This window comes from Castanea sativa, chromosome 5, assembly GCF_040712315.1.
Source record: "Castanea sativa cultivar Marrone di Chiusa Pesio chromosome 5, ASM4071231v1".
NCBI classification, from domain to species: Eukaryota; Viridiplantae; Streptophyta; class Magnoliopsida; order Fagales; family Fagaceae; genus Castanea; species Castanea sativa.
This window is the reverse complement of record NC_134017.1, coordinates 46,027,304-46,099,392: the sequence shown is the minus strand read 5'-3', so window position 1 is coordinate 46,099,392 and position 72,089 is coordinate 46,027,304. Positions and strand designations below refer to the sequence as shown.

The 72,089-nt window shown below is 34.5% G+C and overlaps 4 protein-coding genes and 1 long non-coding RNA gene across 9 annotated transcripts; 2 read left to right on the top strand and 3 right to left on the bottom strand.

The window, feature by feature from the left end:
* Positions 1-5,059: 5,059 nt before the first annotated feature.
* Positions 5,060-9,204, bottom strand: LOC142635286 (cysteine proteinase EP-B 1-like). Its single transcript, XM_075809471.1, has 2 exons — positions 9,150-9,204; positions 5,060-5,550 (listed from the first exon to the last, which is right to left on the bottom strand). The coding sequence occupies exons 1-2, from the start codon at positions 9,202-9,204 to the stop codon at positions 5,060-5,062; spliced, it is 546 nt and encodes a 181-aa protein (XP_075665586.1).
* An 11,642-nt stretch (positions 9,205-20,846) lies between these two features.
* On the bottom strand, positions 20,847-28,964 carry LOC142633268 (uncharacterized). Of its 2 annotated transcripts, XR_012843860.1 has the most exons (6): positions 28,750-28,964; positions 27,641-27,711; positions 26,072-26,247; positions 23,898-24,047; positions 23,741-23,809; positions 20,847-20,962 (listed from the first exon to the last, which is right to left on the bottom strand). It is a non-coding gene; the product is annotated as an uncharacterized LOC142633268 (long non-coding RNA). The 2 variants fall into 2 exon arrangements; XR_012843859.1 differs by lacking the exon at positions 28,750-28,964 and having other exon boundaries at positions 27,641-28,534.
* Positions 28,965-41,533: 12,569 nt separating this feature from the next.
* On the bottom strand, positions 41,534-55,570 carry LOC142634107 (uncharacterized). Of its 4 annotated transcripts, XM_075808385.1 has the most exons (9): positions 55,100-55,534; positions 54,918-54,974; positions 54,195-54,829; positions 51,269-52,962; positions 43,855-43,973; positions 43,526-43,633; positions 43,358-43,418; positions 42,715-42,972; positions 41,534-42,171 (listed from the first exon to the last, which is right to left on the bottom strand). In XM_075808385.1, exons 5-8 carry the CDS (start codon positions 43,868-43,870, stop codon positions 42,846-42,848), a joined length of 312 nt encoding a protein of 103 aa, XP_075664500.1. In that variant the 5' UTR covers positions 43,871-43,973; positions 51,269-52,962; positions 54,195-54,829; positions 54,918-54,974; positions 55,100-55,534; the 3' UTR covers positions 41,534-42,171; positions 42,715-42,845. The 4 variants fall into 4 exon arrangements, 2 of the variants coding, with proteins under 2 accessions (XP_075664500.1, XP_075664501.1); XM_075808386.1 differs by lacking the exons at positions 51,269-52,962; positions 54,195-54,829; positions 54,918-54,974; positions 55,100-55,534 and having other exon boundaries at positions 43,855-44,437; XR_012844040.1 differs by lacking the exons at positions 41,534-42,171; positions 42,715-42,972; positions 43,358-43,418; ... (1 more) ...; positions 43,855-43,973; positions 54,918-54,974 and having other exon boundaries at positions 51,261-51,637; positions 52,819-54,829; positions 55,100-55,570.
* Positions 47,310-47,888, top strand: LOC142635285 (uncharacterized). Its single transcript, XM_075809470.1, has one exon. The coding sequence runs from the start codon at positions 47,310-47,312 to the stop codon at positions 47,886-47,888; it is 579 nt and encodes a 192-aa protein (XP_075665585.1).
* Positions 47,925-48,980, top strand: LOC142635283 (uncharacterized). The gene is made up of 2 exons (XM_075809469.1): positions 47,925-48,365; positions 48,756-48,980. Exons 1-2 carry the CDS (start codon positions 47,925-47,927, stop codon positions 48,978-48,980), a joined length of 666 nt encoding a protein of 221 aa, XP_075665584.1.
* Positions 55,571-72,089: the final 16,519 nt, after the last annotated feature.

Here is a 72,089-nt window from a genome sequence, read left to right as displayed (position 1 = left end):
AATATTTGTGGAAGAAACCAAGATAATTCCAGCTATTTTTTTTTTTTGTGAAAAAGTAATTATTGTGGTTGGGCTAATTTCTTGGGATGCTATTTTTTTTTTTTTTTTTTTTTTTGGTTTTAGATTTTAGATCTAAATTTTTTAATAACTTAAAAAAATTACTATTGTGATGAGCGGTTATTAGTAAGTGAAAAAGCGACTTCAATGGTGGGCCCAAATAATTATGGTTAGATATGATATTGGTATTGCCACTGTGACAATTGAACTGTCACTTGTAAGAAAAAAAAATAGGGTATCACCGAATATGACAAAAGTATGGTCAAAAGTAATGTTGGTATTGCCTAATGTAATAATAGAATTGTCAAATTTGAGAATAAAAAATAGGATACCACTGAATGTGACAAAAGTAGAGTCAGATGTGATGTTGGTATTACTTAATGTGACAATGGAACCATCAAATTTGAGGAAAAAAAAATAAAGGAACCACTATATGTGACAGAAGAATTGTCAAATGTGATATTAGAACTGCATAATGTGATAATAGAACCATTGAATTTAAGAAACAAATAAAGGAACCACTAAATGTGACAAAAGAACTGTCAAATGTGATATGGATCTGCACAATGTGAAAATTGAATCGTCAAATGTGAGAAAAAAATAAGAGAACCACCAAATATGAGAAAAAAACTATCACATGTGAGATTGAACCTACACAATGTAGGGATGAAACTGTCAAATATGAGAAAAAAAAATAAAGGAACCATCGAATGTGACAAAAGAACCGTCACATGTGATGTGATGTTGGAATTGCACAATGTGAGGATGAAACCGTCAAATGTGAGAAAAAAGTAAGGGAACCACCGAATGTGACAAAAGAATTATCACATGTGATGTTAGAACTGCACAATGTTAAGATGAAACCGTCAAATTTGAGAAAAAAAATAAGAGAATCACCGAATGTAACAAAAGAACTATCACATGTAATGTTGGAACTACACAATGTGAGGATGGAACCGTTAAATGTGAGAAAAATTAAGGGAACCATCGAATGTGACAAAAGAAATATCATATATGATGTTGGAACTACATAATGTGAAGATTGGAACTACACAATGTGAGGATGGAACCATCAAATGTGAGGAAAAAAGTAAAGAAACCACGATAGGTGACAAAAGAACTGTCACATGTGACAAAAGTAGAGTTAGATCCAATGTTTATGACAATGGAACAATCAAATTTGGAAAATAATAATAATAAAGGAACCACTATATGTGAAAAAGAATTGTCAAATATGATTGGAACTGAACAATGTGATAATGAAACTATCAAATGTGATAAAAAAAAAAAAGGGAACCACCAAATGTGACAGAAGAACTATCAAATGTAATGTTGAAACTGCATAATGTAAGGATGAAATAGTCAAATGTGAGAGAAAAAGTAAGGGAACTACCAAATATGAGAAAAGAAATGTCACATGTGATGTTGAAACTGCACAATGTGAGAATGAAACTATCAAATGTGAGAAAAAAGTAAGGGAACCACCAAATGTTACAAAAGAACTGTCACATGTAATGTTGGAATGCATAATATGATGATGAAACCGTCAAATGTGAGAAAAAAAGTATGAGAACCACCAAATGTGAAAAAAGAACTGTCACATATGATGTTGGAACTGCACAATGTGAAGATAAAACCATCAAATGTGAGAAAAAAGTAAGGGAACCACCAAATGTGAGAAAAGAACTGTCACATGTGATGTTGGAATTGCACAATGTGAAGTTGGAACTATCAAATGTGAGAAAAAAAGTAAGAGAATTACCAAATGTGAGAAAAGAACTGTTACATGTAATGTTAGAACTGCATAATAGGAGAATAGAATCGTCAAATGTGAGAAAAAAATAATTTGGTATAACAGGTTACTTACTAATGGGTATCGTACCCCTTTTGGGGGGGGGGGGGGTATGGTAGAATTAACTTTAAATTTCTAGCATGAAATATGCTTGCTTAAAAATGTCTTCGTATATTTGTTTTTTAACCCATTAATTATATATAAGGCATGTTTGGTAGACTGTAATAAACACTGTAATAAAATATTTATTCCTATGGTTTAGCTATTCAATCATTTGGTTATGATTTTGTTGCAGGGAATAGTCATTCCTTATGAATAGCTATTCTTTAAAATGAGGAATAACTATCCCTCTCTAAAAGAGTTGTAATATCTATTCCTTAGCAGGTATAATAATTTTTAATATTAATATATTTTCAAATAAACAAACTTTCCATATCCACGTAATAATTATAGAAATAAAAAATCATAAAAAAACAACTTATCTCTCTCAAATTTAAAATATATTATTTCCTAAAATACATCTTGAGTTTTATTACAATATTACAACTTACAACCAAACTACTGATTTTTTTTTTTTGTTGAGAATCTACCAAACGAATTAATAGGTTTAGTTATTTCATTACAACATATTTTATTTTTAGTTATAAAGATTACGATTTTTGTTGTAATCCACATTCAGTGTACCAAACGTGTTCTAAGTAAATAAGAATTTCATTTAGAAATGAGGATAAAAGTGGAAATATAAAAAATATCAAAGGTATATTTTTAATTCAATTAATGGATTTTATTGTTAAGTTGCAGGAGAGTTATTGTAATTTATTTTGAAAATCAAGGAAGATCTTTGTAGTTGGTACAATTGGAAATAAAGGTGAGGTGAATGTAATTTCATTAAATTTCAAGAAAGGTCAATTTTTTCAGCATTCATTAACAAAAGATATAATAAATATGTGAAACTAATGTCAATAATTATACATAATTGCTCATTAAATATCTTGCCTCATTAAATGTATTTGGAAATTAACTTTTCTAGACTTAGATTTTAAATTTCTTGCTATAAATATGCTTGATTAATATTTGCATTAATTATTTCGTCTTACACTAATAAATACACATAGTAAATTTTCTAGCATGAAATATACTTGCTTAGAAAAGTCTTGATTAGGGGTGTGCAGCCAGCCTAAACATCTGATAAATCCAACTTGATCTAATCCAATGTGTCAAATTAGGTCTGTTTATTGGATCAGGTTGGTTTTTAAGGGTCAGTGAGTTGGGTTGGATTGTCAAGTTTATTTTATTTATTTATTTATTTTTACAGTAGGTCGGGTTAGGTGTGAGTCTACAAATTCACAATTCCACCTAACTTGACTTGATCCACCTATATTTAATATATATTTTAAAATAAAATTATATGATTTTATTATTTATTCATTTTCTTATCAACTAAATTGGAATAGAATTATATAATATCCTACCGACAATAGAATAATAAACTTGTTCATTTTTAGTTTTTTTCTCATGAACTGAATTGAATGAAATGTTACTTGGTGCAATGTTATTTGATATCTTACTAATTAAATGAAATGTTATTTGGTTTGATAATTTGTATATGATGGTGCAATTACTTAGAATTTTCAAATGGCAGGGTAGCAAATAAAATCTATTTGATTTGATTATTTGTGTTGGTTTAATGCACTACAAAAAAATTTATAAGATTATAAATTTGTTGTTGTTTGAAATTTAAAGCATTAATAAAATAGTTTGTGTTGGTTTGGTGCTATGTTCAAGTTTCTTAGGTTATGAATTTGCTCTTATTTTTGTTGATTTTGTTCTAATGCTCAATTATATATATAAAAAAAATGTCCAACCCATGCGTCCAACCTAATTCAAGTGCTTTGAGTTGGATTTTTTTCAAACTGAACATGGTGGGTTGCATAACCTGATCCATGCATACCCTTAGTATTGATATACACTAACCTCGTCCCACATGCTCTGATGTGTATGTTCAAAGATCTTTTTTTTTTTTGGTATATATATATATATATATATATATATATATATATTTAATGTTAAAGTCTTTTATTCATTTAATTCAAAGGTTTATGCTTAGTTCAATGAGATTTATGTGCCGCCAATCACCAAAAGATTTATGTTGGTTGTTTTGATTCATTTATTTCTTTTTTGATTGAATTAATTTATGGATCATACTAACGAGTGCCTTTAGGACATTGATTAATAATCCATTTTAGGAAAGTTTTGATATTACTTTTATGGGAAATGAAGAAAGTTGTCAAAACATTAATTGTTTTTTTCCCATAAAAATTTTCTTTCAATGGATTGTTAACCAATGCCCTAAGGGCATTCGTTAACATTTCTCTTAATTTATTTGCGTGGATCTTAATTAGTGATATCATAGATTAATTGCTTCAAATCTTTGAAAGGATTTTTTTTTGTTGATAGGATTTGTGTCAGGGTTTTGTCTTTTTTTTATTATCCATTAACTCTTGCTATTTGATTAATTATTACATTTCTATTTTGAGCAAAACTTATGTACATCCGTTTAGCTCTTTAGGTACTCTTGATTTCCCAAATAAATTCAATCAGGTGATTGCATTGATTAGTGAACCACATGGTTGAGTTTATTGTCTTTGAAAAATGATGACATTATTTATATTTCATTAGTCACTACAACAATGTGATTGAATTTAATTGAGAAATTTAAGGTATAAAGATTAAGGTACTACGAAATAGTACTTAAGTTTTATTTTTGGGTTATCAATTTTAAATTGGGTCATCTTGTATCAATTTTAGTGTTTCAAATAGAATTATCCAGATTTCAAATCCCACCAAACTCAATTATTGAATCATCAAATAGATTGTCATCTTGTCAAAAGACCTAACTTAGGTCTCACAACCAATATAATATGCCAAATTCTGTAGATTTTTATCAACTATCAATACGTTACTTAATAATATCTGTAGTTGGAAAGTTTATTTATTAGAACATTCATATTTTGACGTTACAAGTAGCAATACAGGCATTTTCACAGCCATGACATATTAAACGTACATATAGTGAAAGAGATCTGAATCTTTTTATTTGCAATCATTATATTACTTAACACTAGCAGTAGCTGCCAGGTTATTTTTTACAATATTCATATTTGGACATTACAAGTAGCAGTGCATGCATTTTCTTTGCCATCAATTGAGTCAATTAACAAATGGCCCTACAATTCGTTGATTAAGGCCACAAAGACCTCCTGAAGAACCGTTGTCTTTCAGAATCCTCATATAGCCATCCTCACCCCAACCAGTGCCCCATGAATTCTTCAATATCCAGTACTTAATACCATCTTCACTCGTTCTATACCCAACTGTAGTGACGACATGGTTTGGCTGAACCCCACATGGTCCCGTGAAAACTCCGCTTTCATATAATTGAAATTCATGACTAGAAGCATTGATGTCAATTGAAACTGGTTGGCCAACCACTGCTTTAAGTAAATCCGCCTCACTTCCAAATTCGCTATAACAGCCACTTATTTGGAAGATTTGAAATTGGGTTGCCTTTTGCTGGTTACAAGGTCCTTGAAACCCATGAAATGGGTAATCTTCTTCAAGGGTTATTCCTTTATTATCTCGTACATAAGTATAGGCACGAGCTGCCAAACCACCATTGCATCCAAAAGTATAGTCAGTTACTGCACAGTCAATTAGTTGTTGCACAGACAATTCAACCAATTTGCCAGTTACGTTATGGAGTAACCCTTCTATTCATGCAACTGTTGAAAAGGCCCAACCAGATGCGGCTGAGTGCATAAGAATCAACCACAAAATGAAATATTTTTATGTTAATAATAAGTACGGAAATTGAATGAGTGTTAAGTATAGTGATCTTCTTACGACAGATGCTACTTTGGTTCTTTATGGAGGTAATAGCTCCTCTCTCTCTCCAATCCATGGAGTCTGGAATTACGTCAAGGGCATTGAAATTGAAGCTTTTTACATTGATAGAACTTGGTAAGGTGGAAATCTTGTTACTAGTATAAGAGGCAAGAAATTCGTCACGAGTTAAGTCAGCAAATTTATTGGCACCTAACTTGAAAGTACGATTCCCTTCATTATTGAATTTGTCTATATATTCTACATTGTCTTTGAATATATTGAAACGTTTTTCCTGATCTACACTGTTTACGTAGTTGCGTCCATACTAAGCCAGCCATAGCTCATATCTCTCAGAAAGGGGGGATTCAAAAGAAACGCGGGACATGCCTTGAGATATCAAAGTCTCTAGAATAAAAAACATGATTGTGATAAGTTTTTTTCGCTCTATTAAAGCCATTGTTTACAAACCAAAGAGGGTTTTCTAGCAAAGGCTTTGGTAGATTGATAAATGGTGAGGAAGAAAGCATACATTTTCCCTATATATAGGAGATGAGCATCCTCATTGTGATGTGTATCTTGGGAAGGAAAGGGACCCTTTCTTTTAGTGTGTTATGCAAGCTAAAGGTGACTTTAATGAAAAAGGATTTTGTATCAAATGAGACCATGTCGTTTGTATCAAAATTCAATAAATGAGAGGTATGTGTATAAAAATAACTACCTAGTAATATATGTTTTTCAGTTATTAGTAAGATAGTTATTTTTTGCTAACATATCTCCTACTTATTGAATTTTGATACCGCTGACATAGTATCATTTGATACCACACCTTCTCGATTTTAACAGCTAATTTTAGCATATCAAATAGATTGTTGTAATATTGTGGGGAGAATAAGAATGAACTCCCAAGTTCTGCTAACCAAGACAGCCTCCAATTGGGCTCAATTTATTTATGTAGAAAAAAATAGTACTCCACCGTGAGGTTTTTGATGATATTCTTGATAGGAATGTTCATGGTGGGGAATCTTATATTTTTTTGATCAGCAATTTTGAATATTAGCAATAGTGATTTCATGAAATTTTAAAAAAAAATTTATTTGTTTATCATTAACTTTTGATTAGAAGAAATTATCTTTATACTTCTTAACCCATCAATTACAGATAAGAAAATGGGAATTTCATTTAGAAATGAGGATTAAAATGAAAATATACAAATTTTCTTAATTATTTTTTCAAATCAATTAATTAATTTTAATAGTGTTAAGCTACATGAGAGTGATTGTAAATTATTTTGAAAAGCAAGGAAGGTTTTTGTACAATTGAAAATAATGGGGAGGTCAATGTAATATAAGTAAACCTCTAGAGAGGTCATTGCAAAATTTTCACATTTTGTTGTCAGCACTCATTAACAAAAGATATAATAATTATGTGAATTTAATGTCAATAAGTAAAAATTATTGCTTAATAAATGTCTTGGCCCATAAAATATATCTTAAAATTAATTTTTCTAGTCTTTAGTTTCAAATTTCTTGCTATAAATATTTGTTTAATATTTGCACTAATTAATTTGTCTTACATTAAGAAATACACATTTAAATTTGTAGCATGAACTATACTTGCTTAAAAATGTATGTTTTTTAGCCTATCAATTATATATAAGGGTATGTTTGGTAGATTGTAATATGCACTGTAATGTAATAACAATTTTTATGGTTTAACTATTCAATTATTTAATTATAATTTTGTTGGCCAAAATGGCCAAATACCACAATTTTCAGAAATTTGTAGCAAAAAAACATTGTTTCGGAACTAAATAGGGAAATAACACTTTTATAGAACTCGAGTTTCGAAAACTCGAGTTCCAAATGGTAGAATTATTCTACGTAAAAAATTGTTCACTCTCTTTTCTACATAAATTATTCTCTGTTCACTGCATAAATTGTTCACTGTCACATAGATAGAATCATGGTAGAATTTGAAAAGTATTTGAATTCCAGTCACCCTGATCATCATGGCTACTCTTATACCACTATTGAGCAAGAGCACAGAGGTGTACAGAAAACAGTTTGTTTTATTATATATGTTTTAAATTTTAAAGATGATTTTCTTATAAAACATTCTAAAAGGACATTGACCGAAAGGCTTTAGAATTACATCTTGTTAAAACCAGTGCATTTATTGAAGCATCTGGTTGTCAACTCCCTGTCAAGGAGTTTGAAGATTCAAGCTCCACAAAGACAGAATCATAGTCTTCGAAAAGCTATCTTATGAGAACGAGCTTTTCAAAACTTTTCACAGATACAGACAGTCCAGAAAAATACAGACAGATGTTCAAAAGTTACTACTGTTTACTAGCATGCGTAAAAAGAGATCTGATAGATTCTTGAGATCTGAAAGATTCCCAGACAGACGTAGATAGACTATTAATCATTAGTACCAATTTCCATACCACCGACAAATTAACTTGAGTTAAATTTACCTACTCAGATTACTTTACCATGGTTCATTTCACCTATAAAAGAGACGGACTACGAAGACAGAAGCCAAGTTTCTAAGTTTCTAAGATTCTAAGCTTTTAAGTTCCAAGTTTTAGAAAGCTTTTTGTAATAACCTTCCCTCTCCCTCAGAAAGACTTTTGTACTCTCTCCCCCTCTTGTAATCTTGTAACCTTTCTCTTCAGATAGTTTTATTTTCAAGCTTGTATCAAAGACAGCAGTTTGTTTTCAAGTTTATCAAAGACTGAAGTTTTTATTCAAGTAAGATTTTACTAGTTTCTATTTTCATATTCCATACTCCATTTTAACTTTATTCTGAATATATTTATTTTGCTATTTACTCTCTTTATTATCTATTTTATCATTGTTTATGTTTCCATATTATTGTTGTGCTCTCTCCTGGGTAGTCATTGGTATTAGAGCATCTGGATCATAAAACACCTAATGAACAGTGAATAATTTATGCAGAAAAAACAATGAACAATTTTTCTAATAATGCTGAATAATATATAATTTAATATAGAATGCTAAAAATAGTTTATGCAGAAAACAGTGAACAATTTTTATGAGAAAACAATGAACAATTTTAATTAATGCAGAAAATAAATTTTATGAATGCAGTAAGCAGATTTGAATATATAGTAAACATGATGTAGTACCAACTATGGCATGAGTAGTTTTTTGAAGACACGTCACCAGCCTGCTGCTGTAGCACCAACTGTAATTATATGAACCATATGCACCAACAGACGCCACTGTTTCACACGTGCTACTCAACAGCTTGGCACGATTTCACACACTGTCCAGTCATATCATCCACATTCACATGAATACTTAAATATATGAATAATCGTACCCTGGTGCTAGGGACATAGCACTATGTCAATTAAATATGATGCTCTGTTCAAGAACACTGCAACTACCGCCCACATCTTCAAATCTCACTGTGACATTGGGAACATTTAAAATCATGTTCATGTAGTGTTTTTCCAGCCGGTATTGACATGACTAACCCTAATAACTGAAATTATAATGCTTGGAACATAAAATGAGGTTATAAATGCACCACAATAATGATCTTATTTCTACCCTACTAATTTCGTAGATTAACTAAGCTATGAGTTGCAACGCCTCAACATCAAATCGTACAATGCGAAACAAGTTTGGATCTACTTCAACAAATGGATTATCACAAGTTCCAGTAGATCAACAATTACAGACATACACAGACCACTATGGACGGAAATGGGTTGGAAAGAAGAGATTTCCTTAATATACTAATATACACGTACAAGAGTCTTGGAAGCGTCAGGCACATCATGGTCAGCAAACCTACAAAACTAAGTACAGATACCACCGCAATAGAGTTCACCGTAGCAAAACCACCATGGTCAACCCTATACAAGAAAATGTGTGAGTTGGAGGTGTATTGTCGATGACATGGGTTACGAGTTCCTAAGGCACGCTCAGCCGAGTTACCTAGAAATGAACTTGCCAACATATTTACTCGTCTTGAACAAGAGAACAATCAAATGCAAAGGCGATTAGACCGTTTTCATGCAATCCAAAAAGCTAGGAAGCATCTAAAAGGGAAGAAGCAAGAGCGAGCCATCAAGTCTATTACTGAAATTACTGCGTTAGATGATGAAAGAGATATTTCAGACTTCTCAGATTTAAGTAATGATGATTTCCAAAAATTTCTACCTATGAACATTAGACGTTGATGTTGTTAATGTCCGCCATTGCTACACTGATGTTCACAGTGCTGCATGTGCTGCTCAATGATTTGGTACGTTCTTTGATTTTCCATTGAGTTTACATGATTTTGTTCATTCAACGATTTTGAAATTTTCAACAAATTCGGATGATCAATACATTAGTACATAGTTTTCCGTTTAATTTTCACTATTTTGTACATTTAACGAATCCAAACTTTTCAACAAATTCAGACTATCTGTGCATCTAATTTACACAATTTTATTTTGTACTTTTAAGATTTTATACATTCAACGAATAAATTTTGTTTTTTACAAGTTCGAACGATCTGTACATCTAATGTACACAATTTTCTCTTGAATTTTCACGATTTTGTACTTTCAACGAAATTTGATAGGCCAAAAACGTATTGACCCCTAATGATTAATTAGCCAAGTTTATTAATTAATCAAATTAACATGCAAAGTGCATGGTAGCACAAACAAATCACCAATTAAATTAAGTGCAACATAAATTAAATTGACATAGTAATTTGTTTTCGAATGGGGATAAATAATACGGCAAAAATCCTACCGGGTGATTTTAAGGTCACCACTCCCAAGAAAATAGTGAACAATTTTTATGAGAAAACAATGAACAGTTTTAATTAATGCAGAAAACAGATTTTATGAATGCAAAAAGCAGATTCGAATATAAAGTAAACATGATGTGCAGAGAGCAAATTTTATTAATGTAGAAATAGATTTTATCAATGCAGAAAAACAAATTCGATTATTGTGAAATTTAAGCATGAAAAAGCATTCGGATTTGGCGTTTAAATTATAAAACGCAATGTCAATAGGTGTTTTATGAGAAAACAATGAACAATTTTTTAAATAGTGAACAAAAAATAATTTACGCAGAAAAGAGAGTAAACAATTTTTTAAATAAATCTGAATAGAAAATAATTTTATGCAAAATTGTAGAAATAGTTTTTACAGAAAACAGTGAACAATTTTTATGAGAAAACAATGAATAATTTTAATTAATGTAGAAATTAATTCATATTATGAAATTAAAATCTCTATATTTTACAATGCTTCTATTTAAATAGATAAAAACATAAAAAAATTACTTATTTTTATGGTTATGTTTATTTGTCGATTATCTAGAAAAAAAAAAGTTATAAGGAACTCAAGTTTACTAAACTCAAGTTCCTTACAAGGTACTCGAGCTTGGTGAACTCGAGTACTGTAGAAATAAACATATACATAATTGTTTTTATAATAAGTACTCGAGCTTGGTATACTCGAGTACTGTGTTGCATAGAACTCGAGTTTACCAAACTAGAATACCACATTATTTTTTTTAATCGCACAAATTCCAACTCAGCAGTGCCCCGGTGGCGAAACTGATGAGGAACTCGAGTTTCATAAACTCGAGTACCATTTGGAACTCGAGTATCTGAAACTTGAGTTCTAGAAAATTGGTATTTCCCTATTTAGTTTCGAAACATTTAGTTTCGAAACAATATTTTTTTGCTACAAATTTTTGAAAATGGTGGTATTTGGCCATTTTGGCCTAATTTTGTTGCTGGGAATAGTCCTTCCTTATGAATATCTATTTTTTAAAATGTGGAGTAACTATTCCTCCCTAAAAGAGTTGTAATATCTATTCCTTAGTAGGTATAATAATTTATAATATTAATATATTTTCAAATAAACGAACTTTTCATATCCACGTAACAATTATGAAAATAAAAAAATCATCAAAAAAATAACTCATCTCTCTCAAATTTAAAATATATTATTTTTTAGAAAATATAATTGTTTGAGTAAGATATTTCTTAGAATAGATCTTAAGTTTTATTATAATATTACAACGTACAACCAAGCTAATGAATTTTTTTTTTTTTGGGTTGAAAATCTACCAAACTAAAGAATAGGTTTAGTCATTCCATTATAACACATTTTATTTCCAGTAATAAAGTTTGGGATTCCTGTTGTAATCTACATTCAGTGTACTAAACGTATTCTAAGTAAATAAGAATTTCATTTAGAAATGAGGATAAAAGTGGAAATATAAAAAATATTAGAATTATATTTTGAATTCAATTAATGGATTTTAATACTGTTAAGCTGCATGAGAGTTATTGTAATTTATTTCGAAAATCAAGGAAGAACTTTGTAGTTGGTACAATTGGAAATAAACAATGTAATTTCATTAAATTTCAGGAAAGGTCAATTTTCTCAACACTCATTAGCAAAAGATATAATAAATATGTGAAGTTAATGTCAATAATTAAACATACATTTCTTATTAAATATTTTGACTCATTAAATGTATTTGAAAATTAATTTTTCTAGACTTAGACTTTAAATTTCTTGCTATAAATATGCTTGATTAATATTTGCATTAATTATTTTGTCTTACATTAATAAATACACAGTTAATTTTCTCATAAGAAATATACTTGCTTAAAAAAGTCTTGATTAGGGGTGTGCAGCCAACTTAAAATTCTGCTAAATCCAACATGATCTAATCCAACCTGCCAAATTAAGTTTATTTATTGGATCAAGTTGGTTTTTGAGGGTTGGTGGATTAAGTTGGATTGTCAAGTTAATTTTATTTTATTTATTTTTTATAGTGGGTCGGGCTAGATGTGAGTCAGCAAATTTACAATTCCACCTAACTTGACTTGACCCACCTATATTTAATATATATTTTTAAAAAATATTATATGATTTTATTATTTTTTCATATAATATACTACCGACTATAAAATAATAAAATTTGTTCATTTTTAGTTTGTTTCTCATGAACTAAATTGAGATAGAACTATTAAATATCTTACTAACTAAATGAAATCTCATTTGGTTTAATAATTTGTATATAATGGTGAAATTACTTAGAATTTTCAGATGGCAAGGGTAGCAAATAAAACTATTTGATTTGATTATTTGTGTTGGTCTAATGCACTACAAACAAATTTATAAGATTATAAATTTGTTGTTGTTTGAAATTTAAAGCATTAATAAAATAGTTTGTGTTGGTTTGGTGCTATATTTAGGTTTCTTAGATTATGTATTTGTTCTTATTTGTGTTGATATTGTTCTAATGCTCAATTATATATATAAAAAATGTCCAACTCGTGGGTCCAAGCTGACTCAAGTGGTTTGAGTTGGATTTTTTTCAAACTGACCATGGTGGGTTGGATTGAAAAAACCCTCAAGCCTGGCCCAACTTGATCCATGCATATCCTTAGTATTGATATACACTAACCTTATTGCACCTGCTCCTATGTGTATGCTCAAAGATCTTTTTTTTTTTTTGTATGTTTTTTTTTATTTTTAATTTAGTCTCTTATTCATTTAATTTGAAGGTTTACACTTAGTTCAATGAGATTTATGTGTTGCCAATCACCAAAATAGATTTGTGTGTGATGAGATCTTACACCAAAATATGAACATTGAAACAACATTGAAATTATTTTGTGTTTGGATATGAGTGTTCATTGTTTATAAGTTTTTATTGTGATTGCATTTGTATGGAACTGTTTATTCAATCATTTTAAGAAAACATGACATGTAAATATTTGTTTTCTAAGGCTTATTATAACCTTTCCTCCTAGGGGTGTCAGCCCACTTCCCGAAGCCGACCCGTATCACCCGACCTGATTGCTCTGGCAGTCAGACTTGTTCACACTTTTAATTGATCTGCTGAATTTTTTTTCCTTTTATATTTTGCAATGCCTCCAATAAAATACTAGTTATGCTCGAGCTGATATGCACACCCATACTTTGAATAATATTCAATGAAGGTAATAACATACTATCCCTCTATGTGCCTTATATCTAAGGGGTCCACATATATCAAAGTGGATCACCTCCAATAACTCTTTTAAGGGTTGACATCTTTTCGTTGATGCATGATTCACACAAACATACACTAAAATCATTATAGTTAAGATTAGATAGCAATTCACTTTTACTCGTTCACTCAAATCTTTTTTGATAACGTGACATAATCCATAAATAAGAACCACTTAACACATCTGAAAGACAAGAAGTAGTGCTTTATTATGAATTTATGATTATTATCAAAGTAATGCTAGAACCACATAAAATTGCATAACTTTTATCACAATTTGTCTCATGGCGAGTTGTGACAAAATTTATGCAAATTTATTTGGCTGTAACATTACTCTTATTATCAACCAAGTACATATATCATCTACCTTAGGTCAAATAAAGAAATCAATATTAAATTCCTAGTAATATCAAATAGGGTTGTTCAAAAAACCAAAAAAACCGAATTAACCAACCAGATAAAACCGAAAAATACAATTTGGTCATTTCTTTTAAGGGATCTCGTCAAGTCCCGATATTTCAATTTAAAAAACTAGGGTCTTGATCGTGTTCCTGATTTTGGAAGAAATAACCCCATACTGTTTATTATTATTATTATTATTATTATTATTATTATTATTATTATTATTATTATTATTATTATTATTGAACGATCATTGGGGCTTTTGAATCTTATTATCTATTTTATTTTGGGCCACAATGGTGTCAATTATTATTATAGTTTTTGTGGGTGGACGAAGACGTTAGAGTAGTTAAAAAAGTTATATAGGGATTATATTAATTGCTACGAAAATGTAAGGACCAAATTGATGGTGATTCTATAATTTAGGGATGAAAATGAGATTTTCTCAAAAAAAAAAAAAAAAAATGAAGACATTAAAAGTAATAAAAGTTATGATAAACACCTCCTTAGATTTTTTTTTTTTTAAACCCCTTAGAAAATTAAAAACCCATCACCAAGTGATTGTAAAATACATAATTAAAATGGTCTGACAAACAAAATTTGACATAATTTTATAGAAGATTCATTTAATGCTCAAGTTTTCAGGCAAATTTCAATAATTGCTCAATTTATTGATGGCTGAGTCTTCTTAGTGTTATCATTTGAAACCTACTACTAACCAAATCCACTATAACCACTGAAGTTAAGGCCTAAAGGCTAGATCAAATGTCACTCAAATCAAAACAAACTTCAAAATAAAAACCTAATACCATTATAGTTAAACTTTTCAAAACTGGTCACTTGATAGGGGTATTCTAGACAAATTTAATGCCCCTGGACACATCCCGCAAGGAAGCTGACGATGCCCACAGGCCCGTTGACTCTACGAAAACAAACGGGGTTAGGGAGACAGTAACACAAGCGATGACCCTATGATAATAACCTGACAGACACTTCTGAAAGCCGACAGGGGACCTTTGGACGGGGTGAAGGGGCCGACGAGTGGAAAAGGCCAACGGGTCCAATGTGGCTTGACTTGATCCTTACGAATATCTATACATGGAAACATGTTACATAACACGCAAAATAAAACCCATTACTCACCCATGTCTCTCTCATATGGAAAGGCACTCTAAAATCTTGGAAACCCTATGTGCTAGACCCTCCCAGCAAGGAAAGATCCCTACTTTGAAGGGATTTCAATTCGCCACTCACCACTATATAAGCACCAGAACTCTACTTTTCTCAAGTATGCAGAAAATCCCTAGCTCTCTCACTATAGAATTCTTCGAGGTTTCTCATTCACTAACTTTATCTTTGGAGGGTTCTTGGCCGGCACCACACTGGTACCTTCTGTTTGGTCCATTTATTCTTACCACACAGGTACCCATTGGATGGTTTGGAGCCTATAACTCACTGACGATTTTAGCACATCATCAGTTGGCGCCGTCTGTGGGAATAAATGACTATGATTAACCATATCACCGCTCCTACAACAAAAAAGTTGCATGGTCCAAACACGTTCGATGGCTACCATTAACTAGGAAACAGGGAACCCCTCTAACGTCCTAAAAAGATAGGTGCAAATCTTAGCTGCAGTGGTAGAGCGATCCACCCAATGCAATTAGGAGTTGGAGCAACAGCTAAACCAAAGGAACGAGGAAGGCCAGTGTAACGAGCGGGATGTTGACAAGCTGAATGGTAGTCACCTACCAACGGGGGACAGACAGGAGAGGGAAGACTAGGGAGAAAGCAATGTCCCTAGCAGGAGGGACGATACGAAGGATACTAGCCACCCCTCTAAAATAGAAGTAAGTGCGAGGCGAATGACCTAAGATATGCAGATGATGAAGAAGAAATGGATATGATAATGAATGCCACAAGGGGATGGGTGTCCACTAATTTGGACAAGTTGGTCCATTGGATGGACTCCCCATTCACTGCCCAGGTGACTTCTTTCTCCCTTCCAGCAAAGTTTCGGATGCTGCAGGTAGAGGCATACGATGGATCGAGGGACCCGCTCGACCACCTAAAATCATTCAAAACCCTCATGCACCTGCATGGGGTTCTTGACAAAATCATCTGCAAATCCTTCCCTACCACATTGAACGGGCCGACGAGGGTATGGTTTAGCAAACTCATCTTGAACACCGTCTCTACCTTCAAAGAGTTGAGTGGACACTTTGTCACACATTTCATTGGGGGGCAAAGACATAGAAGGTCCTTAACGACCATACTGAGTATTACGCAAAGGGAAGATGAAAGCCTAAGGTCATACGTGACCCATTTTAATAATTGACGAAGCCGACGATAAAGTCCTTGTCACTGCCTTTGCTCGTGGGTTGCGATGAGGGGAGTTTCTCTTCTCCCTCTACAAGAATGACCCAAAAAAGATGGTCGAAATGCTGTACAAGTACTTTAAATGTTCCATTGGATCAAGTACTCATGCAAATTAGAGACGATGCAGCATTGACTTGGCCAAACAAGTTGAAGGACGATCCGAACAAAAGATCCCGAAACAAATACTGTCACTTCCACTGGGACCACGAGCACAATACCTCTAAATGCTACGACCTTAAGCAGTAGATCGAAGCCCTCATCAAGCAGAGGAAGTTATAGCTGCTCGTTAGGGGTGGAGAAAACCCACCAAGGGACCCTAAACCAAACCGACAAGCCGATTAAAGACCCAGGGCCCCGCTCGGAGAGATAAGGGTAATCGTGGGAGGTAGCACTATGGCAAGGTTGTCTAAAAAGGCAAGGAAGACGTATTTACGTATGGTGCAGAGCATCCAATTCTTCAGACGACCTTCTAAGGCAACCAGGGTTGACAATCCTGTCATCAGCTTCACCGAAGACGACGCTAGATGACTACACCACCCCTATGACGATGCCTTGGTTATCAGCTTGTCAATTGTAGATTTCAAAACCCAAGTTCTAAAAGATAACAGGAGTTCGACAAATATCCTTTACTACTTGGCATTCCAGTAGATGAGGATTGATAGAGAACGCCTCCTACCCTCAGACGCACCATTAGTGGGATTCGGTGGCACTAAGGTCTTCCCCGTGGGGACCATCACCTTACCGGAGACCATTGGGACAAACCCTTAGCAACTTACTAGGATGTCAGTTTCTTGGTGGTTGATTGCTTCTCTGCATACAATACCATCATTGGTTGACCTACGCTTAATGCATGGAAGGCAGCTATGTCCACATACCACCTCCTAGTAAAGTTCCCAATAGGAGTACAGGATAGGGGAGGCACGAGGGGACCAGATGGCCGCCCGCGATTGTTATATTGCCATGCTGGAAATGGACGATCACCTGCAGGCGTTGAATATCGAAGAGTAGAGGGTGGCAGTAGAGCCAATGGAAGACCTGGAGGAAGTCTCCTTGGACGATAACATCCCAGGCCGAACCACTCGTATCGGTACATAAGCCAACCCTTCAGTTCAAAAAGAGCTTTCCCTCTTCCTAAAGAACAATTAAGACGTCTTTGCTTAGAGTCACAAGGGCATGCTAGAGATTAGCCCCAGTACGATGGTACACAAGCTCAACATATGCCCGTCCTTCCCCTTAGTCCAGCAGAAGAAGAGGGTCTTCGCCCAGGAAAGGGACAAAGCCATAGTCGAAGAGGTACACAAGCTGCTGGAGGCAGATTTCATTAGGGAAGTTTACCACCCCAAATGGTCGGCCAATGTGGTCATAGTCAAAAAAGTAAACGGCCAGTGGAGAATGTGCATGGACTTCACCGACCTAAACAAAGCATGCCCAAAGGACAACTATCCACTCCCCATGCATCGACCTCCTCGTGGACTCTATAGTTGGCCACCAGTTGCTAAGTTTCATGGACGCCTACTCAGGATACAATTAGATCAGGTTGGATCAAACTGTATCATCCTAGAAGGCTAAAAATTCATACAAAACTTGTGGCAACTAAGAGCACTTGAGGTCAAGTGCTTCTTAAGATAAAGAGTCTTGATGCTGGACATTTCAAGTTGTTGCATCCTAATCCTCTTGGAACTAGTTAGTTAGATGATTACTCAAGCATTAGCCAATAGGATTTAGACACTTGTCAAGCATCTAGTATAAGTACCAAATTGTAGTTATTTTGTGATTAGTTTTTAATGCAATGACATAGTTTAGCCTAGTGCTAATTTCAAGAGATGGATTTCCCTAAAGAAGGTTTTGTCACACCTTGTTCTAAGAAACTCTCATTTCCCTAAATCAATTCTAAGCCTAAACAGCAACCCCTTAGAATTCTTGCATCAAATAAAGACTTGATTGGACACTGACACTATCAACCCACCAACCTTCCACAGAAAGCGAGAAAACATCAACACAAACAAGACAAGAAGACAAATGCACAGGAGGAGGAGTGCAGCCCTCAGTGGCACAAGCTTTGAATTTGCCGCATGTAGCAAACTGAAAATTCACAAATACCCAGCTACATGGTTCAGGAAAAGTTTGGGATAGTATCTTGAAAAGCCAAGTTTGTTGCAACAAACTCCTTAAAAGTAGCCACCTAAAAACATGCTGAGTGTGAAGAAAATAATTAAATTAAAATCACACAAATGCAGCCTATACTCATAATTTCCAGCTACGTGACAAAAAGGGATAGAAAAGTTTACATACTTGTGCTCCTATACAATAGAATCAAAACAATTTAGCGAGGACAACTATGCTACAACAAAGGCCTTAAATAGCAGCCTAGCACCAAAATCTATAAAAACAAATTGAACAGGGAATAGTATCAAGTAAGATAAAACAGTCTGTTGAAAGACTCGTAAGAAAAAAGTGAAATTAAGAGGAGAAGATTTTTCTTATTGTTTCAGCCAACATAGTGCAAACACTGTTGCAAAGTCCAAATCACAAATTCTCCTCCTATAAACATATCAACACTAAAAACAATCAAACATTGTCCCCACAAAACAAACATCGGAATCTTATAAAAAAAGCATATGTTGCTTAGTATATTTGAGTCCTAAATAGCAAAAAACTACAGAGTAACAACGAACTACATAGAATATTGACATTATCAATTCACTTTCAATGACTACGAAAGCAATGACCAACAATCTAAGATTATGAATTAAAATCCAGAGAAATAAGTTAAAACCAATAGAAATTTTAAATCCTCACTCGCTGAGACTAAAACTAAACCAATAATCTGCCTAAAAGCCAAAAACAAAACCTAGGAAAAGCAGTGAAAGACCCAGGAATTAGAAAGAACTAAACACGAAAAAAAACTATCTTTAAAATTCTTGTGATTGTAAGAGAATATATGTTAGGAAAAAAGAGTTTATTGCCAAATCAGGCTCCATTGCAAAGCAACACAAAAATCTTGCTACCTGTAGACAGGCAGTGAGTAGCAAATCCAAAATGGGCATGAAAAGCAACAGAGGGTAACAAGGCTAAAATAATATCAAGAAAAAATTAAAAAACAAGACAATATCACAAATGTACAAGTACTTCATGAAAGCACAAACCCCCAGTGGCATTGGCAATCACTTCTCACATGAGAAAACTGAAAATAAAAAAATCGCACAGCTACACAGTTTAGAACAACGTTAATTTACAAGATTTAAAAAAAAAAAAAGAATAAACAACAAGACTACTCAAAAGCATTTTTCATTAAGAAGCAACAAAAACAAATCAACCCCAGTCAAAGTACAACAAATGAATCATCTCTAGAATTAAAACTTAGATTAAAAAATTGATAACAAAGAGAGAATATAAATACACACATATATATATATGAGAAAATCAACAATCCCAAAGGGCAAATCAAGTAATTAAGGGAGAATTAAGATCAAATGAAAATAAAATCTAAAACACAGCAGCAATATGAATATCTCTATTCAATATAAAATTTTTAAGTCATAAAAACAAGAAAATTACTAACAAGTCAGGTAGAGCTGGAAATATTTAAAACCAGACAAATGGAGCCAGAAATACACACAATCCAAGCACCAATTAGTGTTTACAAAGCGAATTTTAAAATTTTAAAACCCATAATTACACCCATCTAGAAATAGAAGACAGTGCTATTACAGGAGTGAAGTAAATCATTCTAAAAAAAACCCTTCTTCACTGCAACAGATGCTGTATAAGAGCTGTTGAGAACCAAAATCGGTAAAGTGAATCGAACAAAGAACAGTATAGTATCATATATGAGGAAACAGTTGATTAGAAGACTTGTAAGTGAAAAAGTGGAATCAAGACAATATGAGAAGAGTTTTCTTATAGCTGGAGTCAACACAACCCAAGTTTGAGAATCACAAACCCAAAAAATGAACATCACCAACTTACATAAAAGCATAAGTTAGTGCTCCATTTATGAGTCCAGAAAAGCAAAATCTTCATACTAATAAAGACTTGATTGGACATTAACACTATCAGCCCACCCACTTTCTATGACTAGGACAAAAATTGCAATGGAAATTTCAAACCTTAGCCAAGTGAGTCAAGAATTTATGATACTCCTGGAAACTATAGCATAAGAAAACTAGTAATAGACACAAGTATTAGATTGAGCTCAAACAAGACTAAGCTAGGCGCATCCAAAAAAAAAATCAGTTCCCATAAACAAATCATGATTGAGATGTTTAACTTGAACTGAGAATTGTAGTAGTTACATACAAGCAGAGGAACTACTATATGTCAATAGCATCCGACATGTTTAAGGTGCATCCATTTAACTTCAACAGCCTAGCTCACCCCTGCTGCTTGCCTAATGTTTGGTGCAAATTAAATCAATCAGCAAGATTCTAAATTAACATATATTACGGCACAAATCTACAGACATTAAATCCAATAGCCAAAAATTGAATAAAACAGCAAGACAAAGGAACAAGAAATGCAATAAAAGTTTCAAAAGCAAACTCAATGCAACTGAAATTTATAATCCACCCCAAAATCGAAACCTAGGAAAAGCAGTGAGACCCAAGTATTAGATAGAATTAAAACAAGAAAAAAACTATCATTAAAATTCTTATGAATGTAGGAGAGACAAACAGATATGAAAGGATTAAAAAAAAAAAAAAAGCATATTGCCAAATGAGACTCCACCACAACACTCCAAATAAATCATGCTTCCTATAGCCCGAAAATAAATGGCAATCCAAACTGGACATGGAGTTGCCACCAAAACAGGATAACCAGGTTCAACTGAAAGCAAGAAAACGTCAACAAACACAAGACAATAAGATTCATGTACAAGAACTACATAGAAGAGCAAACCCTTGGTGATGTTGGCATTGGATTTCGCATGAGCAAACTGAAAAACACAATCGCAGCTACACAGCTTAAGAAATTTTTTAAATTACAATAATTTAACTTTTTGAATAGAGAAAAGAAAAACCAACATGACTACACAAAAGAATGTTTCAGTGACAAGCAACAAAATCAAATCAACCTTAGTTAAAGCACTGCAAATGCATCAACTCAACAATTAAACAAACAATAAGAATGCAGCCTGAGAAAACACAAATCCCAAGCTCCAATAACAACATATAGGCTAAAATGCAAATACACCTTTTTAAGTATGATAGAAATTCATTGTAGTCCTCTAATTTTAAAATTATTCAATTGATTCTACTAATTTTTTTAATTTATTCAATTTAGGTCTTCAGTCCAATTTTGTTCAAAAATTTCCATTAAGTATGCAATTAACTAATGAACAAAGATTTTTTGAAATTTTTTTTTTAATGAAATTGGATGAAGGCAAATGGTGTTCTAAGTTTGACAGAAATTCATTTCAGTCCTCTAATTTAAAATTTTTTCAATTCAATCAGACAATTTGTGACCTGTATATGACTTGTTCATATAATAAGAAAATATTGCAATTCTAAGCGAGTCTACTAAATCAAGTAGCTGGTGGTATTGTAACATTAAAAATTTCATTAAATAAACTTTGTATTGCTATACTAGGTAATCTAGTATCCTTATGCATGAAGATAATCAATTCGGTCGTTGTAGTTGGACTCTATTATGGATTTCATTGGAATAAAAAGGGCCAAAAAAAATTATAATTAATCATTGAAACTGTGCATCTTTTGAAGTATTGAAGGAACTACTTGGTTCTACCTATATGCCATGCCTTGAAATTGACAACATATATGAAGAGAAAATTACTTAAGTCCTAGCCTCGAGAGTAAAGAAATTGAGCATAATTCTTTTTCATGCCAAAACGTGTATGGCACCATGAACCACTAAGAGATAGTTCCAACATGTACATAATGAAAAAAAATATGCAACATTTCAAATGCAGCAAATTCTATTCTATTGTACATCAACAAATTCAAATTCAAGAAACATGTTGGAGAAAATTTAATCAAAATTTGTGGCTGATCCTAATCAAATTAAAAAGAAATTCTAAGCATCACCACACACCCTTGGTGCAATGGTCACTCCACAATAAGTGTTTGTGGGCTATGGAGGGCAAGGGTTGGGGTTCAAGTTTTCAAGAGAGTTTTACACACATATATACTTAAATAAGGCTAGAGTAGAAATTCTATCTTCTATCAAATAAAAAAAAATAAAAAATAAAACTAAGCCACTTATTTGAAATGAAATTAACTTTTTGTATTTATTAACTAAAAAGAAAAGAAACCAAATAAGGAAATATAACATACAAAAAGCAAATTTAGCTGCATGAAAAAAGAAATAAAAACTATACAAAATTAATTAAATAAAACAGGTAAATGACAAAAAAAAAATGGGATTTAGGTTTTGCCCAAAAATGCGTATGCACCATTATGCCAATGTACATATCTAGGGTTTCAACCCGACTCCTAGATATGTGTCATGCACAGAAAACAACAATGAAGCACAAAGAAACAACATGTTATCACTCAAGAAAAAAATATCACAGGTTATATAAAAAAGAACAATGAAAAGAACATAAGACAATAATAAAGTATATAAACAAAAGTACATTTTCCTTGGGTTGATTTTGCCCTTGTATTGTGTATATGTTTCTTCTCAATAGGATATATTTTTCCTCAACTTTGGACAGGTCCAACAAATTACGTACTTCATGAATTGGGCTTCATAGGCCATTTTCAATCTTTATACAGATTAATCTCCATAGTTAATAACCATTATTTACACAAAATGGGCCAAAACATAGAGAACTACTCAAAGGCCGTGACATTTACAAGTTAAACAAGACATTCAGCCATAAATTACCCTGTTTTTAGTTTTCATTTTAAACAACAAGTTCAAATGTTGGTCTCAAAAGCACCAAAATTATATTTACTAAATGCATATTTTTTATGACTTAAAGCTACAATAATCATATAATTATCAAGTAAATTATATGAGCAATTATATAATTATGAAGTCAGTTTCACACTTCCACTTCTCTAGCCAAGCAGAGATTAAACGTAGAGTTTCTTAAAGACTACTTTGTTTCTATGCTCAACTGCATAAGTTGGGCTCATGCCTAGATTTTTATCAGAGAACCCATTGAGCCATTGAGCCAAGTTCAGAGAATGGAATAACTTACCTGTAATGTTCTTTGGCAGAACTATAATTGTTTTGCTGCAAGTAAGCCCAGGCCAATTTCCCAAATATTCTGCATTGATAAGAGTATCAAAATAATGTAAGCGCCTTGGAATATTTAGCAAGTATGAAAGCAGAAAAAGAATAGATGCAACATCCACTTTGAAATCTCCTGTTTCAACAGTTATTTGAACCTTCTTCCCTTGTGATCTAGCTGTCTTTGCCCTCCTTCCACTGAAAACTATACCTTCTTCAATATGCTTTAGCTTGAGCTGAAGCATTTCAATCTCTTCTTCAACCCTTTCAGATCTCTGTAAAATATAAGAAATTCTTACATGCAAATACATGCATGTAATATCCATAAATGTTCAGTAGAAAAACAATACATGACTTAAACAGCCTCATAGCAACTAGTTGATACCAAGATATGTAACCAAAATCCTAAAACATAAATAGGAGTTAGAAGCAAATACATAATTATGCATGACACGCTTTTTAGTCCCATAAAACTCCTAGCACCTTGCTATGCATATACAAAACTAATTTGATGCAAACTAAATTAAATTCTTACCATTATCCTAGATATCAAAGACAATGAAAAGCTTACAAATCAAATAAAATTCTTCTAGATGCTACATGAAACATAATAATATGCATACACCAATATAGGCTGGCCTTGCCTCTGTCGCTCCTAACATTTTACTAGATACAAAAACTTGCGCATGTTATTAGGAGTAAAACATTTTTCTGGACTATGTATTTCAGCGGGGTCTTATTAGGGGTAAACTAAATGAAATAAGACCTTTAGAGCAGCTGCATCAGTCATCGCAAACTTGCCATCTATTTTGCACAAAAAACTACTTTTTCTATTTTACACACCCATTTTTACAAAACACCGACATCAGTTTATCTATTTTACACATTTATTCAATAAAATATTCATTCTTTTACAATTTTTTATTAATTACTCACTCACTACCCCTCTCGCACAGACCCAACACTATAAAAAAAAATACTAAAATATTAAATGCACGAGCTACAATAACCGTGCATACGTGCACAGTTACTGTAGCACTTGTGCATTTATGCACAATTTTACACCCACTAAGTCAAAATGTGCATATCTCTACACTTTTTCTATTTTGCACTTACTGATGCAAGTGCTCTTATATCAAAGAGTGCTAGATCGAGACCAAATACCCACCACCTTTTAGGGAGTTGCAAAGCAAAATAACTCTTGTTTTGAGGCATAAACCACCCGTCCAACCAGCTTTTATGACATATAAACCTTATAAATGTATTAAGACCATCAACCTAATCTACATTCAAAAAGAGAATATTATTTCACCATAGTGACAATCTAGACAGTTACAAAGTTTAAGGGCTTCTCAATGCGCAAAACTAGAGTCTAAAAAATTGATACTAGTTCATGTTATCAAATAAATGCAGTAATAAATTCATAAATGAAAACAATAGAATCAATTCCAACAACTTTTCTCTTTTGTGGAGGAACAAAAGTAAATCATGAAAGGCTCAGATTAAGAATTTATACAAACCATGGTTTCCAGGAATAACAAAACATTGAGGTCCATCATATTGCTTCGGTTTAGACACCCCACATGGTACCTTAGGCTTGTTTATAGTTACGTGCTCTGGCTTATACTCAAAAGGTTGGAAGAAGTGCCTTTCATATGTGATTAGAGATTTAGATTAATGGGATTGAAATTCCCATCAATTTAAATCCCTTCAATTTGGAAATTATTAAAATTTCTCAAATTCTTCATCCAATCACAACCTTACAGATCAATTCAGCTCCCAACGATAGACATTAAGGTATCCAATTCTGAAATTAAAAATAAAAGATAAAAATAAAAAGTTCAAAAATCACAATTACTTGGAATTTTCGTTTTCGGTATTCTTTTTTAGTAATGACTACAAGATTCAAATCTTCTGTTATTCATTACTTACTTTAACAAAACATCAAGATCAAAAAGGTTACATCAACAGCAAGCATTATATAAATTAGTGTCAACTTTTTTTTAATGAGTATAAAACAAGTGTTAGCTTATAATTTCCAGTAAGCTTAATTACATGCAATCACGTCATGTTATGAATCTTGAGTAAGAGTTTTCAACATATGAATCATATGTTTCCCATCTCTACAGCAACAAGATCTAGTATCTTATCTCTAAACCTTTATAGCTGATACTAGCATTTCAATCAACTAACCTTTCTAAGGTGATGAAATATATGTAACTAGCTAAATGGCAAATCACAAAGAATGGCAAGTAAAATATAAGAAACTGTTATTGGATGAAACTAGTTTTAGTTTTACCTGGTTTTATTGGATGAAATTGGATGAAAATATTTGATAGCCTCAATTGCCTCATCAGATCAATCTAATTGTTTCATCACAATTGCCATGTCTTTCACGACGCTATCAACCCGGTCCCCAGCAATTATGGCAGACCAGAACATGGAAATTGCTTTTCTTGGATCCTTGTCTATCAACTGTAGTTGGAGAAACAAACATTTAATAACATATATAATCAATACAGAATGAAAAACAACAAAAATTCCAGATGGGTAATCTTCAGACATGAAAAATATCAAATTTTGATGGGAGAAAGGTTTTGATCTCTAAATTCTATATGATCAGAACAGTTCAAATACATTTTCTTTGGCTCTTCTTAAAATTTTTTGATAAATGTTTCCTTGATTACTACATCTCTTTTCTCACTAATTTTAAGATAATCTTCCATAACAAGATCCAAATAAAGTTTCTTTGTGAACTCAAGGAATCAATTTGAGCTACAAAGAACAAAATTTTTTTTTTTTTTTAAAGTAGTTATACACGAGAGATCACATTAATCAATAAACTTCGTTTGCCACAAATTTCAGAGGAGAAACATAGATAATGAATGAAAAATATTTTAAAACATCAGGAACATGAAAAATGATTCAAATCCTTATACATTTGAAAGGATATTCCACACTAATTAGCACAAGAAATGTGGAAGCACTTGTAAGTCGAGTTGCTAGCATCCGCAAATAATATGTAAGGAGTCATGGTCATAAGATTAAAATTCCGCATCCAACTTCTATTGGTTATGAAAAAAAAAAAGCTCTAAACTTTTAGGGTGTTGATACAAAAAGGTCACTATACTGCATAGAAACCATTTCTCTTCCTCTAGCACGTGTGAGCATCTCTCGTAGTAGCTACAGACTACTTGGGTTTTTTTCTGTGTTTTCAACCCAAAAATTGCTTTCACAGCAGTCTAAGAAAAGCAGTAAAAGCTAAAGAAAGTACTGAATAATGACTATCATCACTGCCTAAAATTTATTCGGAAAAAATAAATTAATGAAGTAGCCAATCGCAAAAAAAGGTTTTGCTAACAATAGCAAAAATTTAATATCACATACAGTGAATCGATTCGCAGCTGATAAATTTATAACAATAACAAGTTGGAAATACAAATTTGAAGCCAGGACCATCCACCCTATCATGTTTTCTATCAATTCCAAAGACATGCACACAGAATCAATTATTCATTGGAAAAACGGGGTGTGGAGAAGAATCAATGATTCATTGGAACACTTAAAAAGCAAAAGCAAATTGAATTTTAAGGGTAAAACACGACCAAAAATAAGATTAACCAATAAGCTAAAGCTAAAAGTTGATATCCCTTAATACTGTGCACACACCTTACATAATCACAATCTAGAAGCCAAGATCTACATATCAAAAGTAGACAAAAAAAGTTCTCAAACTTGATCAAAATTTAAGTGCGAAACATTACTGCCAGACTTACAAAATGTTGTTTTGTAATAAAGAAGCATCTGATTGTCAAGGAAAGCTGCAAGAAAATCATTATTGGTTCATTTCATTCGAAGATAATGTTACCTGAGGGTTCTGCAAGTTGAAAACAATCAGATTAGGATCTGTAGTGCCAACAACCATTAGGGGATGCCACACTGTAAAAGAATAACAGCGGTTAGGGAGTTGTTGAGTATGCACAAGATTTGACTACCTTGTATCCCGGTACCTAATAATTGGAAGGAAACCAACAGAACAATTAGCGGTCAAGGGCACAAAAGCATCAAGTTGTAAACATAATAGATCAAGAGCATGCAAAACAATATAGAGTGCAAAAGAAATCATATGTTGGATAATTATGTCATAAATAGTGAGCCAAAAAATGTTCAAGTATATAGAATAATAAAAAATATTCACAATCAGCAACAAAATCAGTAAAAACCACACCTATGAAAGCACAAAAAACCCCATTAGTCTAAACCATATGAAAGCACAAAATAAATCCATTAGTCTAAATTATTATCCTTGACTTCCATGCCAGCGGCGGCATGGAAAACCCCCTCGCCAGGAAAAATATTGTTGTTGTTCAAATCTGGCAGTCACTTTCCTAAGAATCTTCAAACCCTTTTCTTGAATTTCCAAGAAAAGTGTTCTTTTTTCAGTTGTTGGAGAGCCACTTTCTATTTAAGGATAAATTAGAGCATTCAGGAAGAGAGAGAGAGAGAGAGAGAGAGGATCAGATTTTAGAGTGATCATATTAATCAATAAACTTCATGCCACAAATTTTAGAGGAGAAACATAGAAAATAAATGAAAAATCTTTTAAAACATCATGAACATGAATATTAATTCAAGTCCGTATGCATTTGAAAGAATATTCCACACCAATTAAAAAAAAAAAAAAAAGGCATTCAAAATTATACAAAATTTAAAAGTCTAGTTAATAAAAATCAATAACATTCAACCTCACAAAAGGTATGCTCATAATTTATCACCTGCAACATTCGTCAGAACCAAGAAGAAGGATATCTGAAAGAAGAATGAAAATCCCACTAAAATTTTAGAGAATTAGGTTTTGGAAAATTCTAAGCCTTGAGTCAAAGCTTACATAAAACTTGTAAAAGGCTCAATATCAGTATTTTAAAGAGAGAGAGAGAGAGAGATCATGCCATACAGAAAATTAGAGAGAGAAAATACTTGCTGTCTGAGTAAAGAGAAAACACCGAAGCCACAAACCAGCCCACTGCCTTTCAATTTCCTTCTCTCAACCTTCAAGAAAACCATCATTGCTAATTCCCTTTCTAACCGGAGAAAGAAAATTGGGAAATTTGCCTCACCCAGTCTCCCCTCTCTGGCCTTTGCCTCTATCTTACTTTGTTGGCTTGTTGCTTCATATGGTATGAATTGGCATCATTTTGTCCCACCACTTGAATAAACCAAAACACTGTTTCAAAGCCTCCTCACGATTTTCATATAGTTAGTTGAGCTAATAGATAGAAACATGGTATAAATTTATCTAGCCACATGGCAAAATAAGCAGTGTTCAACAAAAAGTAAAACAATTTGCTTCCATATTAATATATTATTCTACTTGCTAACGCGTGCAATGAACAGGGTAATTTAACAAATAATATATATTTACTTCGCTTTAAAAATACTCACTTCAAAACGAATTGGCTGACCTTCCACTCATAATAAGACTCAACATACTCAAAAATTGGAATCATGTTTGAGTGTAGGAATATCAAACAACTTGCATATGAACTACTGCAAAAATGTTAGAAGAACGAAATATATCATAAATGAAAGTTTCCTCTGTAATAGAATACATATGCTAATAGACAAATATATCAATTCATTCCATTATGTTTCTTTGATCTTTTACTTATTAGGAAAAAAAAAAGCAATGGTATAAGTATAACAATCAACTTATTGAATTTGATTCAAATACATCTTAGAATACAAAAAGAAGAAACTCACCTTTTCGTCCAACCTTAGAAGTGTCAAGCGAGGAATAGCAAATAATCCAAGAACTTTAATTTGGTTTAGGTTGGACTCTTTTCATATGCAATGCACTAGAGTCCTAGCTATTGTAGACAATAGTCTGGGATGATGATAAACACCATCCCCCTTGGATCATGACAACAGAAACCACCTACAGAATCTAACATTTTGTGAGATAAAAGTGATGAAAATTCAACTACAAATTGTAGACCACTGAATTCATTTGATGGAGGCAGTTACACTTAAATTATTGTTAATTAATTGTCAAGCTTTAGAATCAGACTCAATTGCAAGTTGGACTACAAATATCGATAACGTAATCAATTGCAAGTTATATAGCACAGTATAATTCCAAGCCAAAATTTGATTCTAAAACAGTAAAAAATTTAGGAAAAAAATTAGATCAAACTCAGATTTTTGCAGGAGAAGAAACTGCATTTTTTTCCCTGTCCTTTTATTCTACTTTATCCTCAAATATAATGAATAAATTAAAATTTTGGTAGACAACATAGATGAAAAAATTGATTTGCAACCCCAAATTCTTAAGGCAAAGCAAAATTGAGCTAGAGCAATCAATGTGTTAAATCTAGGAGTCTATACTTCCTTTTCACCTTTAGATGTCACTACGACTTCCTCCAAGTGCCAATTATACCGAAAATAATGTGACCTAAATGTAAATAAGCAGAATCTCACCAGCATGTTTAATACAAACACAAGTCAAACACTTACCCAACATAACTTTTTAAATGTAAATAATCAAGATATTACCAACATGTTTAACATAAACATAGGCCAAACACTTGCCCAACAAAACTTCTTGAGAGCAAAACCATAAAAACACGTAATAGAAGCAAACAACAACAAAATTACAACTCAACACAAAACCATAACAAACAAAAAATCCTACAGACTGAAGAAAAATTACATCTCAACACAAACAATTAACAACAAACTTAAGAAATTTCATAACTTTGTTTTATCAATATAGCAAAAATTAACTTCTGGAGCTTATAAAATCAACTCCACAAAAATCACACTTTAAAATCAAAGAACTTCAAAATTCAGATTTCTAATACTTTTCATCTTACCCATTTTTTAGTAACTAAACAGGTTTTCAATTAATTACACAAACTCCAACTGGTTACATAAGAAAATTTTAGAAATCCAAAGAAAACAAATCCAAATCTTAAATCTCACTCTTCACCATCATACGTTTTTAAAGCAAAGAAAGGAGCTTGGATATTGCTTGTGAGATCTTACCTGAAGAAAACCTTGGGCTGTTTCAAGAACACTTTCTCCATCTGCAATGTACATAAATGACGATTTTAGAAGCAGAACAAAAAAGCATTGGAATCATAATATACATAAAGGTGAGAGAGATGTGAGATCTGCTGAAACCTAATCTGCCATGTTTAGGGTTTGTCCAGATTGATAAAACTTTATCATCGATAATTTGTAAAAATTGGCGCTTTGGTTTGTACAAACTATTTTCAGTTAACCTATCATACTTCATTTGACATAAAAAAAATTTAGAGCCAGAATTGTAAAGATCTTGGACAAGAGTTGGGATTAGCAATTAAATATTCTCTTAACAAGAGAAATGACAATGAAATGAGGTATGACAAAATCTAAACTGCTGATATTGATCAAAATTAATATCCATAAATGAGGCATCAGAAAATTTGGTCACACACATATCCAATGAAACATGAGAGTGAAGGAAAGAAATTAAACTTAACAAAATAATCACCTTATTATTGAACAGAAAGCCACAATCCACAAATATGCTTCACCTGCAAGATTTTCCATTTAAAAAATGGAAGTATTAAGATGTAAAAATTATATATATATATATATATATATATATATAAGATTATATTAACAACTAAAAATAAATTATATGAGAACATTAATCATCCTCGCGAAGTCAAAGAATCATGAATCTAGAATTAATGTGAGAGAATGACAAAGGCTTCTTTTGTTCAAAGAAGAAAGATGAGATGAAATCCAAAACCCATGACGAAAATGAATTAAACAAGAATGCCAAAAGAGAGCAATGAAAATCCCTAATCAAAGCACAATACTAATCTTATTCATATAAGAATTTTGATTATAGACAGACTTAGAGTAGATATTTTAACATATAAAATATCAGTTTACAATGATAGTCTCTTAGAATTTGTTTGCTAAAGACAATATCTACCCACTGAAAACTTCTAACAATGATAATATCTTTCAACAGTATGCAACTAAGTTTTTCTAAGACACTGTCATAACAATTAAATTTTCGAAAAGATGATGCCTTATGATGCAATTGAAGCTCTTCATCAAACACCTACAACCATCCACAATTCAGATTTTATTATAAGATAAGATTATAGGTCCAAAAGATTAAAATCCAGTAAATCAAGGTTATATAGGTAACAAATAGAACACCCTATATCACCATTCCAACATTCCAAGTGTGACCACCGCATAAAGCTCAAAATAAAAATAAAAAATTTAAACTCTGCCACTTGCCCTACCAAGCATTCAAAAGAATATTCATCTGCTGCCAACATGTCATGATTGAGATTGTTTCAAAACAACGAACAAAAAAAACAATTCTCTAAAAGTAAATCCAATACTTCACTAGCATTAAGAACAATGATGTTTAAAGCATACAACCCATTTCTTTTATGGCTACTAAATGACAAAATTGATGATCTTGTATTCTGAAAATTTGTGAGAAGTACAAGTAGATGGCAGTGGAAAAAAAACAATCAGGACAAACAAGCCAGGTAGTGAAGGAATTAGTTAAAACCAAACAAATAGAGCCAAAAAATACACATAGAGCCAAAAAATACATACATTCCAAGCACCAATTTGTATTTACAAGGTAAATTAACAAATTTTAGACCCATAATTTTTTGTGATAAGTGACAATCAAAAAGTTAAGAGCCATAATTACCAACCTTATTGAAGAGAACTGAATCAATCTAGAAAAGCCAACTTCACAGCAACACATGCCTTAAGAGAGCAGCCGAGGACCAAAATCTATAACCATTTTCAGGTCACACACTATTAAATAAAATCCCAACACCAATAGGAGGCATTGCCAACCAATCAAAGGTTCGAGAATTACAATAAAGGTCTCAAAACCTCACTCAGTGAGACAGGAACTCTTGGAAAATGAAATCTGGAAAAGCAGTTGCAAGCCCTAAAATTAGAAGGAATTAAAAAAAAGGAAAAATATTATCCACAAGATTGTAGGAGAGAAAAAGAAAACAAGAGGCAAAGAAAGGTTACTTTCCAATCACTCCACTGGTTAACCCCCCTAGCACCCAGAACAAACAAAAAACACATGCTTACAGAAGACAGATTAAGTGGCTTTCCGATATTAAAATTCAAACTGGATATGGAGCTGACAGAATAGGATGCCCAAGCTCAACTGAAACAAATAAACATCAGTAGAAACAAGACAAGAAGGCAAATGTACAGGAGGGAAGTGCAAACACTCAGCAGCGCCAGCTTTGAATCCACTACATGTAGCAAACTGAAAATGCACAGACCCCCAGCTACACAGTTCAAAAAAAGTTCGACTGACAAGTATATTTCTAAATAAATAATAGAAAAAGTAGCCAACACAACTTAAAAGAATATACGAATGAGAATGAAAAATCAAACAAACCTTGCACAAAAGGATGCAAACGCATCACCCCTAGAATTAAGTAGATCATACTAAAAAAATCATTTAATAATAAATACATTAATAAAATAAAAGAGAAAATAAACAATCCCAAACAACAATTGTCAAAGTGTAAATTGGAAACAAGTGGTCAAGCTAGAAGCAAAATCAAAACTGAGTTTGCATAGAAAGCCAAATTCTTCTCGGCTGCCTGGTATTTGGAAACAAGAAAATTAGTTAGCAGCAATCCAAGTTAACAAATAATGACACAAATCCAAAACAAAAGCTAAATCCATGCAAATATCAAAAAGCCCAACTCATGCCAGGAGAAGAGAAAGCCAAACCTTTATTGATTTCCCTCTACAACCATATTCTGCTATATTACTACCCCACACTAATAAATTGTCATTGTCCGATTAGCCTATGAAATTGATATTAAGGTTGCCAAAACATAATGGCCAAAAATTATACAAGGCAACAACACAAAAGCATAAGAATTGTAAAAGAAACTATAAAGAATTGAAAGAATTAAAGCAACAAAAATATATATATATATATATATATCTTCAAAAAATTCTGATGATTCTAGGAGAGAAAAACAAACATGGTGAAACCCTAAATTTAAAACATTAATCATAAACAGGCAGAGAAATCACTAACGAATTGAAAAAAGAAACCCTAAATTTTGAGATTCCAATTCACAAGTACGTACTTTGGCAGCAAATCCCAATTCCAAAAAGACTGGTCCTGCAGAGTACAAGTGATAGAAAAAGTGTTTTAACACTTGTCAGCAATCTCTCAAAAATAGCAGGTACCTTCGCCATATTGTTATGGCATTTTCTAGCTGATATAAAAAACTACAGGGCCTATTATACTTTTTCCACTTCAAGACATAAGGACTGACACTCTATCTCAAATGGCATCACCTCTCCTCAAGTATGGTTATGGATTCAAAACCTACTATATGCTTTTGTTGAGGGGACGAGGGGCAACAGAGACTAATGCTTGTGTTGTGATGACATATCAAACAATATTTGAAAGACTAGTAGTCTTCCATCATATACAAAAATAATTTTCAATGACCATTATTAATACATCTTTGCTAATACATGATATGACAAGACACTACATAAAACATAATCCAAGCACTGGATTAATTTTTTTTTTTTTGATAAGTAACGAAAATTTTATAAGCAAAGAGAAACAGCAAACCCGAGTACATTGGGAATGTACTAAGGTGGCACAAATCAAGCACTAGATTAAATTAAACTTGACTTCATAGTTGATAGCTAAATATAAATCGCACTTAAACTACCCAAACCCAAACATGGCTTTCACTATTGTCCAGTATGTAGATGTTAGCCTGCAATAGAGCCTATCATTGCATGGAGTCATTTAGACCTAAAAACATAAATGATTACTGACTCATTCTTGCCCAAATGATAAGCATGAAAGAGTTTTCTTAGATATAAGCAATGACCACATGTAATGGTAGCTATACTTTAGCAATATGAATTTATATTGGCCCATAAAATATTGTGATATCTAGCATGGACACCTACCAATACAGTCAAAAAACTTGATTGTTGGAACTAAGATAAATCCCTTTAATTTTTAAATGCTAGATTGATGAAAATGAGATGTTCTTACAAAAATTTAATGTCACATACAGTGAATTGATTAGCAGATGATAAATTTATAATAATAAGTTGGAAATACAAAAATAGTAATTTGTCGCATTTTATACCAACAGTATTTAAATATCATACACACAAAATTACCAGACACGCAGAACCAGACAATAGTGGACAAGCCAAACAGAGTCTAAAACACGTAATTCAAGCTTGTCATTAAGGTGAAGATAGAGACTTGAAATTTCGGTCAACAGAGGGTGGTTGACAGATCTCATGCAAATACATATACCAAGAAAAGAGATAAAAAAAAAAAAAAATCAGTTTCTAATTCAATAAACATGGATGACAAAAGACTTCCTCACAAAAGTGTGAAATCTACAAGTTGTGATTTCCTAGGTTAGCAATAAAAGAGATAACAAGAAAAATCTGTTTCTGAGCTCCTAGCCTAACATCAGCATTCTATATAAGTAACTAACAAAATCCATGTCTCAAGTTAGGTAAAACAATACCATTGAAGACTAGTTCAAAATCCAAAAAGAATTGGAAAAATTCAAAAAGAAAGAAAGAAAGAAGTATCACGTTCTGTATTAATTAAAAAGAGACCATGAGAGAAGCACTAACAAAACTAGTTCCAGGATTTGGCATACATGACAGAACCAAATCCATGTTAAAAGGCAATCCATCTATATACATATATATATATATATATATATATATATATATATATATATATGAAAGGCAGAACAAAAAAAAATTAACAGCACCTAAAATTAGGAACACAGAGATTTTGCAGGTATAGGTCCAAAGAATAGATTGTTCTCCACATACCTACATAGCAAGCAAGAATTTGTGAGTTGCTGTAGGCAGCACATAGTTCCTCCTTGCAACTTCTGAATCAAGTATCAAATGTTGGGACACAAATATTGCTAAGAAACAATATTATCAAATATTTAAAAACAAAAATGGAAAATCAAAGAGGATGAAAGAAGGGTACAGATCCTGCAGGCTGCAAGAGAGGATCCTGTAAAACATCAATGTCTGGAGATATATCCAGACAGATCCTACAAAACCATGTTTTCATATCTTCAATAAAACTACGAAGCAAACAAATTAATGAGCCTCAAAACACCCCCCCCCCCCCCCCAAAATATAATAATAATAATAAAAGATCACCACCAACAAAAACAGGTAAGTGGCAGGATGCGTCACACGGGACAGTAGGACGACTCTGAGCTACATTTAGAATTTCAGAATCCGAAAATGCAGTTGATTATTTGCTGGAGACAATAGGGAGGCCACTATCAGTATGATAGCTATATGCCTACAGCACAAGATTGTACATCTCTACATTCACAAATCATCTTTCCTAATATAATAGGAAATTGATTAACCCTTTGTTTACTGTATAAGACGGCATACAACAGTGAGAATCTTTAAAAGGTTCACCCCTTAAATATCAATACATTGAGAAAGAGTCTAAATCTAGTAAAATGAGACTCACAAGTGATGTATATCCAGATTAAGTTTGGGTGTGAGAGAGCACAAACTTTCCTACTAAAATAGGACAAGTTATCCCCTCATAAAGATCATGCTTTTCTATATGGGCAAGCACCCAAATTAAGAAACCTCTATGACAGCCTTCCCACTAGAGATGACTTTACCTGCAAGAAAGACAAAGGGTAAGGTCACCTCACTACAAATGTATCAGAAAATTAATATCCATAAATGAAGTATCAAAAAATTTGGTCACACATACATCCAATGAAACATGTGAGTGAAGGAAATGAATCAAACTGAACAAAATAATCACCTAATGAACAAACGGACTAAAAGCCACAATCCACAAATATGCTTCACCTGCAAGATTTCCCATTTGAAAAATTGAAAGTATTATGGTGTAAAAATTACAAATATATGTGTGTGCGCGCGTGTATGTATGTATGTATAAGAATATATAAGCTTAAAATAAATCATAAGAGAAAACATTAATCATCCTCACAAAGTCAGTGAATCATGAATTTAGAATTAATCTGAGACAATGACAAAAGCTTCTTTGTAGAAAGAAGAAAGATGAGAGCAAAATTATTTTTGATTTTGAAACGGAAAGAGAGAGCATACCCATCGTGTGTAAGTCAAAATCCCCTTTTACGTGTTTCTCCCTCCCTCTTTAAGTCTCTACTCAACATAGAAACGCCATACAAAGCCGGTATAAATTGACTTTTCTCCAACCATTCTTGTCCCCTCCCTCTTTGTTTCTCTCTCACTCAAATGCATCCAATCCATAATTGCAAAATCATTGAAAAGTATTAAAGAATGAACAATAGTGGGGAAAAAGCATAGGAACTATATATCACAAAATTGCACAACAAAATTAAAACAGGCACAAACAATTAACATAAGTTATACTATTAGCTTTTTATGATATAGCTATCATTTTGCAATTAAGGGTGAACAGACAGATTTTTACGAAACCATGATATTTGTATATTATTCCCCATCTACAAAAAATAACAAAACACTTATTTTCGAGAGAAGCACACAATGAAGAAAGGGGTTTTTGTTTGATTGAACTGTTGGTGGTAGCTAGCTAACCACTACAAAGGCAATCAATAAATTTATTGATACAGAGCAAAGCAAATAAATGCACCCTCCTTTTGTAGGACTAAATAGCTTTTTAAAAAATTAATAAAATAAAAGTATTAATGAAGCTGGCCTTCAAAATTTTTCAATCACATAGTGAAGCTAAAGTAACTAAAGTCCAAAATAACAACCAAATACACAAACAGAACTTATATGAATAATATATTTATGTTTGAGAATGATTAGATCAAATTAATTGCAAATTCAAAATTTGTAAATTTCAGTAAAATTTCCCTTATTCATGCCATTTTTTGCTTACAAAATTTGAAACAACAAAATCTACATCTTCAAAAAATAGGAAACCAAGGAAAAGAAGTCAAAGAACAAAGTATTAGAAAGAATTAAAGCAACAATACACACACGCACACACACACACACACACACACACACATATATATATATATATATATATAATTCTGATGATTCTAGGAGAGAAAAAACAAACATGGTGAAACCCTATATTTGAAACATCAGAAACAGGCAGAGAAATCAATAACGAAATTTAAAAAAAAAAAAAAAAACCTAAATTACGAGTTTCCAATCTACAAGCACCAACATTGGAACCAAATCCTAATTCCTAAAAGACTGGCTCTGCAGAGTACACGCGGATAGAAAAAGTGTTTTTACAGTTGTCAGAAATCTCTCCAAAATAGCAGGTACTTACGCCATAATGTTATGGCATTTTCTAACTGATATAAAAAACTACAGGGCCTATTATACTTTTACTGATACCAGGAAAAATGTTAAATCATGATTTTTAAACTCAAGCTTAAATGTAAAAGAAATTTCACTTGTAAAAAGAGTTCCAATAGCATACAGACATAAGCCACCAACCAAATTCATAAATATTGACAGTTCAATGGGGAGTCAAAAAGAAAGAATGATTGAGCAGATGAGAAGCCACATGCGGCTCAGTTTGCATTTCATAATGTTATCTGAAGCAGAATCAACATCATGAGTACTTCAAAAGATATTTAGAAATTAAAATGTGATTTACCACTTCAAGAGATAAGGACTGACACTCTTATCTCAAATGGTATCACCTCTCCTCAAGTATGGTTATAAATTCAAAACCTACTATGTGCTTTAGTTGAGGGGACGAGGGGCAACAGAGACTAATGCTTGTGTTGTGATGACATATCAAACAATATTTAAAAAGACTAGTAGTCTTCCATGATATACAAAAATAATTTTCGATGACATGTTATTAGTACATCTTTGCTAATACATGACATGACAGGACACTACATAGAACATAATCCAAGCACTGGATTAAATTAAACTTGACTTTTTAGTATTGTCCAATAAGTAGATTTTAGCCTGCAATAGAGTCATTTATTACATGGAGTCATTCAGACCAAAAAACATAAATGATTACTGACGCATTCTAGCCCAAATGATAAGCATGAAAGAGTTTTCTTAGATGTAAGCAATGACCACATGTAATGGTTTCTATACTTTAGCAATATCAAATTATATTGGCCCATACCATATTGTGATATCTAGCATGGACACCTACCAATACAGTCAAAAAACTTAATTGTTGGAACTAAGCTCAAGATAAGTCCCTTTAATTTTTAAATGCTAGATTGATGAAAATGAGATGTTCTTACAAAAATTTCAACTGCAAACCAATTTTGTTTGCAAGTCTATGCAATAATCATGTCTTTCCATAGACCATATTTTCTTTTAAGCATGCCTATTGGCATCAAAGTTAACTAACAGAATAAACCACCAAATCAACCCTACTAGAGCTGGGGGGGGGGGGGGAGGAAGTTCCAGCGCAACGAAGGCCCTTATGGTTCTAGGTGTAAAGAGACAACTTAAACTAAAGGGAAAGAACAAAGATAACTAGGAAACAGCAAGAAATACAAATGCACATTATAAATTATGAACAAGAGCTGGAAATATGAGTGATGTACAAAACATGCTTCACCAACCCAAAATAAAGAACGAAAAACCATTAACAACATACTAGAGATCAAATGTCAATATGTTACTTCTCAGGAAAGGGTGGAGGCAGTTATGCCAAGCACAACAGGTAGAACACGAGTGAGATCACCCCAAAAATAGAAAAATAGAGAGTACAAAAAGATATCAAAGTATCAAAATCAAAAGGGAATCAAAACCAATCTGAACAAAACTTCAAGAAAATTCAACTTGATTTCATTTGTTCTATGGACTTCTCTAAACCTTTAAAAGCCCCCTGTTCCTCTCCAACCAAATGCACAACATGAGACATTAAGAGGAGGCTCTCCATGCCAGCCCATCACCAAATGCATAGTGCTGCTTGCATGTAAACTATCTTGTTCCAAAATTATGATAGAGTATTACTTTATCCTCTCCGTGAAGTAGGGTATGTATCAGCTCCCAGTTTTTGTGGAGAAGAAGATTTAGACCCAATTAGTGTTTCTCCCCCCACTCCCCCTATAGTATTCTCATGAACTTAACATTTCAAGGAGATTAACTTCACATCCAAAAAGCAATCACTTTCCCAACCTAACCCCAAACATTTGAAGAATACATCATTAAATACGGGTACTTTAGGAAAATCACATGGTACATCCCAAAAAGAAAGGACAAGTAACATGGGACAGAGTACAAAAGTCTGCAAAGATTATAGATAGATTCTAAGAAAATCTCTTTAATAAGAAATAGCCCTCATGCAGAATATACCAGGATCCACAGGAATGTAGGTGCACCATATTGGCCCAAGCAAAAATATAGCAGGACAAACATTTATACTTAACATTTAAAGAACATCAACCAACAGTCCTCTGGACTGAATGAAACACAGTCAAATCTGATAATTCCGCTAAACCAGAAACATCACTTCAAAATCAAATATAAATTACTCAATGAACTCCTGAATGTGCCAAAGCATCTTAAAAGCAAAATACAATTAGAGCTTTACACTATCTAGTAACAGAACAGAAACCAACACAAGATGTATTAATACAGATGCAACCATCATGAAAGAAACACACAATTCACAAAATGTTCTTTGTCTATACAGAAGCCAGATATAGTTAAAGCAGAAAATAAAAAATGCAAGCAACTTAAGATTAATCAGCAGCGGGAGAGGGGTGGGGGGGATGAAACAACATCCGCAAATAATATTTAAGGAGTCATGGTCATAAGATTCAAATTCCGCTTTTAACTTCAAGTAATTATGAAAAAAAAAGCTCTAACCTTTTAGGGTGTTGATACAAAAAGGTCTCTATACTACATAGAAACCATTTCTCTTGCTCCAGCACTTGCGAGCATCTCTCTTAGTAGCGACAGACCACTTGGGTTTTTCCTATGTTTGCAACCCAAAATTTCCTTTCACAGCAGTTTAAAGAATGCAGTAAAAGCTAAAGAAAGTACTGAATAATGACTGTCATCACTGCCTTAAATTTATTTGGAATAAATAAATAAATGAAGTAGTCAATCTCAAAAAAAGGTTTTGCAAACAATGGCAAAAAGTTAATGTCACATGCAGGGAATCAATTAGCAGCTGATAAATTTATAATAATAAGTTGGAAATACAAATTTCAAGCCAGGATCCTCCACCCAATCATGTTTTCTATCAAGTCCAAACACATGCACACAGAATCAATTATCCATTGGGGGAACGGGGTGTGGAGAAGAATCAATGATTCATTGGAACACTTAAAAGCAATAGAAAATTGAATTTTAAGGGTCAGAAAAGACCAAAAATAAGATTATCCAACACATTAAAGCTGTGATCACATTCTAGAATCATTGGTCACATTCTAGAAGTCTAGATCCACATATCAAAAGTAGACAAAAAAGTTCTCAAACTTGCTCAAACTTTAAGTGCAAAACATTACTGCCAAACTTCCAAAATGTAAACTCCCCCAATTTGAGGAATTGGAAAACATGAGCTTTAAGGGGACAGTACTCCTTCAAATCCCCTCAAATTCTCTTGTTTAAACTAACACTAAGTTTGGTTGCACCTAGGCAAAGCAAAGAGAAAAGAAAATACCTAGGGAAGGGAAAGTGAAAGGAAAGGAAAAAAGAAAATATCTCTCTCTGTGTGTTTATGAGTAGGAAGGAAAAATAAAGGAAACAAATTATTTCCCTTGTTTGGATTTCGAAGAGAATGGAAAGAAAAATAAATGTTTTTACTTTTAAAACCTTAAATTTATGACTTGTAAGAAGAATATAAGCACATATTGGTAATTTTAAAATAAAAAAAATTAAAATCACCTCAAAGTCCCTCTCCCTTCCCCTCTCTCAGTCCAAATTGGGATGATAGCAAAAGTATGGGCCCCATGGAAAATGTTTCCTTCCATATCATCCTAATTTCCTTTCTCTCATCTTTCCTTTCCCTCTTTTTTCTTCCCATCCAAACAATGTGTAAGAGAGTACATCCAAACAAAGAAAAGAGGAACCCCTCACCACTTACCCTCTCCATTCGTCCATCCAAATGGACCCCAAATTTCTTGGAAGACTTTGGTAACAAAGACACCATTAATAACGACAAGCTTAGATATACAAAGGCATACATGTTTTAAATGTCAATGTATGTGGGGGTAAGTGCGCTCGCATCCATGTGTGCATGCACCTATAAGTTTTCAATCTACTAAGGAAAAATGTAGCTTGCGATGAATTTACCGACTGAAACTTCTGCTGGCCCTGCAAATCATGCAGCTGAGACAGCTGGTTCTGCATGACAAATATGAAAGTCAAATAGTTACTGATGAAAATCATCTAGCAACAAACAATTATCAATTTCAACAGAGACTTATATAAGTCCTACTCAAATGCTAGAGCAGAACTTCCTAAGAAGGAAAGCATTCGGAGAGATTAACATAAGACAAAATTAAAGGTTTTGGAACAGATTGTGTGATATAAGAGGGAGGCAGATACCAAGGGAGATGATTTTTTCTTTTTGTTCTCAAAATAGTTTACATAATGTGTTTCAATACAAGTATTTTCTTGCCTCCACTAAGTCCTGAAAACCCATCAGATTTCCAAAATTTAAATTTGATCCTAAATAGAACCAAAGCTGGTGTGAAAGTTCATTTACAAACATACATATAATTAAGCATGTTCTAGTGCAAGAAATTATGTCCAAACTTCCATAAGCATCCTCAACTTTGGATGGAACACTAGAAGCATAAACATAACTGGCAATTCAGTATTGTTTATTGAATCAACTAAAAGATGCAACCACTTAAAATTCATACATTGTAGTATTTTCCTCACCTGTCCCAGTCCTTACATAGCAGATTGCCTGAACTGTTGCTGTGCAAGGAGTTGCTGCTGCTGATGCTGAGGTAGTTGCATCAGTTTCTGCCTTTGCTGCTGCTGCTGTTGCTGAGGAGATGGTGTGTTCATCATGTTTGTACCTGCCCTGGGAGAATTGGCATATTGTAGTGGAGACGTTGTTGTGTTATCAAAGGAAGTAGCAGTTGTGGCACTAGGAGATGCAGCTGATCTTCCAATAAGTTGTGGTGCAGAATCCTGCTTAAAAAGTTTTTGGCAATTGGACAAAACGCACACCTTCAGAAAGAGAAGACCCTAATACTCATCCTACAGATGCAGAATATCAAGCCACAACAGGATGACACTAACCCCAAACCTTTATCTACAACTTGTTAACACAAACATAGCAAGATAAGGATAAAACCATAACATGCCTCACTTATGTGCACTACTGTGTGTAGGATATCAGAATCGTACTTAAATAATCAACAAAAATAATCAAAATTAGAGGACAACCATAGGAATGATGTTTAGGCTTTAAGATAAGCAGGCCAGCCACTTTAATTCACAATTTGAGGAAGAAATGAATGAATCATTTACAACTTCACGATGTGAAACTTAAAAATAAAGTCAAAGATCATACCTGCAACAAAGTGCACTGTCCACTGATGTTATTTGATGACGGGTATTCTTTGAATACATGCCTGGAAAAAATTTTTGCTAAAGCCACCAAAATAGAATTGATATTCAACCCAATATATAAATTCCAAAAGTAAAAAGATCATAACTTCAACAAGTGACTGATTATTACAAGATGCATCAGCAAAAATTTGCACTCCATCACCTACAGTGATCACATCCACCAAATGCAATGGAAGTGCAAGTGTGATCTGCCTCTGGTCTCCTGGTATTCGTGATCCTACATGCATAAACCAACCATTTATAATAATAGTAAATCTAATACAAAAGAGATCATAAAGAGAAATTTAATGAAGAGAGAGACAATTGAAAGAGCCAAAACTCATCTATAATAGGCTTGTGCAAGACAAACTGAAATGCATCAAACATAAGATAGCAGAATCAGCAATTCCTAAATCATGTTTCAAAAGAAAAGTAATAGAGCACCAAATGATCTCTCACCTGACATTGTTCCCATCAGTCTGAAAGGAATCTGGCTTTGATCCAGGGAATCTGGCTTTGTAAGCAAAAAGATCAACTTGCTTCAGCCCCTCTTACACCTTAGAGTCACACAACACGTCCTAATAAGTGAACATAAATAAAAAACAACCCCAATCAAGAAAAAGTCCCAGAAATAGAAAGGAATACTACTAGGGTTTGGGGACCAGACTTGTGAATGCAACCCAACCCAAGTAAGTTTCCTGGTCTCCAAAGAAGGATCTCAAAGAGGGGTGATGATATATGCTTGTGGGGGTATGAGTATGACTATGAGAGTGAAGAATCTTTGACAACAACCAAGGCAAAAGAAAGAAGTGAGTCTGAAACAGAGAGAGAGAGTGAGATGAAGGGAAACACAAGATGGAGTTTGTATAATTGTTTAACAAAAGGTTCTCTTCAATGCCAAAAGAGTCAAATAAAAGGCGGTTTCCTTGGTCGGCGGTAAAGCCCACAGAGCCCAGGCGCACCCAGTTAGCCCACAGAGCCCAGGCGCACCCAGTTAGCCCACAGAGCCCAGTTAGCCAAGGAGACATAACCAACAGGCTATTAACACTAAAATATTTCTCAAATCAGTAACACCCACAAGTTCAATCTGACATTACCTCACACTTTCTCTATATATTTATATTTTTTTCCCTTCACTTGCTGATCACTTTGTTACATTTGTTTAAGGATTCACACCACTAGACCCTTTTGTGACCTTTAAAGCTTCAAGTTCCAAATACAACAATATACAGATCAACTTTTGTGTATGAATTATTTAACTGTTGAAGTTTGAAAAACAAAAAACCTGCAACAGAAAACAGCATCTCCGTATCAGTTGAAGAAACCACCAAAACAGTAGACAACAAGTATCTCTCTTTATTTTTGCACAGAATGGGAATAAATATGTAAGAGAGTGAGAGATCAGAGAAAAAATTAAAAATAAAATGAAAGTTGATTATTGTAATGAACAACTAAACATTAACTACCAACAAAAAAATCACCTACAAAAACTCATGGAAAAAGCTGAGGAATCCATCAGAATATATCACAGAAAATCTAGTAAAATATTGAAGCTCAAGATCATGTTTATGTTGTCAATAATGGTAAAACTCTAAAACCCCACAATGAAGATATATGCCTAATTCATGAATTTTATGGCTACCGCATGCTGATTCGTTTCAGTTATTATACCATTCTCTCTCTACCGGAACTACCTATCGTTACTTGCAGTACATCTTTTTTTACATAATGACTATATTTATGCATCAATAATAGATTCTTGACTCATAGATTCTAGACTAAGGAGTTTCTTTTTCCTCTGTGATGGGGGGTTTTCACAGTTTCGTTATTGAGTCCAAGTTTTTTCAATTAGTTGTAGAGGAAGGGGGACGTTATTTCTTGTTACAGATTTTTGAGAGGGGCAAATATTTTATGAGATCAGTCTTCATGGGTAAAAGTGCAGCTCATTGGCTGATGAAGATAATCGAAGACATTGTTGTTGGGGCAAGCTCCAAACAGTTCTTTTCTTTCAGGGATGGTGACACTGCGTTTACTCTCCAACGCAGCACCAACTCGTTTGGTCAGTTTCTACTCCTGACTGAACTAAAAGCTGGTGGGTGTAGGAGCTCGATCATTATCCCTGAAGGCAAAGAGAGATATGGTTGGAGGGCTTTTGGCCTTAAACTTAGAAAGATGTTGTTTCCCTCCCAATATGCAGTGGGTGGAACTGGTCTTCCAACCTTTATTCCTCAGGTGCATAGGCATTATTTGGAGTCTCAACACTCTAGAACTTTTGCTGAAGTTGTGCAAGGCAATAATGGAAGAGTAGAGGATAGAAAGCAGCCAAAGCAGGTAGGCTCCATTGACAAGGGGAAGAAGATACATCTAGGAGGGGAGAAGATGGGGGGGAATTGGAGCCTCTCAGGAGCTAAAATGGGAGTTTTTCTGGTAGGCAAGCCTAATAAGGTGGTGGTGGAAGGAGGTGATAGGAGGGAGCAGTGCATTAATGAGGAGTCAGTGGCAGAAAGCAGGAAACGTTTCCCAAGCTTCAATTTGAATGCAAAAGCCTATGACAATAGGAAAAGGAGTGTTGTTAGGAGGCCATGCTGGACAGGGAGAGGTCTTATCGTGGAAGTTGATGTGATGGGGAGAAGGCGGGTTTCCTGGGATAAGAAGAAGGGGAGGGATCAGAAGCTAAAATGGGTTTCACGGGCTGGCAAGGACTTGCATCAGGATAAGGTGGGTCTGGGTTTGGGCCCTAATAAGTTGGTGGCCCAACTGACAGGTAGTGAGTCTGGTTTAGGCCCACAGTTCAAAAGCCCAATCTCCTTTGAGCCTGGGGAATCCTCCGTTATAAGTGTGGAGCCCTTACACTCAACCGATAAGCACGGGAAGGATGGGGTGTGTCCAGGGGCGAGTCCGACGACCTTTGTAACGCCGTCGCAGGTGGCCGGAAGTCTGGGGTGGTCGCCGAAGCTACGGGGTCAGGCCGATATGGGTGGTTTGTGCCTGTCGGTGTCTTCGGAGTCTCCGACGAGCCCTGTCTTGACGGTACAGGTGTTGCGTCGCACCGGGGTTTTGGTGGGTCCGCTTCATCGGCGCTGCGAGCCACCGGTAGGAGTGGCGGGGTGTGCCGTTTCCCCTCCGGCGATGGTCTTCAGGCTGAGCTCTGACCGGATTACCACCTTCGGTTCCAGTTCGCTGTCGAGTGGGTTATTTTCTGAAGGTATAAGGATAGTGACTCTCAATTTAGTGCCACGGTCGTTAGGACCTCTTCTCCCTGACTTCTTTCTGGAGATGGTGCGAGCTGGACCAAGGGGCTTGGGGGCAGGGAGTCAGGAGGTTAATTCTTCTTTAAGCATTGAACTTTGCCTTCCTGGGGAGGTTATGCTTGTGGAGGAAGCAGCTGTTGATACAACTTTGGCAGTTGCCTTTCCTCTGCAAATTTTAGATCCGAGTGCACCGACAACCTTGGCAGAATTGGAGGAGGTTGATGAGGTTTTTAGTTTTGAAAACAACAAAGATATTTCTGGGTGGGTGAAACACAGAATACCTGGTTTTAGTAAATTGGTTGGGTTATCTATGACGCAACATGAGAAATTGTGCATCTCTCTTTTACAGAGGCTTGAAGCTGAGATGGAGGTAGCCAATGTGTTACACAGGAAAATAATGGGCAGTATAAAGGTGGCTAAGTCCAAAAATAAGGGATGCAGAGAGCTGCAAAACCTGATTTCTTCGGTGAATTATGACAGAAGATAGAGGGTGGTTTTGTGTTGTTGCTTGTAGTTGGGGATTTTTTAGTGTTTATGAAGATAAAATTGATTTCGTGGAACGTTAGAGGTTTAAATGACCCTCGGAAATGCCTTGTGGTGAGGAACTTGTTGCGGGAGTGGAAGTGTGATGTTGTTTGTTTACAAGAGACAAAAATTGCAAGCATGAATCGACAGCTGGTTTGTAGTCTGTGGGGCTGCCCATATGTGGACTGGGCTGTGTTGGAGGCGGATCAGACTACTGGTGGTATTTTGCTTATGTGGGACAAAAGGGTTTTGGATAAGGTGGAGATTATGGTTGGTACATTCTCAGTGTCGGTAAAGTGGAAAGGGGTGGGGGACGGGTTTATTTGGGCTTGCTCAGGCGTCTATGGTCCAAATGAGAATATTGAGAGGGGTCTCATGTGGGATGAGTTAGTGGGAGTTCAGCAGTGTTGGAGGGTTCCGTGGTGCTGTTTTGGGGACTTTAATATAGTCCGTTTTCCTAGTGAGCGTAGGGGCGAGACCCGTTTTTCCACGGCTATGGAGAAATTTTCAGAATTTGTTGAGGACCTGAACTTGGTTGATTTGCGTTTGGAAGGAGGTAGCTTTACTTGGTCCAGTGGTTTGGATCAACCAATGATGTCTATGATTGATAGAGCTTTGGTCACTCCTGATTGGGAAGATCATTTCCCAGATGTTTCTCAAAGGATTTTACCCCGTACTGTTTCGGACCACAGTCCAATTCTCTTGGAGGCTGGGTGAATGGCAAGGGGGAAAAGTCCATTCATATTTGAAAATATGTGGTTGAAGTCGGAAGGTTTTGTGGATCGGGTTCAAACTTGGTGGAATCGATATTCCTTTGTAGGTACTCCTAGCTTTGTGCTTGCGAAAAAATTAAAGGCTCTAAAAGAGGACATTGTGCAATGGAATCGCCGAGAGTTTGGTAATGTAGCGCATCAAAAGAAGCAATTATTGGAGGAGTTGATAACATTAGATGCTAAGGAGGGAGATTTTGGTCTCTCTGAGGGGGAGAAAGTTCATAGGGCTGGTTTGAGGTCCCAGGTGAAGCATCTTCTTTCCTTAGAAGAAATTTCCTGGAGACAAAAATCTAGGATGTTATGTATTAAGGAAGGGGATAATAACACCAAGTTTTTTCACAAAATGGCTAATTCCCATAGACGGTCCAATCTCGTAAGGACCTTGGAGGTGGATGGGGTGGTTTTTGAAGAGGCTTCCGAGGTAACTTATCAAGTTGTACAATTTTATAAAAATTTGTACAAGGAAACTGAGGAGTGGAGGCCTTTTGTGGAGGGTATGGAATTTGATCGTATCGAGATCAGGGAGAGGGTTTGGCTTGAAAGGAAGTTTGAGAGAGAGGAGATTCTTCAAGTTGTTAGGGGTTTGGAAGGAGACAAAGCTCCAGGTCCGGATGGGTTTACTATGGCATTCTATCATCATTGCTGGAGGATAGTGGAGAAAGATGTCCTAGCGGTCTTTGAAGAGTTTTTCCATCATTGCAAGTTTGAAAAATCCCTTAATGCGACCTTCATTGCTTTAATTCCTAAAAAGAATGATGCCTCCAATATTAGAGATTTTCGTCCTATCAGCTTGGTGGGGAGTGTGTATAAGATCTTGGCTAAGGTCTTGCCTAATCGCTTGAGAGTGGTTTTAGATCAGTTGATTTCTGAGAATCAAAACAGCTTTGTGGGTGGGAGACAAATCCTTGACTCGGTTCTCATTGCGAATGAGTGTGTGGATAGTCGTGGGAAGAGTAGGGTTCCTGGAGTCATTTGTAAGCTCGATATGGAGAAAGCCTACGACCATGTGAATTGGGAGGCTTTGTTGTATTGCTGAATAGGATGGGTTTTGGAGTGAAGTGGTGTAAGTGGATTCGTTCTTGTATATCCACTGTTCAGTTCTCTGTTTTGGTTAATGGGTCCCCAGCTGATTTCTTTGGTAGTTCTAGGGGTTTAAGACAAGGAGATCCGCTATCTCCTATGCTGTTTTTGATCTTGATGGAGGTGTTTAGTAGGATGTTAATGAGAATGGAGGGAGCTGGCTTGATTCGTGGATTTAATCTTGGGGGCAGGAGGGATGGTGGGGAACGTGTTTCACATCTCTTATTTGCAGATGATACCATCCTCTTTTGTGATGCAGATGTGGAGCAAATTCTTCATATTCGGTTGTTGCTCCTTAGTTTTCAGGCGGTAACGGGTTTGAAGGTCAATGTGCATAAGAGCGAAATGGTTCCTATAGGGGAGGTTGGGGATGTGCATGCTCTGGCTGATATATTGGGCTGTAGGGTTGGTTCTTTACCTATGTTGTATCTTGGCATGCCACTGGGGGCTCCTCACAATTCCTCACAATTCCCCTTTAATTTGGAATACAATTTTGGAAAATATTAAGCGGAAATTATCTGGGTGGAAGAAGTTGTACTTGGTTTTGGCAGGACGGGTGGCATGGGGATCAACCTTTTCAATTGGCTTTTCCAAGGTTGTTTGGCATTGCCATTGTGAAGGAGGCTTCTGTTGAAGCTTCTTTGCAAAGGCAGGGGGCGGAGGATAGAAGATTTTGGAATGTTCGGTTTAGTAGATTTTTTAATGATTGGGAGATGGATGAAGGGCTGCGGTTTCTTCGTATGTTGGGTGCTATAACCCCTCCTATGGATGTTGGAGATCGGATGAGATGGAAATTGAAGTCTAATGGAGCTTTTGACATCCGGTCGTACTATAACAAATTAAGAAATTCTCCTTCAACTATCTTTCCTTGGAAAGCTATTTGGAGAGCAAAGGCCCCAAGGCGAGTTTCTTTTTTTGTTTGGTGTGTAGCTTGGAATAAGATTCTAACGGGAGACAATTTGAGATTGAGGAGATTGGTTTTTGTGGATTGGTGCATTATGTGCCGTCATAGTGGAGAGACGGTAGATCACCTTCTTCTTCATTGTGAAATGGCCTACCGGTTATGGAGCTTTGTTTTCCTATCTTTTGGCTTGGCCTGGGTTATGCCTAGATCGATTCCTGAAATGCTTTTTGGTTGGTGGAATTGGTTGGGGAAGCATTCATCTCAGATCTGGAATTTAATCCCGCTGTGCATCCTTTGGTGTATTTGGAAGGAGCGTAACCGGAGGACTTTTGAGGATTTGGATAGCTCTAGTGAACAGTTGCTTGTTTTTTTTAGTGGGACTCTCTTTGATTGGTCGCGCGCGTGAGGACTCACGTCTAGTGATTCCCTCCCTTCTTTTCTTTGCTCCCTTTTCCTTGTCTAATTTTCTTGTTGTCTTTGTTTCTCTTTGTTTTCTTCTTCTTGTATCTCCTAGGTTGCTCTGTGTTTTTTCAGGCATAGAGTAACCCTTCGTATATATATCATTCTTACTTATCAAAAAAAAAAAGATATATGCCTAATATCAAGATGGAAACACAAAGACAAAGCCCCAAAAAGCCACTCTCCGTGTAAACCCCAACAAAACCCAAAAGCCATATATCAAATCCATAAAGTTGTATGTATAAAGTACTAGTAACCAATTACAAGCAATAATGCCTAATTAAGCAAAACTCATGCCAAGTTTGAGTCTTTTCCTTCTTTTTTTTTCTTTTTCTTTTTCTTATTTTGTTTCTTTTTTATTAGTTGGTATCAGCAAAACCCAATAAAAAAGAAGCACGGCCAAGAGAGAGAGTTGTAAAGAAAGGTTACCCAAATCTTACACTAGCTAGAGTTCCAATCTTTTTGCGACAAGAATCATAAAGAGTTCAGTGGAACAGTGACACAACCTTTGAGGATGTATGAGAAGAGAACTATTTTAAAGTCTGGACTTTGAGGAGTAACCCCCACCACACAAGTAAAACCAAAAGAAAAAGAGACCAAATAAACCCAAAAGAACCTATCAGAAAATGAGCTGCTTCTCACAGTTTCTGCATAAAAACCCCAAGTAGAAACCACAGACTTGGATTAAAGTAAAAGCCAAGCTGCTACAAAATGTTTCATCAGTCCTCTTTTCTTTCTTTTTTGTTAGTGCCAACAATATCTACCACTTTCTTTAAGCACAATTTTTTTTCCTTTTTACACTCACCCTACTTTCTTTTCTCAATAATTTCCCCTAGAAAGTAGGATGGTACTCGTTCAATTTTAAGAGCATTAAGACTCACCATTTACACTTGCTCAGTCATGCATGCCAACCTGACACTCCAGCTTTCTTGTTGCTGTTGCCCCAATATTATATGTAACTAGCTAAAAGTAAAATGACACAGAATGGCAAGTAAAATATAAGAAACTATTTATGGATAAAACTGGTTTTAGTTTTACCTTGTAGAGTTCAACTAACATGTTGCCAAGAGATTCCTGAGAATCATAAGGGCAGAGATGACGAAAAGACTTGATAGCCTCAATTGCCTTATCAGATTGATCCAATTGTTCATCACAATTGCCATGTCTTTCAAGGCACTATCAAGCCGGTCCCCAGCATTTATGGCAGACCAGAACAGGGAAATTGCCTTTCTTGGATCCTTGTCTATCAACTGTAGTTGGAGAAACAAACATTTAATAATATATACAATCAATACAGAATGGAAAATAACAAAAATTCAAGATGGGTAATCTTCAAACATGAAAACTATCAAAGTTTGATGGGAGAAAGGTTTTGATCTCTAAAATATATGATCAGCACAGTTCAAATACATTTTCTTTGGCTATTCTTAAAAAATTTTGATAAATGTTTCCTTGATTACTACTACTCTTTTCTCACAATATTTTTAAGATAAGCTTCCGTAACAAGAACCAAATCAATAACATTCAAGAAACAGGAAATTCAAAAAAGCAACAGGAACTTGCAATTCAATTCAAACAAGTCAGAATCCAGAAAAAACCCATTAGTCTAAACCATATGAGAGGACAAAAAAATCTCAGGGGCAGCATCATTGGCCTTGACTTCTGTGCCAGCGACAGCATTGAAAACCCCATCTTGTTGTTGTTCCATTTCTCTTGCTCCAGCACTTGTGAGCATCTCTCATAGTAGCTACAGACCACTTGGGTTTTTCCTGTGTTTTCAACCCAAAATTTGCTTTCACAGCAGTTTAAAGAATGCAGTAAAAGTTAAAGAAAGTACTGAATAATGACTATCATCACTGCCTTCAATTTATTCAGAAAAAATAAATAAATGAAGTAGTCAATTGCAAAAAAAGGTTTTGCGGATAATAGCAAAAAGTTGATTGCACATACAGTTAATCAATTCACAGCTGATAAATTTATAGCAATAACATATTGGAAATACAAATTTGAAGCCAGGACCCTCCACCCTATCTTGTTTTCTATCAAGTCCAAACACATGCACAAAGAAACAATTATTCATTGGGGGAATGAGTGAGTGGAGAAGAATCAATGATTCATTGAACACTTAAAAGCAATAGCAAATTGAATTTCAAGGGTCAGAAAAGACCAAAGATAAGATTATACAATAAGCTAAAGCTAGATGTTGATATCCCCTAATACTGTGCAGATACCCATACACGATCACATTCTAGAAGCCTAGATCTACATATCAAAAGTAGACAAAAAAAATTCTCAAACTTGATCAAACTTTAAGCATGAAACATTACTACCAGACTTACAAAATGTTGTTTTGTAGTAATGAAGCATCTGATTGTCAAAGAAAGATGCAAGAAAATCATTATTGGTTCATTTCATTAGATGAGAATGTTACCAAAGGGTTCTGCAAGTTGAAAACTATCAGATTGCAATCTGCAGTGCCAACCACCATCAGGGGATGCCGCACTGTAAAAGAATAACAGCGGTCAGGGAGCTGTTGAATATGCACACAGGATTTGACTGCCTTATATCCCAGTACCTAATAATTGGAAGTAAACCAACACAACAATTAGCAGTCAAGGGCACAAAAGCATCATGTTGCAAGCATAATAGATCAAGAGCATGCAAACAATATATAATGCAAAAGAAACCCTATGGTTGGATAATTATGTCATAACTAGTGAGTGCGAAAATATGTTCAAGTATATAGAATAATAATAAAAAATTCACAATTAGCTACAAAATCAGTAAAAACCATACCTATGAAAGCACAAAAAACAACTCATTAGTCTAAACCATATGAAAGCACAAAAAAAAAAAACCCATTAGTTTAAATCATCAGCCTCGGCCACCGTGCCAGCGGCGGCATGGAAAACCCCCACTCTGGGAAAAATCTTCTTGTTGTTCAAATCTAGCAGTCACTTTCCAGAGAAAATCTTCAAACCCTTTTCTTGAATTTCGAAGAAAAGTGTTTTTTTTTTTCAGTTGTTGAAGAACCACTTTCTATTTAAGGATAAATTAGAGCATTCAAGAAGAGAGAGAGAGAGAGAGGATCAGATTTTAGATCGATCATATTAATCAATAAACTTCATGCCACAAATTTCAGAGGAGAAACATAGAAACTAAATGAAAAATCATTTAAAACATCAGGAGCATGAAAATTAATTCAAGTCCGTATACAGTTAAAAGGATATTCCACACCAATTAGAATAAAAAACAAAGAAAGGCATTCAAAACTATACAAAATTTAAAATTCTCGTTAATAAAAATCAATAACATTCAGGAACCAGGAAATTCAAAAAGCAAGACCAAAGAAAATCCAAAAAGAAGTTTTTCATTACAAACAAGAACCAAATCTACAGAAACTCGCAAATCAGAATCCCAAAAAAAAAAAAAACCCATTAGTCTAAACCATATGAAAGCACAAAAAAAACCCATTAGTCTTCCTCTCTGACAGGCATCATCAACCAGCAGTGGCATGGAAAACCCCCTCATCAGATTTTCTGGGGAAAATCTTTTGAATACATCCCATGTACAAAGGCCCTGCTCTTTTGTGCATTTTTAATCTAATTAATACTTATCAAGGGGAAAAAAAACTTAAAAGATAAAGCTGAGACTCAAAACACCAGGAGAATCTTCAAGATTAACAATATAAAAACAGCTAAAAGGACCATGGAGATGAGAAAAAAAGTAACAGGAAAAAATAATAATAATATAAAGCCAAAAACATCCAACAATGAAAATTTGTTGACAAAATTAAGGTAGCCATACAGCAACACAAAGATGATTTTATTATTCCTCATCTCAGAAAATCATGTGATTTTCTCAATTCCTGTTGCCGCAATAAAATCAGGAAGCTGAAATGGCTGTTTCTCAATACCACGCTTGCCCTGCAAAAAAGAATGTCCAAAAATGAGAAACAAGTAATTGCACTAGCAAAATAGTAAGAGTAAAAAGCTTTCAAATTTAAGAGGAATTCATTTCAGCCCGAGCATTAAGCACAATGGAAAGTCATCTGTAAATTCAAAGCAGATTAATTAGCAACACAAATGTAAAGAAATCCGCAACATATATCATGCAAAGGTACTCTGTTATAAAACTTTTTAAAAAAAAAAAAATCCCCATATATGGCATCATACAAAGATCTACGCCCCCCACCCACACTAGCAAATACATGAACAAATAAATCATTTTTAAGGGTGCCCATTGCCAAACAGCTACAAGTCCAGTCTCCATGATTGTCACAGCAGCCCCCCTGCAAGAACCACATATATACATATAAGAGAAACCTTACCAACTGATAAGAGAAATCTTTCTACACCCTATTCTCTAAATCCCACAAGTCATGCATGCGCATTTTAATTTTTAACCAACAACTTCGGGTCTGCAGAGGTCGCATCCCACACCTGGAAATGAATAGAATATATGTAAGCACAGAACAATAACGAGAAGAATAATAAGAAGAAACAACAAAGCACAAGCAAATATCCCTACCTCAACAACATCACAAAGAAAAACTCCACGCTCAACACACATAAACCCTAACTTCAACTATCAAAAACCAAAATCCACAAAACATTAAGCAAACTTTGCTATCACAGATTCCAATATCCCATACAAACGAAATCACACCCAAAAAAAAAACAAAAAAAAACAAAACAAAACAAAAAGAAAACCTGTTGAGGAATCATCGTCATCAGCGTCGCTGGAGGGGGCTTGGGAGGCCTTGGAGTTCTTCTTCTGCTTACGGCGGCGGCGAAGACGTCGTTCGGTATCGCGAGACTTCTTGGTGGGGTAAGGGATAGGGTTAGGGTAAGGGTTAGGGTTAGAGGACAGATCTCCATTGGCAACGACGCCGCTGGAGAGTAGTAGAGTTTCCGCAGCCATTATTGTAACTTCCTTCCTCTCCTCGCTTCACTTCAGATCAGAGAAACGTAGAAGACGAATTTGAACCCGTTTGAAGAGAGAGAGGATCAGACTTTCATTTTCGTTTTCTTGCATTGAATCTGTCTGTTTTTGTGGTAAGGAAAAGGAAAACCACTTTCTTGAGGGAAAATTTCCTGCGTTTGAAGATGAAGATGAAGATGAAGATGGGTTGAATTATCTGGGAAAGCGTGAGAGCATTTTTTCAGAGAGAAAAGTGAAGACAAAGGAGAGTGAGAGAGAGAAATTGAAATGACTAGCCCTTTTATCAGATTAGAATTACTAGCCGTTGCACACGTGCCACTACTTTCTTTGATATAAATTCAATATGATTTTCAAAAAATAAATACTGATTTTCAGCAAATATATATATATATATATTTTTTTTTTTTGTGAATAAAAAATCGGTGTTCTTTTTTTCATACTACTTCTTCTTTGTGCTTTCAAAATACCAATGAATGGAAGAACTATTTAAAATTTCTTTTGGAAAGTAATAAAAATAATTCACTAACGAATCTATTCTTATGTTTTAAAATATTAAAAGAAATGTTTTATTTGTTTGTGTGGTTACCCCTCAATGACATTATCATTTAGCCCCCCAAAAAAAAAAATTGTTTTCTTTTTGTGTCTCAATATCTCATATTTTGTATTGGTATTTTAAATTTTAATACTACATTTTTAAAAAAAATTATATAAATATTTAAATTTATAATATTCAATCTATATCATGAAATTAACTCATTTCAAATAAAGAATATTCATGATGAACAAACTCACTTAATGCTAAATTTAAGCTTTGATTTATTTATTGCTTATATTTCATGTAACTCGATAGACTGTCTCTATGGTGAACTACGCATGTTAACTCAATATTTATTCCACAATCCTTTAAAAGTTACCATAGCTTTAAGTAAACTTTGTGGTGTATTTTTGTGTTAAAACCTCTTTCTCTCTCCCATCTGTTGGTTTGAAATTTTAATAATTAGTTGTTGATATTTAATAAAATTGGTTGATTGTAGTATTGTGCTAGATGCATAGTCTCGTTTTGCATGTATGTGTGTATTTTTGGATGTTAAAATGGAAGACGAGTTTTTGACTAACAATTTTATGTTATTCATTGAAAAGAACATCATTACAATATTATGTAAAAATTCAATTATAAATAATTTCTAAAATTTATAAGATTTAAAATACCGTTAAGTCCCTTTTTCATAGATGATTACATTATTAATACTCAATACTAAATTGATGTTATTTGGAGTTCTATAATGATTTTTTTTTTTTATACTTCACCTCCCCTAACTTGAACTCCTAGCTCCATCCCTAGTGAGAGACTCAGTATCTATCACCACCACCCCACCAAAATCAAAATCAAAATCAAAACCCACTACCACAGAGGGAGAGAAAAAGAGAGCCTTTTTTTTTGGACCGTAGAGAAGAGAAGATAATTAATTTGGAAGTGTGGAGAGAGAGGTGTTTTTGGGAGTGTGGAGAAAGAGAGGTTTTTGGGAAAGAGAGCTAGGAGTATTTATTTATCTATATTATTAATAACAGGATTCCCTATTTGGATTTCAACATTTTGTTCTAAAATATCCTCACACAAATTATTAAACTCTCTAAAATACTCATATCTTTTAGTTAAATACTTTTAAATTAAAAAACACAAATTGGTTAAAAGAATAATTTATTATTCCTATGTTTTAGGCTTTTTCTTTTATCTTTTCCATTCTGCCGAAAACAGAGGACATTATTTCTATCTTATTTTTAAACATTATTCCAAATTACCTTACCTCTTTCTTTAAAAAAAAATACACACAATTATTTATATATCACTTTTAAACATTATAACACTAATCCAAAAAACAAATAAATAGATAGATAAGTATTATTGCATGCACAAAGCACATGTGATGAATCTAGTCATAATATAATATTATTTCCTTTCCTTTTCTTTTTTTGCTAAATGTTTGTCATTTTAATTTTCAGTATTTGTAATCATAAGACAAATTATACTTCCAAAACCATTGGTTGTGACTTCCGAGTTGTGAGCTTACTTGCAGGTTTAGGCCTTGAACAACCCAAGTAGCAATGACAATATTGGGCGCAATGGCCCAATCCATGCAATTAAGTAATGTGGCCTAAAACCTTATTATCTTATCAGAATATAAATAGATGGGTTAGTGCCTATTTCACCTCAATAATTACCTATTATTTCATAGCCCATGGTCAACAACCAGAAAAATAGCTCTCAAAAGATGTATAAGTCATATTTGACCTAAAATAAGTGGGGTTTAATTTAAGACATTAAATATATATATATATATATATATATATATGTATATATATAATTGGCTTATAAAAAAAAATACAATTTAGTTTTCAATACACATAGTTGTTCTTAAAAAGATTGTGTTAGAATTAAAAATATTTAATTTAATAAGTTTAATTTAGTGATAGGTTATTTGGAATTCTTTTTTATGGTGAAAATGACATTATTTTTACCACATATTTTGGCTTTGTAACACAAAATGACCTCATGAGGCTTAGTAAGGAAAATCAAAGACAAAAGTATAATGACTGTGGCAATGCTAAAAAGGTTTTTCCTCCCAAAATACATCAATCAATATTGATGAAGAAAGAAAATGATTGGAATTGTAACACTTTTACAACAAATTTTAAGTGACAAGTTATTACTAATTTTAATTTGAATCCATAATTGAAATTATTTTTTTGCCCACTAATAACTACATCCCACATGGTATTTGTTGTGAAAATATTGTGAGTAGAGTATTTCTCTAAAATAAAATGCTTCGAGAGACTGACTTGTAAGAAGCACCTAGTATGTTAATATGCCTAAGGCACTCACGTGTGGCAACGTGAATACTCCTTGTTCTCAATGTGTTGATACGTTGGGAGAAAAATGAATATATTTTTTATTAAAATATATCATTTATTTACTTTAAAATATCATTTATCATTTATTTCTTTAAATATACTTTAAATAAAATCATTTTTATTATAGTAAAACTTCCTCATTGCTTTACAAAAATAAAGTAATAATTGACACAAAATCTAAAATGGAATTGAAATCTCCTAGAACACTAAGTACAAAAAAAAATTAAAATATATTGTAACACTTGAAATCTAATGGGACAGTTCAAAAAAAATCTATGGGATGGTTCATACCAAAAAAAAAAAAAACAAAAGAAATCTGTAATAATTTTGAAATTTATTTAAACAATTGGTACAAAAATTAAAGTGGAACTTCATGCTAGAGATCATGCTCTTCCTTAGATAATAAATTAAGGTTTTCCAATTTATCTTTGCTTATCTCCTCTTTCTTGACTTTTCACAGTCACTCTCTTGTATTTGTATCTCATCTATATTGATGGCATTAACATAATACTACAAAATTATATGCAAGCGTAATATAGCAAAAGCCAAAACAAATTCATCCCGAAACAAACAAACAAATTGATATGATTCTATAAGGGAAACATTGAAATCTACGTACAAATATTTGGCACTCCAATTATGGATCTATAGGAAGATGTCAACAACATTGAATAAAATCTAAAATTTTAATTTAGAGCAAAAAAAAAAAACAGTAATTACTAAATCAAAAGAAACTAAAATTACAAGCGTTATTCAATTAGGTAACAATAAGATTTGAGGTAATCTCCCACTTTCTTGAGCAATTTTTTCTTGAAACCTCTTATGGGATTGCTTTCTTCTTCATTTTTCCTTGTGAGAAAGTTTGAGGAGATGTTGCTACATTTATTAGGGGGAACTTTGAGGTGGTTGAAATGCGTATGCTATTTGCTTTCTCCTAATATTTAATTATTTATAGGAATATATGGGAAGTTTTGAGCATGTCTTACGAATAAGGATGTATTGTCTTTTGTTTTTAAACCGCATGAGATGTAATTAAAAAAGTAATTTGATTTCAAATAGAACGTTAGGATTATTAGAGCTTTGAACAAACAAAAGGAAACATGTGGATTAAAAAAGAAAAGAAAACGTGGGATTGTGGGTTAGTAGAAGAGTGGTTAAAAAAGTTAAGAGATTTTTTATAAAAAAAAAAAAAAGAAAAAAAAAAAAAAGAAAAGAAAAGATAGCGATGTCTACATTTTGGATGAGTTCTAAAAAGAGAATCCGAAAATTTTGCAAAGAGAAAAAATTAATTTTTCACATTAAGAGCATTTTTTTTAAAAGGAAAAGATAATGATTTCCACATTTTGGTTGGGTTTTAAAAATGATGTATGGTTTTTTTTTTTGGGTTAAACCGCATGACATGCAATTAAAAAAATAATTTGAGTTCAATAATAATAATAATAATAATAATAATAATAATAATAATAATAATATTGAGTTCAAATAGAACATTAGGATTATTTGAATTTTGAACAAATCGAAGGGAAACATGTGGATTTAAAAATAAAAATAAAAAAAGAGAAAGAAGAAGAAGAAGAAAGAAAATGCGGGATTGTGGATTTGTGGGAGAATAGTAAAAGAGTTAAGAGAATTTTTTTTATATTTTTTTTTAAAGAAAAGATAATAGAATCTGAATATTTTGCAAAGATAAAACAATATAGTTTTACAAGTTAAGAGTGTTTTTTTTTTTAATGTCTACATTCTAGATGGGTTTTAAAAATAAAACCCTAAAAATTTGCTAAAAGGTTGTGTAAATGCTTGGTAGTGGGGTTGTACATGATATTTTTGTTTTCAAAAAAATTAAGTTTGAATTTAGCTATTGAATTTCCTTATATTCCCCCCTTTTTTTTTTTTGGGAAATTACAGTAAACTTACTTGTGGCTTGGCCTGTTTTCACTTTGTCTATCCATGGTTTAAAAATTAACACTTTGCCCACCAGAACTTCAATCTGTTTGCCTTCCGTTACCCACCTTACCCTCAGACGTTAGAAATACTGATACCGTATTTTGTCTGCCCTCGATTTGCGTGCTAGATCCCGATAGATCCAAAAATATTATTTTTTCTCCATGGAGCCGTGATAACATCCAGAATGATATGGTGCAACCTGTTCGGACACTAGAGCACCCAAAGTGTCTTTTTCAGCTAAAATGACCAAAATGCCCCTAGTCAACCCTAGGTTGACCAAAAGTCAAACAAAGTAAAAAAAACCCCTCAAAATATCACTTTTCATAGTTTGACATCAAACTTGAGCTTCTCGAAAATTTTTGGCAATTTTGACCAAGATTGATCAATTTTGACTCGGAGTTGACTCCTAGCAAGCCCTAGAAACCCTAATTTTGATCCGGCCGTCAGAATGAGTTGAAACCAATGCCATTGCGAAGATTATCAAATTATATTCATGGGTTGAAATAGGAGTTAGAACGGCCGAGATATCATGAAAACCGGATTAATGCTCCAATTGATGCACCACTAACTTCCGAGAGCCATAACTTTTGATCTGACCGTTGGATTTTCAAGTTCCACACCTTTTTAGAAATAGGAAGTTAAGATATTTCCAGAGGTGTTAAGATCAACCTGATTTGAGAACTTTTGAAGGTGGCAGCCCTTGAAGTGCCGTCAGCAGCCCTATAAGGGTCGTCGCCTCATAATTCTCGCCAGGGCTATAAAAGGCCACAAGCACCTCCAGACAAAAAAAAAAAAAAAAGAGACTTCCTAGTGGTCTGCTCTCTGCCTAGGTGATTTATGAGCTTTTCTCCTCTCTTCCGAACACAAAAAAACACATCAAAACTTCTTAATTCTTCATTTTTCACCAAAAAATACAAGGTATTGTTCTTATACCTAATTTTCATCTTCTTGATTCTACACTTTGGATTTGGGGTTTAGGGGTGTGGATGTAGCTTTTTAGCTACTATCCAAACCCCTAGCTCTCTAAATCTTTCCCTAGCATTTATCTTGCTTTCTCTTGCTTTAATAACATGATTTATTGCTTTATCTAGCATGTTTCTTGCTTTACCTTGCTTCTAGCATGTTCTTGGCTTATTTCCATATGCTTCCATGTTTATTCATGTGCTAGTTGTCTTTTCTTCATGCTTCATGCTTTATGCCATGTTTAGATCCTTCTTTCTTATGTGTTGATGTTTGGGTCTATATGCTCACATGCTCGATATTATGTCTTCGGCTATGCCTTGCTTAGATCTACATGTTTGTATGCATGTTTTATGCTCCCATGCCCATGTCCATGTCGGTCACATGCTTGTATGCCTTGGGTTTGTGTTCTCCCATGCCTTTACGTTTATATATACATGCTTAGATGTATATCCACATGCTTACATGCGCATTTTCATGCTTATATGTGTAGATTGGTGTGTTTACATACTTAGATCGATGTTCTCTACATGTCTTATGCCATCACCTATGTGCTTGTGTGCTTCACGCCATGTTTATATGTTTAGGCCTAGACCTTGTTTGTCATGCCATATGCTATTATAGCCTTTTTGTTCCTTTTATCGAGTTTTCTTGTGTTTTGGCCTAATTGTTAGGACACAATCTAGACCCTATGGTTTTTGTCATCGTCCATATACCAAAGCCCACATCAAAGGGTTTGGATCATCCTATTTGCATGTCCATGCTTGCTTGGTTCTATACTTTATGTTTGCTAACCTCTCTAGTTCTAGGTTTTGCCATGCTTGACACCATCTGCGAGCTTGATCTTGTTTGGTTATATCTAACGCCCATTAGGCCTTGTTCGGATGTAACCATTTGGGAGGCATCTTCGGATGTTGGGTTACTCCGTGCGTACCCTTCTCTTTTTCGTTTTGTGCGATGCTATGCTTACCATGCTTGTTTGTGCCACCCGTTGGCTTTCTATGCATCTTTACCCGCTTGCTCACATGTCCATGCATAAGTCTTGCTTGCTAGTGTGTTGTCCATGCTTCAACACAATGAAGTTATAGACATTCAATCCAAACCTACATTTGTTCCTCGCGGACACTACCTTTTGTTTGTCTTCTGGGTTGTCTGCCTTCTGGCTTGTTTGCTTGCTTCCTTGTTTCTTTGCTGGCCATGTCTATCATGTTTATTTGCTTTATGCCTCTTTCATATGCTCTTTGCATCTTTTCTTTCCATTGCTTGTCTGTTGGTTTCTTATCTTTGTCTTTGCATGTACACACATGGAGCGAGGACGCATGGAGCTAGGGCACGGTCTCCCAAGCGCAAGCAAAGAGGGCGATGATGCGAGCATGTGGATATAGGTCGAGCGGCTATGTTCAGTAGATTTAGAGGTCTAGCTTCTCCTATTTGGTTATGTATTCTTTTAAACCCCATTTCCTTTCTTCCTCATTTCTCTTTTAGATGGGTTGTATTAGGTGTATCATGTACCATTCGTCCTCATCTCTAGAGTATGGCGACCCTTGTTTACTTTCATGCACCTATATTTTGGGCCATGCTCTAGGGATGTAGGTATTTACTTTTCTACTTTGTGTGCTTGCATTATGCATGATGTATGTATGTATGTATGTATGTATGTATATATATATATACCTGCTCCCCCCTTTCGGTGTGATTGTCACAATCCATGTCACCTAAGGTAAAGCGATGCCTAATTTCTACCGTGAAAGTAAGGTGACATGTCGTCGTGGAAATTTGGTACTTTGCCCGAATACCTTAGGAAAGCATATATTGGGACCACACCCATTCAAAAGCCAAACCATAAAGCCCCCCATGCATGCAAAACCCCGAAAACCAATGCCAAAATCATGTTTTTATTGTCAATTTCTGAAAATTAAGGTTTTATCAAAACAAAGGACTGTCCTTGGAAAGACGTTATAGGGTGCTTAACACCTTCCCCACACGTAACCAAATTTCCGAACTCAAGAATCAAGAGTTTTTGCCATCCACATTAGATTAGGAAAAATGTCATTTTTCTTAGCCTAGGTTGGTACTAAAATCAACTAGAAACAAGTGACCAATCACACCTTAAAAAAACTCAATGATTGGTGGCGACTTCACTTACCTTTGGTAATCATTTAAAACTTGACCAAGATTCCTGCCACGCCTCCAAAGGTAGACCTACCTTCCTCCCCGGAAAGAGAGAGCACCTGAAACTCCACGTGAACCACATCGTCATTGAGAGGGGCCTCCAACAGGCCCCACGTGCGGGAGCGTCGCCACGACAGGTGATCAAATGAAGGCTTGATGGCAGTTTTTCCAACCATTCGAGGCCTGAGCATCGACAAGAAAAATACCATTTTATTAAAAATTGGAACATAACGAGAGGGTTTGGATACACGTCTGCGTCTGCGTCTAAAGCATTCTGCGTTTTTTTTTTTTTTTTTTTTTTTAAACCAGCGCTTAGTGCACTGTTCATTGGACATGAACAGTTCACTAAGGCATATGAACAGTAAAAAAAAAGAGTAAACAGTAATTTTTTATACATTTAAAAATTATTTTGCTACAGTATTTTCAGTTTTCAGCAATAAGTTCTATCCAAACAGACCCAACATGGATCAAAAAAACAAACCATTGAAACTTTTCCTCATAAGCTTTAGAAACGCGAAAAACCCTTGTATTGAGCTATGGTTTTAATTTTTCTGATCGTGGTGCATAACACTTTCATGTGAGGGTGAGGTTTTGACTTTGAGTTGTCTTAAGGCATTAAATATTGGAAGATACATCATCACCAGGTATGAAATTTCTACTTTATGTGGGTTGGGGTTTACACTTTTGATGGTAGCTTTGATTTATAGGAAATTTGGGCAGAAATTGATAAGCGATGTCTTCTTCGAGTGGAAATTGCTCTGGTTCAAGTGGGCATATTTGTACATATGAGACTTGTGCGCTGAGAACAAGTCTGACAGTAGATAATTTTGGGAAAAGGTTTCGAGGTTGTAGCCGATATAAGGTAAGTATAGTTTTTACTTAATCAAGTTGACTCAAGTGAGTTTAGAATGTGATGTGTTCATATCAATTTATGAACAGGTTGGTCTCAAGTGCCATTTCTTTTAATGGAATAATAATCTCACTTGTATGCGAAAATGAAGTTACCCATTTGGTGCAACAAAAGCTGGATTTACTGTGAAGTGAGCTGCAACTTGCAAATGAAAGGAAAAGAGCAGCTACCCAGACAACAATAGAAGCTACCCAAATGGCAGAAATTGCTCAAGAAAGGACAACAAAAGCTACTGAGAGGGAGAGAAAGTTTCGAGCTTCTTCTGTTAAAGCCAAGGAGATAGCAGTGAGAGCTTTAGAGTAAGAGAGAAAGTGCAAAATTGCACTAATTTTGTCATGGTTTTTTTTTTTTTGGTTATGTTGTTTTCATGTTTTGACTTAAGTGAGAATGTTGAAATGATGAGATTGAATCTACTTCGTGGGTTGTAATGTACAAGCAGTTCCTTAATTGTATTGTAATAGAACTATGTAAAATGCTAGATGCTGTTGGCTTGAAGCCACTTAATAATATAAGCTTTTTTAAAGATAAAGTATTATTTATGTTAGATGTTGTTGGTGCTTTTGTTTAAAGTAAATTGGCAACTTGTGACTTGTTATTTTGTCGGATGCTGTGAGTTGTGTTGGTTTGTGCATAAAGTGCATTGTGTGAGGATAATTGTGTTGAAAGTGAATTGTTTAAACTTGAAAGTGAATTGTTTAAAGTGTTTGTATTAAAGGTGCATGACAACCATCTGTCAACTTGCAAAAAAAGACAACAAATGCACACTTAAGCTTGCTATTCAACACATACATCTACTGTATTCAAAAGTGATTGCTATATTCAATACATACACACATAAACTAACCTATATATGTTCAATTACAATAAACAACCACATGACAACAACTAGTCAAAATAAGAATTTTGAACACCTGCCATTAAGTTAGGAAATTTTATACATATTAAAGGTGACATTGAATAGTCCTCGTTAACCACTAGTAAATATAGGACATTTGGTACAACAACAACCAAAACAACTGCACTTGCCCTTATTTACAAAACTTACAAAAATACAAATAAATCTCAACAGTGTTTTAACAGCATATGTAATCAACAATTGTTTGCCGTGCCATTGTTTACTGATGGAAATATGTACGAAATTTCCAGATCTGTGAGATACAAAAGTAGAGAAAAAAATATACGCCAAAGAAAAATAATTACACACAAGATAGTATTTACGTGGTTTGGCAATTTGCTTTCATCCACGAAGTTGCAAGGATTTCACTATTCTTAGAGAAAAAAAATACAAATTGCGGCATACAGTTTTCTCTCTCAAAAATATCATCAAACCCTAATCACCAAAATAACAGTTTTTATATCCTTCGCACATGATTCATAATGGGCTACAAAAACAAACTAAAAAAATTTACGGCTTGAGCCTATCAGCCCAAGCCTTCGCTCCATGGACTAAACCTCAGAAAATCTCCCATTAAATATTGTAATAATAATATTTCGAGTCGGGTCATAATTTGAATCAAACACAACTAGGCTCCACAAAACCCAACAGTTTACAAATTACATATAACCCTAACATAAAACCATATTACCCTAAAACTACATATACATATAACCATATTGACATAAGCTTCATTTATTGCCCCTACTTCTCCCACCACAGTTGGCATTTCCACCTCTTGTTTTACATTTTTGTGTCCTAGTTGCATTACCCCTTCCTCTCAAAGCAACTCCTCTGGTAGCAGGTGGTTCTGTAGGCTACAAAGTACAAGAATTCAGATGTTAGCTACCAGTCAAGGTTTTGAAACCCGGACCGTTAAATGAACCATAAAAGGGAGAGGTTCAAGATTTTAAGGTTGGACCGAGGTCGAACCATGATGACGTCAAAATTAATTTAATAATTATTTAAAATATAAATAAATATATTAAATTAGTAAAAATTGAAAATTTATCTAAAAATAAAGATAAATAATTATACGCACGCGTACACACACACACACACACACACATATATATATATTTAAAAATTTTGTTAGAACTCTTAAGTCATGACAAAGCTCATTTGAGTACCCAATATTTTTTTTTATTTTATTTGATAAGACCCAATAAAATGGTAAACAGATAAATTAAAGTCTGCCATGATTAAGCCCATTTGATAACTTAAACAATTTTTTTTTTGCTCAAGCCCATTTGAATAGTCCACTATTTATAAATTAAAATAAAAAAAAAATACTATAGGATATATACGAAAGCTAGCCTAGAATTAAAAGTGGTTGCCAGTTGTTTGACACTTTGACTTGTTTCAAAAAAAAGAAGCGGTTGACAGCACATGTTGGTGGTTGACAGTAAATCAACAGATAATAAAGCAACAACAAAAAAGGACTTCAACTCTAGAGGGACTTCATTTACCAAAAAAAGAAGACGACTCCACTCTGAAGAAGACTGGAAAAATGAAGAAACAACATGTCGAAAACACAGAGAGGGGGTGCGAGCGACATAGAGAAGAAGAATAGGAAGATGGCAGTGCAATCTCAAGTCTAATAGCATCTCACGGTGGTTGAAGTTTCAGCCTTCAATAATGGCTATAAGTACTCTGAAGGGAGCTGCGTTGGAAGCAAAATTTATCAATTTAAAGCTTGTTTTTCTAATTTTCTGTGTTCTTTTTTTTTTTTTTTTTTAAAGTTCAGATTGGAAGTAGGGAACTGTGATTAGCGGTCTGATCACGGTTCTCAGAACCGTGTGGTTGGACCGCAGTTCTAAAGGTTTCCTGATTTTTTGGCAATACCGGTTCTTAAGACTAAAAGAACCATGTTTGTGAAAGGTTCACAGTTAACCCAGTCGGACCGTACGGTCCAGTCGGGGTTTAAAAACCATGCTACTAGTATCACTGATTTATGAATGAAACATCAAACATAAAATTACAGTACCTATGATGATGGTGCTCTAGTGTCCCATATTTCTGCAGGGGTGTGTGAACTAAAGAGCTCCTCTAACTATGTACCTAAAGTCTGAAGAGTACCACTGAGTTGGTTGTTGTGACCATGGAGTCTGACCTGGTGGTTGTGACCCTCCTGTTTGGTTGGATGAGACCATAGGATAAGGTTGATATGTTGGTGGGGGCTATATAAGATGATGCTAAGGGTTGAAATGAAGATTGGGCCTGAGATAAGGATTAGGCCTATGATGAATATAGGGCCTGGGATCCTTGTCTGCATGTAGAAGGCCTTCCCTTTGCCTGCAACCAAATATGAGCATGTTTACAGTGTCAGTTATTAGCATTTTGCATATAATAAAAAAAAATTGTAAAAACTTGCAGATTTCTCTTTTGGCACTCTCTTCCTCCTCTTTCATGGTGTCTCACCAGTGACATTAGCCTTACATCACCTTGCATTGTTCCCTTCCTTTTAACACTTTCCACACTTTATTGGCTTGTTTGCTCTAGACACCCTATAAGGGTTCCTTAACTTATCAACATCTCTCTTTCTCTTTATGGGTGGCCTGCTTGGTGGCAAATAGATAGTAGGTGCAACAGGCTTGGGTTGGCCACTGGAGATCCACTTAGACTGGTCAGACACGGGAGGTATGAGTGTCTTGTATGTCTACCCATAAGCATCCTTGTAGTAGCGTGGATGGGTGTAATTCTCTAGTTTCTCACGAATTATAAAAATAGCTGCAACTCCATGCTTGTAAGGGATTCCTATCAAGTCTCATACTCTACAACTGCATGTCCTCCCTACCAAGTCCACCACATGTCTTTCCCTCTCACTATTAACTTCATACACAAACCTCCCAGATGGCATTGCACATAAATTCTTAGACTCTAATTTCAACTTCTCCAACTTGTCCTATATGCTTGGACACAACTTGCCACCATACTTTTCTATGCCAATTTTTTTTATATACAGCCTGCTTATAAGCCTAACTCTGATCCACTCTAGCATTGATAATATTGGCTTGTCTCTAACCTTTACAGTTATAGAGTTCAAACTCTCGCTCAGATTGTTTACTAGGCAATCTATCAAAGCCCTTGGAGAAAAGTGGGATTTGGTCCACTGTGCAGGCTTTATATCTACAAGGTACTTCAAACTTCTTTATCCAAACTTTTAAGATGCTCCATTCCCTTCTCAAATTCTCTGACTGATATTGTGCCAACACACCTCCACAATACACTCTTCAACTCCATACCCTTGTGGTTAACCTTGAAGTTGTTGTATATGTGCTTCACAAAATATCTGTGCTCTATAGTTGGGAATAGAGTCTCCATTGCAGGTAAAAGGCCTTGAGTATTGCAAGCAAGTAAGCAAGCATTCAATGTCAGCAAGTAAGCATTCAAATAAGCGACTATGCAAGTAAGCATTCAAGCATTCAAGTAAGCATGCAAGTAAGCATTCAAGCAACTATGCAAGTAAGTAAACAACTATGCAAGTAATACCTTTTGCCTGTCATTGATGAATACCAGATTAAGATCCTCTAGCCTGCCAATGTCATTTGCAAACAGCTCCAAGAACTAGATCCGACTGTCCTTATTCCATTCCTCAACCACAGCCATTGCCACTAGGAATATATTGTCATTTCCATCATTGGCAGTGGCAAACAATAATTGCCCACCAAACATACCCTTTAAGTGGCATCCATCTAGCCTAACAAAAGGTCTACAACCACTTAGAAACCCAACTTTCTGAGCATCGTACCTAATGTACATTTTTTAAACTTAGGTTCTGCATTCTCATTTCTCATCTCTGTTTGAAGTATCACCTTGATTCCTACATCTGTCTTCCTTATCAATTTTGCATAATCTTTAAGTAGGCCTTACTGACCTTCTTCATTCCCAGTAATCAAACCCCTAGCTGCCTTCCTTGATCTGTACACTTGACTAATACTTAATTAAAATTTGTTGCATCACATGGTGCTTAACACCTGAGACCTTCTAGTTAGGATTCTTACTAAAATCCTCCAAATACCTATTTGCCACATAGACTGATGTAACTTGCCCATTTTGAAATGTTAGAGGGCAGGTACATTTAGGATTAAGTGCCTTGATCTCAAATGTGCACTCTCCAGTCATCATTGAGGCATAACACCTCCATCCACAGTTGATCTACAATGCACAAAAATCTTCTTCTTCTCATTCAACTTCCACTTGATATCAATGTGATGCTGAATCACACTCTTTTAAAGCCTTCCTAAAAATCTTGGAGTTTGGAAACTTCATCCCTTTTACCAAATGAACATTTTTCATATCAATTCTTTCATTGAATCCTGGGTTGTCAGGCCTCTTCTCATCATCAGAACCATCCACACTTGCAATATCATCCTCTAAAACTAGTTCAGCCCACTCTTCATCTAAATCTATGTTTGGAGGTGGAACATTGCTTGGTTGAGGTGTATTTGTGTTTGGCTGAGGCATATTAGTGTTTGGCTGAGGTATATCAGTAGTTGGTTGAGGTGGAACAGTGTTAAGGCTCCGGTGGAACACTGTGAGGTGGAGAAGACTCACCAAAAATATTATCAGCAAAGTCTTCTCCTTCCAAACCTTCATTCAACCAATCAAACTCCCCCTCTACCCCCACATTGGCATCACCCCTTGTAGCAGCCCCTACACCAACCCCTTGACCAACCCCCTTAGGAACTTCAACTGCAAGTGGAGCATGACCACTCTTCACATACAGTATGATGGTGTCTCTTGGCCCTCCCTCATTAAGCTTACATATGGACACCACATCTGTATCATCTTTTATGAGCCTCAAGTCTTGCTCCAAGTTGTCTCCAAGAGCTAAATAATGAACCCCAGACGGTTCATCAATCCTCAATTCCTCACATATACACCTTCTATTTTAAAATAACTAAGCCCATTAGGATCCATATACATTATTTCAACTTTCCTACCAAAGTATTCTAAACTTGGGTTCCACTGAAAAGTACCCCCATAATGAACCTCGAATTTTTCTTCCTCATCATCCATCTGCAATAACAAATTACCATTTGACATATAAACAATTAAATAATTGTAAACAACAGACACATAAAAGAGTAAACACTTGTATGTTTCTGCCTTACTTTTGGGATGAAAAAACACATCAGAGGGACCACATTTTCTGCTTTGCTTTTGTTTTTGTTTTATTAATAAGCACATGCAAACACTAAAATTTAAATCCTGTTGAGGTACAAGTTTTCGGGCCCTAATTTCTTTAGCCCACTCACAAAAAATACCCACACAAACTTAAGAATTATTTTGAAGCCCACATACATATTTCCCACAGATTACTCAAATATTCTCCATGTTATTGGGCTCCGACAAATATTCCTTATATATAAGCCCTATAAATTACCTTGGGCCCTCTCGCAAATATTACCCATTATATCCTACATATTATCCAACTTGGACTTTCACAAAAATACTTATCACATTATTACCAAAATTAGGCCATAAAATTATACTTCCTCCACAAAAAAACCCAAAATCATTTAACTTGTGGGTAAAACCCAAAAAGCCCAACAAAACCCTTTACAAAGCCCGTTACTACACGGCACATCTAAAGCCCGTTGCTACACGGCACCTCTAAAGCTCGTTGCTGGCACCTTTAAAACTCGTTGCTACACGGCACCTTTACAAAGCCCACTACGATGCGGCATCTCTAAAGTCTGCTACGATGCGGCACCTCTAAAGCCCATTGTGATACAGTATCTCTAAAGCCCGCTATGATGAGGCATCTCTAAAGCCCGCTAAGATGCGGCATCTCCAAAGCCCGTTGTTACACGGCACTCCTGCTAAGTCTGTTGCTACATAGCAATATTTTTACAAAATCTTAAACTTATTTTACAAATCCCAAATATTAGTTTGGCACTTACTTTACAAAGCTCAAATATTATTTTGGCAACTATTTCATAAAGCCCAAATGCTATTTTGGCACATATTTACAAAACTCAAATATTATTTTAACACTTGTTTCACATATACTAAATTCCTCACTCATGGGAAATATAAATACTCACCCTTCAAGGAATACCTCTCTTACAAAATTCATAAAAGCTCATGTATATCACCCATGACAAAACTCTTCATTTTGTAGGGATAACTAAGCCCAAAGAAGCTTAACTACAAAGCCCAGTTGAGCCAGCCCAGCTCATACACAAATCCCAGCAGCTGAAACTCACATGAGCTGACCAGCCAAAATTCAGCACAATTTAACAACTAGAGCCCATTGCCATCAAGTTCCAACTTGTCCAATCAGATCAGAAGAGGACAAGTGTCCATCAAGGGTTGAACCCTTCCTTCACAAGCTGAAATTCTATCATGTCTCATGTGACATAAGTTGAAAGTGACGTGACAGAAAGCTGAGAAGCTTCAGCCAGCTGTCCTTTCTTTCTTCTCCAGCCCATTCAGTCAAGAATCAAAAGCAGCCATGACTAGGCCATTAAAGCTCCTGAAACAACTTGAAATTAGTTCATTTTCATATTAAAAACGTGTATTCTTTGGTTCATGGACCAAACACATGAACCTCAAATAGGGAAACTTAGGAAATTGTGGTTTGGAGGGCACCAAGGGGATCCTAGCAAGGGCTCCAAGATTGACACTAGCTTGTGTGATACAATCTGCTCTAGGGAGCTCTGATTCTAGCAGCAACATAACCAAGATCATTAGTCTAATGCATGTTCTAATCCCATTAGCTAAGGCCAATCAGCATTCAATGCTAAGTTAGAATCCTAGTTGTTATTACCCAAAACAACAAGATTCTTCTAAAAGTTAAGCTTACCACTCTTAGTTAAAATCTTAGGAACGATCCTCTAATGATTTTCTGAAGATTGAGAAAGATTTAGCAGAGATTATTTGCTAATTACCACCTAAAAATTCAAATATAAATGGAACT

What these genes read in the sequence shown, in the direction of transcription:
- LOC142635283 (XM_075809469.1), top strand. Translation starts at nt 47,925, where the DNA reads ATGTGGTTGAAGTCGGAAGGTTTTGTGGATCGGGTTCAAACTTGGTGG. An exon ending in TTTTTGAAGAGGCTTCCGAG is followed by an intron (nt 48,366 to 48,755) that starts GTAACTTATCAA and finishes AGTGTGTATAAG; the next exon opens with ATCTTGGCTAAGGTCTTGCC.
- LOC142635285 (XM_075809470.1), top strand. Translation starts at nt 47,310, where the DNA reads ATGAATCGACAGCTGGTTTGTAGTCTGTGGGGCTGCCCATATGTGGAC.
- LOC142635286 (XM_075809471.1), bottom strand. Translation starts at nt 9,204, where the DNA reads ATGAACATGATTTTAAATGTTCCCAATGTCACAGTGAGATTTGAAGAT. An exon ending in GAGATTTGAAGATGTGGGCG is followed by an intron (nt 5,551 to 9,149) that starts GTAGTTGCAGTG and finishes TTGACTGTGCAG; the next exon opens with TAACTGACTATACTTTTGGA.
- LOC142634107 (XM_075808385.1), bottom strand. An exon ending in AATTTTTGCTGATGCATCTT is followed by an intron (nt 43,419 to 43,525) that starts GTAATAATCAGT and finishes AATTTTTTCCAG; the next exon opens with GCATGTATTCAAAGAATACC. An exon ending in GACAGTGCACTTTGTTGCAG is followed by an intron (nt 42,973 to 43,357) that starts GTATGATCTTTG and finishes CTTTTTAAGCAG; the next exon opens with GATTCTGCACCACAACTTAT.